The sequence below is a fragment of the Tauraco erythrolophus genome, chromosome 9 (genome assembly GCF_009769465.1).
Source record: "Tauraco erythrolophus isolate bTauEry1 chromosome 9, bTauEry1.pri, whole genome shotgun sequence".
Classification (NCBI taxonomy): domain Eukaryota; kingdom Metazoa; phylum Chordata; class Aves; order Musophagiformes; family Musophagidae; genus Tauraco; species Tauraco erythrolophus.
In genome coordinates, this window is record NC_141473.1 from 23,772,671 (window position 1) to 23,843,120 (window position 70,450).

A 70,450-nucleotide genomic window follows, 5' to 3' on the forward strand; every position below is an offset into this window, starting at 1 on the left:
GTATCATGAAAACAATCTGGGTTAAAAAAAAAAAACAACCAAACAAAAAAACAACAAAAACAAACAAACAGAAAATAAGAGTATGAAGGGGGCTATTTTTATAATTTCAGTTATTTAGAATACAGAGCCGTCCTGCAGTAGGCAGTTTTAACTGGCACAAGACAGGCCAGTAAACTACAAGGGGTACAGGAGCAGAGAAATAGTAGCGTATGGCAGCTTCTTCTATGAGCTTTGCCACCAAAGCCAAGACACTGTGTAGACACACTAATTCCTTACATAGGTAACTTACAGCATGTTTTATGATACAGCTGTGCCAACCTGACAGCTGCTACCAGGGTGGATCCGTTCACCACCACATGCTCCTTCTGCTTCCCTTATGCTAACAGCACACAGTCCGCAAAATGAGCTAGTATAGGGTATTAAGTCAGCAAAAACCAATTCTATCAATGTAAATTAAAACGATAGGTATTGTCATCAGCTAGCTCACTCAGGATTTCAGAAAAGCAGGCCTGGTGAACAACGCCTCTTGACAGTGGCCTGAAGTTAGATTCTCTTACCCAGATAAAGCTGCCCCTCCATCTGCAGTCAGACGCCTGTGTGGCAATCAGTAACACGGACTGAAGGTGTGGCTTCGTTTCACTGTGGGAAACACCAGACTCTCTCAGGCTATTTACTTTCCCAAGCCTCATGCTCCCACTGCTTCCGAGCATTGCGTTGAACCGCGAGCCAGTTGCATGAGCCACTTCAAGCGAGAGCAGACACGCCACACAGCTGAGCAAGGAGACAGCAGGAACACCCAGCGCAGACCCAGCAACCGCCCAGCCCTGTCCTGAAGCAGCCACAGCGAAACTGCATCAGGTTAACATCACGCTGCGCTCCAGGAAACATCAGTTCAAAATAGCTGCTGGAAATTAAAACTCCTGGTTAATCTTTTCTAGCCTCTTTGTTTTAAGTAAGTGCATTCTTCCAGGACAGTGGTTTTTAGCTTACATGTAGTACGCATCCCTTGGACTTTAAGAAGTCTGAAAAAAGATGTTTGCCTCCTTCATTGAAAACCTGTGAGGTCAAAAAAGATAATTCTGTGAAGTGGATACAAAGCAGCGGGGGCTGAGGAGGGTAAGTTGAGAAAAAGAACCTCATGTTCCCAGGTCAGCAGTGTATTTTTCAAGAAGAGGGGAAAAAAGCCAATAAAAAAAAAAATAATCTAACAACAGTCTAAGAAACTTTAGGGCATTGTGTTCAAGTATATTAGGCAAACACACATGCTGTACTCAGCTGACCTTCTCCGCATGGCAAGAAAACTGTTTAAATACTGTCTGGGGAGGTGGGGAGAAAAGCACAGAAAAATCTTTATTTTACTTTGTCAACTCAGCTTGCTTTGGTAGGGTGGACACAGCCTTAAAGCCAAATGGAGCCATATAATGAAAACAGATTAAAATCAATACTGCTTTCTTCCTTACCATTTGAGCTATACTTTATTAAAATCAAGTTACCTAAGAGCTATTCAAGTAGCTTGTAAATTACAAGATGAGTAAAAAACTTTTTTTGCCATTTCTCAATATTTCTAAGGAATAACCAAACATATTGTCGTTCTGGTAGTTACCAACAGAGAATTAGAAATACTTTTCAAGACTATTCAGAGACTGGCTAACGTAAGGCCAGAGTTTTTATGCCCTCCACCTTCCTTCAATCTCCCAACTGCTCATTCTCATCCTTGTGCAACCCTTCCAACAAGGCAACACAAGCATTCATGTGGCTGTGGAGACAACCTGGTCAGGGTAAACGGCGACTGGGTAGAAAGACAGGCCAGGGTAGTTTGAAGTCAGATCTGTTCCTCAATGTTTCCTACATAGCCCTGTCACTGTTGTACCGAGGACGGAGAGAAGAACAACATAGAATTCAGGTCCAGGAGAAAACGCCAAAATGCCAACATTTAATTAATTACAAATCCATATATATAACATGGTACGCAAGAATGGCCAAGGCTATTGGTTGCTTGACCTAGCCCCACAAGTATTTTTTGGGGGAGGGTGGCTCGGGGTGGTAGTACCAGTTAATTTATTTGAGAAGCCATGGCCTGTAGTCAAAACTAAAATCTAAACTAGCTTTAAAAATAAGCTTAGGAGCAGTGAAGTATGTAAGTCCAGTTCTTGGCTATCAAAAGCACTATCACCATAATTCCTTTTCCAAACCTTATGGTTTGACAAATTAATCTGGCCCATTTACAACTTTAAGAGTAGAAACAGTTTGTCTATACAAACAGTTTGTATACACACTCAGCATTTTCCACTTAACTGAAAAAAAGCTGGCTGTCTTCTTTCTTATGTGTTTGTACTGCAGGGCAGAGCACTCCTCACTGAAACCCGTCTTCCTTTTGGCAGATGACTCAAAACAAAAAAAGAAATACTGGGAGAAAAACAAAGCATTAGTAACCTGAGCTCATCATTATGAACATATCCTGCTAGCAGTTTGACTTTTTACATCTAGGAACTCTAACCCAATGCTTCAAACTAGTTTTACCTGTAGCACCGGGAGGCCTGGGAGTCTACAAAACAGCCAGGGTTTAAAGGTTACCAAATACAAGCAAGATTCAAAATACCACTCTTTACCAGTGAGGTACCCCTGCAAATACCACAAATAACTGCATTTCTTGTTGCTACCACACTCCTAAAACCAAACCAAAACAAAGAAAAACAATTCTATTGCATACTTATTCCAAGTGACTGTGAAACATAGCGCACGGCATTTAATCCATCCTGGTTTTTCTGACTTTCACATCAGTATGTGGACCAAAGGCAAAAGAACGTTTTATAAATATCCTATCAAAAAGAGATGGTAAAAGGTCTTCTTGACTACAAGTAAGACACCAGGTTATAGACACCTGTTAATCAAACAGAGCACTAAATTAAATTTCTTGGTCAAAGCATGAGCACATTCTTTGAATGAGTGTGATGCCATGCCATGTCCAAAGCCACAGACAAGCCTCCCATCACCTGTGCAGGTCGGGCAGACGCACACACTGTTTCATGCCCTAAAAGGCATGGCATAAATTTCTTTCCCTGTAGGAAAAGGGATTTCCTCTGGTTTAAATATGACCCTGAGATATTCAGGAATTAATTTACAGTTTGACTAATTTTGGAATCAGAAAATAACTTTTCCTATGTAAAGCACACACTGGACCAGCATAACTGCAGTGATAAATCCATATCCACTTTTCCCAGTGTCATCAAAAGCTTATATTACTTTGTGACCCTAAATTATGGCACTCAACCTGTAAACTTTGATACATCAGGATCTTAACAATGCTGTGGTCCTTGATGAAAGGCTTGCAACAAAGTCTTGAGGAAGAAGATTATGCAAGATTGCTTCATCTGCCTGCATCGCATAAACCCAATACTTTTCAGGCTCTTATGTGACATAAAAAAAGATGACAGGTTGGAGGTGGAAGACTCACTTTGGAAACTGACATCGGTGTGAAACCAAAATGAAAGTAAGCTCACAAGAAAGTTCTCCCTACCTATATTCATTTGTCCCCTTTGATATTCTAGTTCCTCCACTTTATTAGTTTACTTTTGTATCACTTAATTTAGCAACAGAAAAAAACAGATCACAAAGCCACAGCTACAGAGAAGATAATGAGACTCACAAAATTTTCTCTTAAACGACTTTAAATTTCCTGCACTAATTATTTTCTGCTGTGTCTTATTTTTAGCGTTTGTCCTATGACTGAACCTTGGCAGACTGACATGTAGTTGGGATGTATAGCATAGAACTCCCAGAAGCATTTAAATCCATACCACCATACTGAAGGGCTGAAAACAAAAGTCGATGACACAGATGATTCCAGGAATCACCCCAATCATGGGGGTGAGGATCAGTATTTTAAAACAAATTTTAATTTGCAATGTGGGCCTTTTCCTGAAGCAAACAGGAGACCTGATTACTCGGGATATGCAGAAGGCTGAGGTATTCAATGACTTTTGCCTCAGTCTTCACTGGCAAGTGCTCTAGCCACACTGCCAATGTCACAGAAGGCAAAGGCAGAGACTGGGAGAAAGAAAAACTGCCCACTGTAGCAGAAGGTCAGGTTTGAGACCATCTAAGAAACCCAAATGTGCACAAGTCCATGGGACCTGATGAGATGCACCTGCAGGTCCTGAGCAAACTGGCAGACAAAGTTGCTAAGGCACTCTCCGTCATATCTGAGAAGTTGTGGCAGTCCAGCAAAGTTCCCGCTGACTGAAAAAGAGGCAACATAGCCCCCGTTTTCAAAAAGGTAAAAAAAACTGGTAAAAAGTCCTGGGGACATACTCTAAATTGGAGACACATAGATTTGATGGACAGACCACTCAGTGGATAAGGAATTGGCAGGATGGTCACACTCAGAGTTGTGGTCAACAACATGCGCTTCCAGCCCAGAAAGCCAACAGTATGCTGGGCTGCATCAAAAGAAGCAGGTCAAGAGAGGTGATTCTGCCCCTCTACTCTGTTCTCGTGAGACCTCACCTGATCCGAGGGCTAGAGCACTTCTCCTGCAAAGTCAGGCTGAGAGAGTTGGGGTTGTTCAGCCTGGAGAAGATAAGACTCCCACAGAGACCTTTTAACAGCCTTCTAATACCTAAAGGGGGCCTATAAGAAAGCTGGAGAGGGACTTTTTACAACGGCGTGTATTGACAGGACAAGGGGCAATGGCTTTAAACTGAAAGAGGGTAGATTTCAATTAGAGATAAGGAAGAAATCTTCACTCTAGGGGTGGTGAAAGACTGGAACAGGTTGTCCAGAGAAGTTGTGGATACCCCATTCCTGGAAGTGTTCAAGACCAGGCTGGATGAGGCTTTGAGCAACCTGCTCTAGTGGAAGGTGTCCCTGGCCACCGCAGGGGGGTTGGAACTAAGTGATCTTTAAGGTCCCTTCCAACCCAAACCATTCTGTGATTCTATGATTCATAAGTACATCCTCTAAGAAAATCTGCCATTAGAAAGAAGGGAAGTAACTGCATTTTTTAAGTTATCTTTCCTTCCATCTTGAAATGCTTTCTAATAATGTCATTAGAACAGCCACTATTTCTTAAAACCTATAAAAGCTGTTGCAGATACATAAAATCCAGTGATTATTTTCAATACTATATACCACCGCACATTATAAGGGTTATTGTTTATTTCACAGCCAGTGAAATTAAATTGGCTTAAAATGTTAAAATATCAACAAGAAATAGCTGATAACTTCCAGGGGAAATGACAAGCCACTCTCCAAAAATCTATGGAAAGTCACATCCGTCACAGTAATAGGTGCTGTAATGAAAAAATGGACTTAGCAGTTAAAGAGATTTTCAGGTAGAAAAGTAATTGACCAGATTTCACCCTGTAGCCTAATCCTACTATGTCCTGGGTTACTTACTTGCTCACCTTAGCCTGGCGTCCTAAAGCTGCATCACCCCTTTGGACCACAAATCTGCTTCTGACAGAACATCGGTACTCTCTGCATAAGTATGCGAAAAATAGTACTAATTAAACACTACAGTAATGTGACATTCACTCAGAGGTTACTCTCACCCAGGTGTAAGGCACACACAAAGCAGAAGTATACATTAATATGTCTAAATATAAAGACTCCATTGGTCTTAAACCGCACTATATTAACAGTGAAGTATGTTAATCTAAGTCATTTGGGACTATGCAGATTCCAGGACAAAGGCTGTTGCAGCCCATCTACTCATGCGGGATGCCCACTACGAAGAGCAATACAGAATACCAAGTAGTGTATGAACATCAGAAGCTAAATTTAGAGAGTAAAAACATCATCCGTTGCATACTGATTAGAATGAAACACTATCAAGGCAATAGATAAAAGAAACCTGCAGAAAGATGGATTCATAGGTGTGCATTCAAAACTAAAAATAGCACATATCATAACAAATACATATGGCCCTCCATAAAAGTATTTTTCTTTATTTTAAGGAGGAGTTACTCCAGAATCCTGCTCTGTAGATTTAGAGACTAAATCTGCTTTGGAATCTAATTCAGAAATTAAATGTGGTAGAGATGGGCCTTTCCAATTCAAGACTTCAAAGGGAAGTCTTAGTCTATATTTTTAGCATAAGAATACCAAACAGACCTTCCTCTAGTCAAGAGTCAAGCCTGATAAAGCCTTGCTTTCCTTTGTCACATCCTTCTGCTACCCAGAAAATGACAGAGGCCCTCCTGCCAACTTTATCTTCATGTGGTAATTCCCTTAAGCAGGGCACTTTTTTCCATTATTTATTCCTGCCAATTTCAACTTATCTGTTGAAAAGTGAACACAGTAGCCCAGAAATTAGAACTGCTAATATAAAAGTCTACTTATCATAGAGATTAAATTAATGTTCAAAGAAAGGTTTCAATGTCTTCCCTGCCCTTACTAATAATAAAAAACCAACAACCCAAAACCAAAGCCGTAATCAATACTTTGCCCTTCTTCATCAGAACTAGCAAATGCAATTCCTGTGCATAAGAAAATTCAAGTGGTGTAAATTCCATATGGGCTTGCATATTTCCACCTAACTGGGAAAGGGCATAGCCATTACTCTTCTCCATACAGGTGGGCTATAAACTTGCCCTTGGCAAAGGAGGGAGAGCAGCTGTGAGATACTTTACATCCCTCCTGTACTCCAGTGTTTTGAACCGCCCTGATTTACCCAAGTATCACGAGTTAAATTTAACATAGCACCTTCTACCAAGGACAGTAGGTACACATCACAGTTCGTCACCAGGAGAGACAGAATCTGAGGCAGTACCTGGTGTTCATTTACTATCTCAGCAACAGCTGAAACAAGTAAATACAAATGAGGTGTACAACATTGCGTATGTCTATACAAAAAAAGCTAAAAATTATGCTTGCGAGTAATTAAACGCCCTGCACACAGCACGTTTTTCCAGTCCAGTTTTCTGAAGGACAAAACCATTCATTTGTTCATACAGCAGCCAGCACAACACAAGATAAACCGACACCTGCTGCACCGGACCCGCACTGAGCAGCCGCCTTCCCCCTCCTCTCCCGCCACCAGCATCCGGCTGCATTTCACACGCCTTTCCCACCCGCCGCTCCCCGTCCCGCCCGCTCCCGGGACCGCGCTCCGCACCGGCACCTCTCGGCGCGCGCGCGCCCGCCCGCCCGCCTCCCGCGGCTGCGGGGCCCCGGCACACTCACCGCGGGCCGGGCGCGCCCGCCGAGCGCCGCCGCCGCCCCGCACACACGTGCGCAGCCGCCGCCGCCGCCGCCGCCTGTCCCGCAGCGCGGGAGCGGCAGCGGGAGCCAGGCCCCGCCTCCGGCACCGTGACGTCACCGCTCCGGCCGCGCACCTGATCCCCGGGCAGGTCGGGCCTTAAAGGGGCAGCGGCGGGGGGGGCGCAGCCTCCACGGCCGCCGTGCGGAAGGTCGCCAGCCGGGAACGGGCATAACGAAGATGGCCGCGCTCAGGTGACACCCCGAGCCCGTCAGCTTCCCCCAAGGGCGCAGGTTGGGAGCACAGGGCCACGTGTGCGCTGCCCGAGGCCCTTCCGCACCTCTCACTCCACCTGCTGGAAACGCCAAGAGACCCTTCGGCCGCGCTCTGCCCTCGGCAGCGCTGCACACTTGCTGCCCTCCTCCCCAGAAAAAGTTACCTCTGGGGTACTGCTTATGGAAATCATTTGGGTGAGCAAACCACTCTCCTGGTGGATTTTAGAAGCACAATTCAAATCTTGTAACCTTTTCGCCGCTCTTTTTTGTGGGAAGGCCCACGGCCACAGTGGGATGTACACCACGGACACACTTGCCATCCGCAAGTGCAAACAGCAGCAGGTCTTCAGCACCTGAAGGCCACAACTTTCCTCTTGCGCCCCAAAAACGCAGCGTCAGTTTGCCCGTCGGCAAAGGGAGGCTTGCCCTTTCTCAGGTGCACGTACAGAACCAGATACAGAAGAAGAACTTCTATGTTAGACACTGTATTTCTGCCAGAAGAAACCAACCGACTTAACATGGCACAAAACTGATAACCATTTAGTTTGTACCATCACTGCCTGGCAATCGAGACCCACTCGAAATGTAACTGGGACAAATCAAACCATTATCACTATCCTCTTCCCTAGTCAAAATCAATCGTCCTCTAACCCTGCTCAGTGATCCTCTCCACTAAGGAAATGTGCTGGAGGACAAGAGACCTTTAAATCAGTATCTGCATCACTTCCACTCAGCTGGGCGAGTATCATCTAATGTGGAAGAGAGAACAATTAAACGGAAGCGATGAACGCTAAAATTTCCTATTCAAGAAGCACATTTGATCAGAAACACGGTAGTCTCTATACTACCTAAACCCTATATTATTTATATCTAATCCATACAGAAAACATTGTATTGCCATATACCCAGACGTGAAAACACATCAGCTTCACTTAAACCTCAAGGAGGTTGCTAGGAATTCTCAAGCTGCAGCCATGCAGGCGCTTTGTTATTTCTCTCAGCTCTCTAGGCTACTACTCAAACATTAAAAGACAAAGTTTCTTGGTTTTTCATCTTTCATCCTAAGCTGAGAAACAGCATGGAACAATCAAAACAGTTATATCTACACTATAATTAAAAAAAAACACTTATTGTCAAAAGCTAGGTTGTCAGATCATTAGTGCTAGTTTCAATTCAGCATCTCATTTGCTAAAGTTTTAGTGGCAAACAAGCAGTGGGATTTTATTTTAAAATACATTTAGAACAGATTATCTCAATTATTGACAGTATTAAATGTGGAATTTAAATATACTCAAATACACTTTTCCCTCAATAAAAATAATTTTAATCATTTTAAAATGTCACATTAAAAAAAAAAATAAGCCCTCAGCTGATTGTTGCCCATCCTGTTTGGTGCTCTTTTGATCACTGAGCTCCCACCCTTACAGAGACGGCTATGCAACTTCAGTTGGAGACTGGAAGTCGGCTCTTCACAGCTGACAGATCAACTATTGTCTGTAGCATGTTTGTAGTGTTATTGCGTATCCAGACCATTGTGTCGCCTTCCTGTTGCCTTCCTCTAGAACCAACTATTAAATTAATCCTACATATTTACACATATTACCATCCAACATAGCTATCCACTGGCAATGTTGAATATTCAAGACTTAATAATTAAAATTACAGCTCAGTTCTGTTTTGCACAGTGAAAGCACAACAAAATAATTTCTAAATCTTATTTTATGTAAAGACCACCAGATTTTTTTCAAAATCTCAGGAGCCTAAATAAATTTGGTGTCATTTAAGAACACTTAGCTACTAAGTTTCTAACATAGGACAAACTTCATTTACTTCTACCACAAGGAGACAGTTCAAACTCCACTTTGCAGTGAAAGTACACATATCTGTCTCAGCCTATGTTTATGCACATAAAAAAAATCTTGCATTGAAATACTGCTGAACGGTAACAGAGTAGTACCATTTAGCATGGTGGTCTGTGCTCAAGAAAGCAGAAAGGACTAGAGAATTAGAAGTATCTAAAAAATTTACACAGGACTGACTTGTTAGCCTTCATTTTTCACATCAGTCACCTACAATATTTTCCAACAACAACGATCTTACAATAAAGAGGAGCCATAAACCATTTTGGAAGTGTATCAGGACCCAGTACTGTGTTAAGAATGGACCTTCCTCCACTTCCTTCAGAACTGAAACCTACTACTCAAACTTTTGACTTTGAGACACCACTAAATTTCACGTTTGGATTCTAATTCTCATAACAGAGTCTTCATAGCACCACACTAACTTACGCTTATAAATAAAGCTTCTATTATTTATCTTAATGTAATTTTACAAAGAGGCAGACAATACTAGGTACTTCAAAGGACATCCAATAGCCTACTCCAGCATTCCATGGTGAGAGGCATCCATCCTTTACAGAATAAAGCAAGGCAAAAGTAACTTTTCTTGGCCAAGAATAAATTAATCATTAAGCCAAGCACAGAAAATGCAACATGATGCACCATAAACAATAAGACAGGTGGTCTGTGCTTCCTCAGTAGATTCTCAAGTGCAGCTAAGCAAGGTAGAAGTGGGGTTCCATGAAAAACTAAATTTAAGGCATTCACATTCCATTTCTTTAAGAAAAAATACAGCCATGAGTTTTCTGATCTACCTATGGTTTTCAAAAACAATAGGTAAGATGCAACATGAAATTATCCATTGACTAACAACCCTCTGCCGCTCCAGATTTCATTGCTACACCACCACGCAGGAGAAAAGTAGCTCTGTCACCCTAACCTGGAGGGCTGGCACGAGCTCAGCACTCAGCTCAGCAGCATCGCAGCACTCCCAAACCCCAGGCGTTCTCAACTACATCATTTGAATTGCACCAAATGCTGGTTTTGCCTCGTATACCTAGAAGCATCAATACCGCTTAGAGCTGGTTGGTGAGGTTGCAACATCTTGCAACTTCTATACTATGGTATGTCTTTATTATACATTCCTCCTCCATAGTAGCCTCATCCTTCCAATTCCAGTGGCACATGCTATTGGCATTCTCTCAGACACTTAGCATTTCGGCGTATTTTTCAAAGATTATTTTATCACCAAGTATTCATTGGCAATATACTGTGTTACTTTGCATTCCACTACAGTAATGGTCCTCCTATTTATTCCAAATATCTATATCACCTGCTGGATTCATACAGCTAGCTCTAAATTTTCAATTTAAAAGCAGGCATTTCTGGCTCTGATGGTTAAAAAGAACACTACTGAAATATTACCAGAGCCTGAACAAGCACAAACCTGTGAGTTCTCCCACATGTATTTCTCTGGAAATTTGAAAACTAATGATCAACATTTGAATAATCAATATCAGCAATAAGTTCCCTTGCAGGTAATACAAACATGACCATCCAGCTAGGAAAGCAAGATACATGATGAAGGAAAAAATATTAGCATATACAGAATTTAGCCCAAACTCACTGTGGGATGGAGAAGCAAAATAGTAGCAGAAGGGCAACTAGTGATCTAGCAGAAGAGAGAGGAGTTAAAATCATCCTCTCACATCCAAACCAATAACAAACATATCTTTCAAATCACCCTGATCCTTTCTGTGATAGGCAAAAAAACTCCATCTCTTAAAAGCTCCAGAATGTTTCCCTGCAGAATGTTGGACTCCTAAAGTTTCCATATCTGACATCTGCCCTGCATTTAAAGGCTGCTCACCACCTCTGGTCCAGCTGTCATAACAGGTTCCCTCACATAAGCATCTCAAAATGGCAAGGTACTAATAAATAAATAATATTTTTTTTAAAAAAAAAGGGAAGTCAAAAAATGTAAATTGGAAGCAGCTCACAATAAATTATTAGCAAGAAGGAATACTAAAATGATGGAATTTCCTTCACATTTAGTTAAACAAAAAGCCCCATTAAAAAGTGCTTGAAGCTGTGACAAATTCCACTCTCAGGCGCAGAATTCAGGTTTGGCTGGCTACACTGTACACAGTCTGTTGGCTTTGACTCATGCAATCACTTATTTCTCTTTGAGAAAATAGAAACTAAAATTGCTAAGCAAGGTAATTTCCAACTGTGATGATTAAAGACGCGTGTTCTAGGGTATAACAATGCAAACAGAGACTCGAAGTATGCTAACAACACATGTTACAGCCTCAGGTAGCTGAGCCTGCACTCATTTCTCAGTGGAGAAATACAGAAATGGAAATTGGGAAAGATTTTATAAACAAAACAATTACCTACAGTACACTCCTTGTTTTCTTATGATAATAATATGTTGAGTCCCCAAAGTGCTGGACTGACAACTGAAGTAATTACGAAAACGAGAAAGAAATAAAACTTGACTATTGACAGGCTTGTCAAGGGCATAAAGTAGGAAAAGCGAGCTGAAAATCTTGCATGGTATACCTAGTACTTATGTAGTGAGGTACCAACGAAAACAAGATGAAGGGTACTGATTTAGAGGACATTACAAGTGGAAGGACCAGCAACTGGAGGCTGCCTGCGTCATCATTCTGTCTAGTGGATACAGTATCAGGGTAAATTGTCTCCATGTACAAACTGCTCATTTTTTAATAAGTAACATTCCAAAAACTCTATACCTACTGTACATCAGTCTTAAAATAACACTGTTATTCAAAATACAGCTAAATAAAGAAAATGCCTTATGAGAAACAACAGCCAGTTATCTCAGGAACTGGTCCTTTGTTCCTGGTCCAAGACCTAACCTGCATTTTTTGCAACAATTTAAGATCGCTTGCCTTGCCCTACCTCTCATGGATGAGCCTTACACTTGACAACTTCCAACCTTCTTGAAATAGCCTGCTACATACACACACACACACACAATTATGCCTTCCAGTTCAATTTTTCGGGGCTTGCACGCTCCCCTCTCCCCAGTTCAAATTATTTCAGCCTTTTCTATTAGGCCTCATTTTCTAGACTTAAAATTATTTAATAATTACTCTTCTCCCAGCCTCTGTTCAGCTGAGCTGTATTTTCTTGGGGCATTTGCCCCAAACAGATGCAAAACTTGTTCCCTATTCTATATTTGTATATTTCATAATTTCTGTTAAGCGTAAGAACTTCAATCTGTCCCTATTCATCTCCTAGTATTTTCTCAATTTTCCCAAAATAATTTTGTGCTCTTAAACTTATGTCCTATGCATATACATTCCCTCTAAGTTTTGGGGGCATTTTTAGTGAATCAATTTTGTAAGCACATTCTATTTTATCATCAAGGTCATCAACTAAAAGACTGAAGTGAAGCAGAATGAGTACAGACCCAGCAGACCGTGGTGGATCCACATTCAATACAACCATTTCATTTTGACAGACAATCATTAATAACCACCCACTAGGCACAGTCATCCAATCAGTCTTGTTCCTACTTTACAATAGTTTCTTTCAGGCCACATTTCTTCACTTGTTTGTAAGATTATCACATGAAACAGTGCCAAAGAACTCACTAACATGAAAATACTAACATTCACACTTCCCTTGTCAATTCACAGGCCTTATTGTCGTGTTACAGAAGAAAATTAAACTGGCATGATAATTTACTCTTCCTAAATTTGCAGTGGTTGTGACTCATGTTCTTCTTGTCTCCCAGAGGCTTATACTTTGTGCAAGAATTTGTTCAAAATATGCAAGATGAGAGAAGAGTCTATAACCTCCCGGCTCCTTTCCTTTCACCTCTCCTTTTCATTTTCAAGTTGTCCAGCACCGCAAATATCAGCTGGTGGTACTGAGATAGCTTTGGTCACTTTTTTTTTTTCTTTAACATGTCAAAGGATGAATTTAATCAGGTCCAGCCTAATAAATACCCTACCCAAGTACTACTGAGTAGCATGAAAAACGCTTGATTCAGATTTGCCATCCATCTTATACGTCCTCTGTGCTTTTTCTCTCTTCCTTGTGTTAACTGCTGCTCACTTACACTCCTCTTCTGCTAATGTTTTGAGGACGTTTTCATAGTACTTACTTCAAGTACATCTTACAAAACTGCGCTGCCTATCAAAAACCCCACGTTGCAGAGCCGTGGACATATTGGTGGCCAGAAGCAGACTGCGGTGAGGGCGGCTCAGCGGGCAGCCGAGTGCCAGTGCTGCCTGCAGCCTGCGCAGCCCTCCCGGAAAGGTCAGGGCAGGGCCCCGGGAGAAGGAAGGGGTACTTCTAAGCGAGGTGGCCATTTCGAGTTCAACGGCAATACAGAGATTTGCAATCAGACAGTGACACAAACAGAACTGGAGCTCTGCAATCCAGACTCGAAAGCACACCAGCAAGGGAAGGCCAATTAACAGATCGTTTGCAGCGTATTATCATCGCTTCTGTGTCAATTATGGGATCTGTCTCTGTACACCCAGCTAGGCAGATAGAGCTGGGCTGGATGGGGGGCTGCGTACTTTGTTCACATACTCATTTGCATATACTGATAAGGGATCGCAGATAAAAAAATGGGATCAAGCCTGACACAGGTGACCCTGCAGACACTCTGGTCCTCGCAGCGTATTTGCTCTGATAACATAGCGCATAAAACCAGTGACCCTTCTGGACATTCCTACACTGTTGCACCATGTCTCTTAGAAATGTTAGTTACTTGCTGTCATCACCCAAAATTAAACTACATAATAATAGACTGTTATGATAGTACATGCATATGTGTCAGTTTAAGGTGTAAATATTTGATTTCATTATTTACAAATAGCAACAAAGAACAGGAAGAATAAAAGGTTGAAGACACCAGCGGTTCTAGTGCAGCTCGGCTGACTTTTGCCAGATAACTAATATCTAAGTTTTTTTTAAAGTGTGTTCCAGGGTATTCACCATGCACCCGAACTGTTTATTTCCTTTTCACAAGAATTATACAATGATTACACAAAACTGAAAACTGTTCGTTATCTTCTGTGTACACTAAGTACACTTATAGCCATCTAGCCCTTTCCATTATTGAAAAATTTAATCTTGCCATAAATACCAGAGACCAAAATTAGTAGGATACTGTAATACAGTTGTAAATTAATAAAAATGGATAGTTAGGATGCAAAAGTATCTTTAAAATTAATTAGTTCCCCTTAAGATTATACAAAATTCATCTGACACATTGTATCATTTTATGAAAATACTTTATAAATAGCAAAGCAAAATCTAACAAGTTTAACATTAGAATAAAAAGTATTAAAATATTACTTGTGTAGTTTAACATAGTAAATTAATACTTAGCTTTTGGGGAGTATCTAACTTTATCTAGTTAATAGTACAAATACTACTGTTTTTGAAGAAAATAAGTACCATTCCAGACATACCGTGCTTTTTCCACCACAGGAGGTTAAAACACTGATTTATCATGACTTAACAAGATACTGACCATCAGCTGAACTGCATTAACTGACTAATGCACTTCTAGCCCAATTAGCCTGAGAAGACAAAACACGTTAGTATAAACCACTAGTGAATTAACTATATATACGCAAGGGAAATCTCAGACAATATAATAACAAAAGAAAATTTATGTTGCAATTACTCAGTCACTAATTTACAGCTTACTACATTTTTCTTGGTGAGACGAAATAATTTAAAAGGACAAATATTCAATCAGGCTTCAACTGGTGGGATTTGGGGTGGTTTTTTGTGTGTTTGCTTTTTGCTATAGGCACACTTTTAAAAAGATTAATGTTTTGGAAACTAGTAAGAATGTTACAAATGTTACTGTTCTTTCTATTGATCCTTTTAGCAATACTGAACGCTAATACTAATCACTATTAGATATCATTTTACTGGCCAATTTGAAGGGGGCTGACATTCACTGTGTCTTTCAAAATATAGTGAACAACTGTGATTTTCTTTTACATGAAGTAGAATAATTAATATAGTTCCCATAACATAATCATTTCAACTCAGAGCTCAAGAACTTAATTGTGTTTAGGAAAATTAATGTGGTAAGAGGCATATCTTGCAGACATGATTTGCACTGCTGCTTCATATGTCGCAGCTATTTCCATCAATACGAAAAATGACATTGATGCAGGCTCCTAATATTACCTTTAAACTTGGAAAGCAGCAAGAGCTCTCTCATATCTAGTTTACTTATCTACTACATGATTAGCGTCTATGCTCTATTCACAACCACGCTGGAATTCAATCCAAATACATATTTAGTTTAACAATTCTCTAACAGATTTTGAAGGGTTAGTACAATCCATATTTACAGTCCTGGTTTATGCTTTTAGTTGCAAGTTGCATCAGGTCAGGACCAATAACAAGAAATAGTTACTGCCGATTCATCTATGTTCAGAGAAAGACTGAACTATGCAGGTAAACTGCTGAATTAAATCTAATTTCTCTCTCATGTATAGATATGCACACGAGTTACATTAGCAAAATCATCTGCTAACTCATAAGAATTCATTGTAATGTAGTTTCATTATGCTACTTTGCATATCCTCCAAGAACTTCTACCCCCTCAGAAGTTAACAGATTTTAGAACTATTTCTGTAAGAAGACAGACAGCACAAGATCTGGTTCCTCTTCTCACTGAACTGGGGATGTGACAGCACTGGAACAGCCAGAACACCCAAATTCTGTTCCCAGTTCTACACTAACATCCTCCGACAAGCCAAGCCTCTGTGCCCATCCATTCTGGCTAGTTATGATACCATGCCAAAGAAAATTTGTTGAAATCTCTGGACTGAAAGACTCAAAATGGAATTCTGGTTAAAAAAAAAAAAGGTGAAAAACACACCAAGAACTGAGCTGACCAAGATTAATTTGAAATTTCAAACAGTAAAAGGAATACTGCCCACTTACATAGCAAAGACAAGAAATAAATCCTCAGCCTCTTACTTGTCAGAGGAAGCCTTTTTTCTGGATATCCACCACAACAAGCAAGGGAATGGTGCCATATGAAGCAGCTGACCTTGATTCCAACACATTTAAGCCTGGGTAACAGCTACACGCAATTTGACAGAGAAGGCTGCAATGGAGGCTGATGTAATAATTACCCAGTGGAAACTAATGCTGTAGTGGTCCAGTTCTCATTCCTCTAAAATTTTAGGTGCTGTCATCTTTTCCATAGTATCATCCACCAATGGCTGCTATCTGAATGGATAAGCTAAACCTAAAGACATTATTGAATTCCTTTCTAAAGTATTTACCAATAAACTGAGCCTGCCAGCCTGCTCTCCTTTTTGTTTACTTCCCCTTTGACGGGTCAACAGTTTTACGAGTTAAGAACTGGCTACTTTGAAACTGCAAAGTTTAAATTGAACACATTTTAAAAATTAGATCATGTCTGTAGATGTGTTTTAAAATATGATTGTATTTTACTAAGTACACACACCTTTTGCCAATGTTACTACTTCTGCAGATGCAGATGTTTGTTATCCCTGCTTAATTGAGCACAGCAGGAATTAATCTAGAGCCAGGGCAGAAGAAGTTAGACAATATACTCTCTCACTAAAAACACCTTCCACAAGCAACCTAGAAAGCTATGCAACTACACAGAACACAATGGGATCATTAAACACAAATATATTCCCAGCAAGGGCTAACCTCCCCCACCAACTGCAAAGCTACAGTCAAACACTTTGGAAAAAGTGCTTTAAATTTGTGTGTATCAAGGACTGTAGACCACATGGTCCTGTACACAGACTTCACTGAAATCTTCCTGGAGTACATAAAACTAACAAGTATCACACACATAAATCCATTGTGCTTTTGAAGCTTGACTCATCTATAATTCCTGCCCCCACAGCCCTGAGATATTAAGGTAGAACTGCAAAAGATACAGCAAAAGAAGACAGCAAGAGGACATAGGAAGGAAACAAGGGGACTGCAATAGAGGTCTTATCACAAGTGATTATGCATTCTTTCACAAAACTATAATCTGGAAAGCACAGAAATTATGACATAGTAGGTTTAAAAAAATAGAGATAGAAATTTACTATGTATCACATAAATTGTGGAATTCCCTATCACAGCACATTGCCTATGTCAAAATACAATTTGTTTCAAAAATACTAGACTTATTAATAGTGGACAGGTTGATCAGCGGCAATTACAGATTACTATCTAGATCCAGTTCAGGATACCTCTAAACTAGTGACACTTGGAAAGATAAAAAACAAACAAGGGAACACAAATTTTAGACTTTTGTTTTTTCATAATCTATCTTCATGCGTTTTCTTTAGACCACAGTTGACACTGCTTGACCAATAGGAATGATGTAACTCTAGCCAAAAGTCCTTCCTAAAAATCCAAAACAAAAATTAAAAAAACAACAAACCCCATACCAAACAAAAAGATCACACAAAAAAAACAACATGGAACAAATGAAAAGCCATAAAAATGAAGACAACTAATTACCAATTGATTGTTGGGGACAAAGAATAAGAAAAAATCAACTTGAAGAACAGATTTTAAATGAAACAACCAGAGAGGGGCACCAAGCAAAGTTCTCTCCTTTTTTAACCATTCTCCCTGTTGTCAACTACCAGTCTAACAACACAGAAAGACAATAAAGGAGGTATGATATTAAGTCCAAATACATGAACCCTGGTAGCAACAGGTATAAGCCTAAAACTAAAAGAATGACCACTTAAAACCCTGCCATAAAATGAAGGCAAGGGGGAGGAGAGAACCCCACAAAGCTGAAAAACTATGTGATTCTGGGGAGCAACCAATGAAAATAATGGCGTGGCAAAAGTTGAAAAGATTCAGAAATGTAAAAAATGCATGAGCTGGAGGAGAATGCCAAACAGAGCACCCCTTTATCAATTATGACCAGAGTAAGAAACCGGGCTAAGCAAACCGTCAGTCTAACTCAGCATGGTAGCTCTCATGTTTTTCACTCAGATGGCAAGTCAGACCAAATGTAATAAGCAAACTCATTATTAAGGCTCGAAAATGTTTGAAACCAAAACACCAAACTCGAATTCTGCTATACTTTCCTCTGTATTTCTCTTCTCCTTACTAAAAGGATCTGAAAGAGCTAAGTAAGCGAGCGATGTGATTGGACTTTATAAAAGAGGCAGATCTTGCATAAAGTGTAAACACGCAAGGCCCATCAATTTATTTCCCAATTACTTACATAATAGATATAGCTGCTTTTTATTAGCACATCTTGCAAATTTACGCCATTTCGAAAATGCATTCTAATACTTTGCCTAGCAATTCTACCTGATTATCTTTTCTAGTAGGCAGAGTTATATTTCTGATCAAAACATAACTAAATATGCAGTCAAGTGACATTTAAAACCTATGTCATTCATAACACAAAGCTTTCAATGCTGGCATCCTAGCTGCATCCAGAAATCTGAAGGTACCAGCAAACATATTGTCCTGTTACTTCATTCAATAGGAATAAAAGACTCGCAAGGCTGAAATTTAAATAAGTATAAGAATATAAGAAAACAGGACTGATTCCAGCTGTAAAAATGTCTGTATTTCCAATCCTGAGTCGCTGCCTAAGGCGGCAACAGTGACCAAAGTCACAGAAATTCTCTCCTGGGAGAAACTTCTGGCTGCAAGAGAAAGGTTACTCTAGTTGTGGAAGCAGAACAGGCATAATCAGAAAGACAACAAATGCTGCTCTACATTATCCTAGTCTAAATTCCAAATAATTTCTGCAGTACCAGTATGCATTGATAACATCCTAGTGCAACAGAGGAAAATTTTCCCTAATGACTAAAGAATCCCCAAAGCAATTTTGCCTCGAAAGTACACAAAGATGCTGGTATTTCCTCCAGCAAGATAGGTTTCTTTATAAAAATGTCAAACGGATTTTTGGCAGTGATATAGTTTTCTTATTCCAACTTCCAATTTCCAAAACCATGATTTCAAAGATCTCAATCTGCCAACAGGGCAAGAAGATAAACAAGTTGTGACATTAAGTCCAAGTAAGCTTAGAGGAAGGCACTGGATTTGGCATTGCATTTCCCAAGGAACATGCAGATGACAGGCAAACACAAACATGCTTCCCCCTCTGCCCTCAAATTCAGAAATCAAGACATTTATGTGAGTGCTATTGAGGCATAAGAATATAATTTCCCCTCTCTAAAGTCATTTGGATAATTATAGCCTGCAAATAGTGCTGAACACTTGAAAGAACAATTAAGTAATTAGGCTTTGCAGGTGTGTCATTCAGTATGTAAAGACCAGACAGGATAACAAAAAATTGACACATACACCTGTTTGATCATTAGCTTTTCCAGGAAGTTCCCACTAATATAGAAAGTTACAAATGTCCATGTTTCAAAAGCCAGAATTCAACTGATTGGCTTTGTCCAAACTGGTATGGGTAGTGCTCCATTAGTATTATTATGTCTTTACAAAATCAATCATGAGTGAAAGCTGATTGGAAAACCACAAAGAACGGTATTCCAGAAGTGCATGGACAGAAGATAAATCCTGCACAGAATAGTGGAAAGTCCTACATATCAGCTACTATTGCAAACATACTTTTTGTTCAAGGACTACATTGTGTTACTATTTCTTTTCCTTCAGAGCAGGTAAACTGCTTGTGAGATGAAAAATTAAGGACAGCACTATTAAACACGGAACTAGTAATCGAAAGCCTTCATGATGTCCTGAGCTAGGGCACCTATGGATGATAAGGTAAAAATCCTCACTTTCATTAGGAGGGCCTGAGGGTTTACCACCTTCCTGAAGATTAAGAGTTTTTCCACAACCTTTTGAAGCAGCTCAGAGTTGGCCTTCACCAGTCCTAAACTGACTCGAAATCATCATTACTGCTTCTCGTTAACATGATATTATTATCAGTCAACAAAATTCCTTCGGTAAGCAGCTAAGGCAACTTCTCCCCACTCTGACAAAGAAAAAAATGAACAAATTAAAAACCCCACACTAACCAAACAGGTTAATACTCAAAAAATGGTAGAATGGAATACCCTTTGTTTAATTTAACACTATTTTCTTCTATATTCAGTAGTTGTTAGTTTTTTTGTTTTGTATTTTTAAGAACAAAGAATGTTGGCAGAATTAAAACTGCATGACTACACATCTAAATAATGGGAATGGGCAGAGGAAGGAAAACTCAAACATTAATTTATGTGCTAAAATTCTATTTTTTGCCTACAGTCATCATGGGGGAGGATAGATAGAAGATGATTGTGGGGGGAAAGTGAAGGGCAAGCTATTTCTTGAACTGCTTTTCAGTTGTTACCATGTGCAGTCCAAAACAAGCAGCTGGATCTCACTTCGACATTCACACTAGAAAGCATCGCCAGCACCTACCTCATATCAAAGTAATTTGGCAAACTGGAGCTGCTATGCAGAACACCACTACACAGCACCAGCGGCTCTGCTGCGGTCATCAGGCCCTGAACCTGGAGCTTTCCTTAAAAATACATAAATGAAAATCAACTGTTTCATCTTCCTCAAACACTGAGGGATAACACTGAAACATAAAACTAGTACTTAAAACAAAACTGAGCTCAGTTAGGGCCAGTTTCATCCCAAAAACATTACTATCAGATAGAGAAATAACATTTCTCCCTCCCTACCTTAACTTTAACCTCTTCAGAAAACTATTCTAATTATGCTATAGAGGCATAAATTATGATAGTTTCTATAATTTTTCCCTTCTCATGACATAACTCTGACTCTGAATTCAAAAGAATTTTTTTATACAGTCTCAAGAAAATTCTCCTGAAGTTTTTTTTTTTTTAATCTAAGCGCATCCTTTCTTTCTTCTAAAAGACTGAAAAGTAACTAACAATGCTATTCTTCTAAAACATTTCTGTAGTTCAGTCTGCTTAACAGCTGATTGCAACTAAACAAAATTTATTTTTGGCCTCTTTCTGTCTTTGTTTATATCAGTAACAAAAAAAAAGGAAAAAAGAAAAAAAAAAACAAAACACCAAGCTTAGTTGAAGCAACAAGCTCAGCAACAGGCATATTACACAGTGCCTTGTATTCCTGCTTTAAAGCCATGCTAAACTCATCTGGTAGGTCTGAAGTTTTCTATCAGTTTTATTAGGAGAGTGTGCTCGCTCCCTTGCTCTAATTCTTGTTGTGTGCATTATATCTAAGTTATGCTGTATCCTACCAACAGCTAGAATTTGTTCTGAATATTTTGTAATATGTGTTAGAATCCTCTATTTCTTGTACAAAAATTAATGCTTTCTTAGTCAAGTTCCTCTATGATTTATTAAAATTTAGAACACAGCATTTCATAGTTTGGTTAAGTCCTCTTAGGAAAATGGCTTCATCTATACTAAATCTTCACAGAAATATTCTTCAAAGAAGGAGTTAATCCGTCCACAGCCTCAGCCACTTCTCAGAACAGTTGGACAGAAATTCCGCTGCACTCCTTTTCTTCCTGAGCTGGTGCCCCTAATTCTTCAGTCTCACGTGATGCCATTCTTGCTGAAGGAATTTACTCAGCTCTCCAAATGATCAGCTCATGCAGTTAAGAACAAGGAATGCTGAAGATGTGTGATCAACAAGTAAATCAGAATCACAGAATAACTGAGGCTAGAAAGGACCTCAGAGGAGGTCTCTAGTCTAACCTCAAGCTCTAAGCATGACCAAGAGGTCAGATCAGGTTGCTCAGCACTTTATCCAGATGGGTCTTAAAATCCTCTATAGGATGGAGACTGTATAGCCTCTCATTCAAATGCATGAGTGTCCTAGGAGAAAAAAAAAGTCTTCCTTACAGCCAGTTTGAACCTTTCTTGTTTTAATTTATGTCCATAAATTCATAACATACTTCACATGCTTCCTGATGAAAGTTCCTACTGCTTATTTATCAGTGATTTTCACAAACCAAATGAGGACACTAGTATGAACGGACAAATGAATACAATTATTATGTCCTATATAAAACAGACCTGCTGGCACTCCCAGATCAGCTCAATAGGCCAGCATCACACAGAAGTAGTGAAAACTTAGTATGTAGAAAACAAGGAATTGCCAATGAAAAGTCTCAGCATTCACCTCAATAACAGCATTTCCATTGTTCTATTGAAGTAATTATTGAAATTTGAGCATTATTAATACTCAAGGCCATTTGCAATTACAGACAAGACAAATATCATAATTCAGTCACATCTTTGGATAACAATATGGGCCCCGGCATTTAGCATTCATGTCATTACTCAAATAAATTCCAGACGAGCTGGAATAAGAGAAGGGAAGCCTAGGAATGACCTGGAATATTGTTGCGCTTTATTTTGATGGTATCAATAAAAATAGTGGGAGGGTAGAGACATGAAGAAAGAAGCACTACAGCTAGCAAACCCATTTTTAGATATGTCAGACAGCTAAATTTGAAGTAAAATACTAAGACAAATTAGTATTTAATGTTTTCTGCTGTGAAAATTCAAATAAAAAAAACATCCAAAGATGTTTAAAGAGCTTAGGATTAACTAGAAATCTTATTTTAGGCTTTGGATTCCTGTTCAAACAATTTTACATACTTTTTCATTCACTATGCATACATGACATAAAATATCTCAAAGGTTAAAATTTATTGATAAATGACATATCAATCCTAACTCCTGTACAAACAGTACATACGATTCTTATCATAGGAAAAAAGCAACATAATTTTGTAATAGATACTTGAAGTAATATTTTTCACAGCAGAATTAAGTTGGGCATGACACTGCAACAGTCACACATTTTCCATGTTTTCTCTCCCAACACCTCATGTATTCCTTTGCAAAATAATCCTGAAAAATACGATCTTGCTAATACTGCTGCTCCTGCCTAGAAACGTTCACGGAGCTACACAGTCAGAAAAAGCATAGAATGGCACAGGCTGGAAGGGACCTCAGAGATCATCTAATTTTCAACTTGAAAATGTCACTCTTCATCCTTAAGCCTGAGAAGCTCTCTGTTCTGGTAGAGATGACAAGACTCTACCTTCATCTGTCTGTGAACACTGCCAGTTCCTACCAGAGCAAGAATCAAACACAGTGGAATTGCCCAGGTACCTTCCCAGGCTGCAGCTGCAGTACCAGACAAACAGGCAGAGGAGAACTCATCACAAGCAAAAAGCCAACAGAGAAAAGCAGAAGGGAGAAGTGCTAAATAGCTTAATTTATGTGATAATTATACTGCTGAATATGACTGCTATAATTGTTAACAACAGTAAATGGACTGATTGAAGAAATACCTTACTAAATTAATTAAATTACCTTTCTATCTCTCCCAGAAAGGAAGTGCCCCTTAAGAAAATACATTTGCACAACAGAAGATATTTCTCAAAAGATGGTTATTTCCATATCAAACCAACAGTCTTAAACCTAGCTATCTAAAAGGAGAAGATAATATAAGTACGTTTTTGCTAACAGGAAAGTTGTACTCTCTCCTTGCCCATCCTCTCCTGAAACATTGTACTTTAAGAGAAATGTCTCAAATGATGCTTTAAAAAGCTTCCCTGAAAAATTTGTGGAAGTTGCCTAGCTTCAAGAATTTAAACAAATTAGGAGCATCTTAAAAACAGCACTTTCAATGAAAACTGTTGCTCATCCTGCAGCACTGCCAAGCTTACACTGCAGCATTCTTTCCTGGTTCTCTTAGAAAAATAAATAAATCTATATTTAAAATCTATCAAGCATCCATAACCAAAGGATCCCAAAGTTTTTGTTGGCAACACATCTTTTAATATACTTCAAAAGTATTTACGTAAACTTCCCAGATATCATCTATTACAATAAAAGTACTACATAGATTTGTTGTGCCTAACAATGTTCATAATAGACATCAGAGAATGCTGCAGTTTACTAATCACAAGTTTTATGAAGCTTTGCTGTCTGTTTATTACCATGCCTCAGGTACAGTATAATGGAAAAGTTTTAGGGAACAGGCACAGCATATAATCAACACTACTTTTTTTTTTTTTTTTTCCCAATTTTCCCTCCCTTTCCCCCAACATGACCTATTTTCTTGAATAACATGGAGATCTAGTGAGGATATTAACCTGCTTCCATGTCACACTACAGCTCATGTACCAATGTGCTGAGATGCATTAGCTGTTGTTTATTGATCCATTTATAAGTTCATTCTACTGGGAATACCAGCTGGAGGATCAGAAGGTCTTTTGCTATTCTCTGCTCTGTAACACACTTTAATGATTAACTATTTCCCAGAATACATTTATTTTAACATTTTGTGGAAACAGTTACAGAAGATTCCTCCTCTTCAAACACTCTCCCACGTCTGAATCACTCACTTATTTTTAGTCCATTCATTATTTTCAAAAGTCAAAATGTAATAAATCACGTACCATTTTTTAAAAAATAAAAACATACGAATTGCATGCACCAAACATAATCTACTACAAATATTGATTTACATTTTATGAAGTATTGGAAATGAACAAGCTTGCTGGTCTTTACTCAAGAGTGTAAAATGCCAAAACAAGTTTTATGCAGATGGGGGTGGGGGGGAGCTATTTTCCCCTCGATTCCCTACAGGCCTCTCATATGCAAACTGTTCCCCCCGCACACAGTATACAGTGCGTACTTCTGTATAAATTTTGGTAAGCCAAACTGTAGGATAAAAAAGAATTCTAGACAAGACATTAATATGTGATCATTATTTATTACAGTTCATCCTACCTGCTTCTGCCTTTAGAATTATTAACCTTTGAATCAGCAATTACGTACTGCTCATTTGCAAGTATATACTCATAAAAACCTACCTTTGTGCCAAGAAACGTTTATACCGCTTTGTAAGCTTGACTACATTTTTAAAATAGATGTCTACAATAAACCTACATTCACTGTTCCAATTTAAACAGGATAGGAAAGCAGCCGAGTTTTAACCGTCTGAATTTTCAGAGCTGTAAAAGACAACAGGGGAAAGTAATTCCAAAAGCCAGGCTTCTAGCCTTCAAACGCAAGGACTGCAAGCTTGACCAAATTCACACATCAAATCAATTACGGCAGAATGTAACAAACGAGGTCCTATTGCAAAATAATTAAGCAAAAGATCACCAGGGTTCATGTCCTGTCACACTTTTACTGGCAACCACAATTCACTGAAGTCTTATCTGCAACATAAAATGGCATTCTTTCAGGCTTGGAGAGATGTTCAAAAGAAGGAAACACCCACAATTTACAAGTTTCAAAAATCTGATTTCTCCAATTCTCAAAAAAACCCCAAGGATTTAGACATTTTACTTTTAATGGCAGAACCCCTGGGAAATGAGTGCAGCACAATCAAAGGGGTGGGAAAAAAATGACAAAACAGATATGGATCACATCCTGTATACCAGAAATGCTGTGCAAAAAAGGAAGATACTGCTCTAAGTGGGATGCTCTAACTGAAATGGGGATAAAACAAATGGGACCAAGGATATATCAGACAGCATGATCATAAGCCCCATTTCATTAGTAACTAGGCAGCAAATTATTTGTATTGCTTTCAGAAGCATCTGACCAAAATCAGTTTTCTTCCAACACCTTTTGAGTTAGTCAGCCAACTTCCAACATTCTGAAATAAAAAAAAAAAAAAACACAAATGAAATCTCAAAAATAATTATGTTCCTATGGACTACAATAAAATTGATGGTCAGGTAGAGGAAAAAGACCTCTGTCACAGAAAGTGCAAATTGGAAGTAAGAAAATTCACCTCTCATATTTGATTTGGTAGCAGGTCAATCAGTACCAACTATCCACAGCACTGTCCCTTGTTAACAGAGAATGGGATTAAGGATTGGAGAAGGGATAAGTAGATAAAAAGACAATCCAAATACATACAAATGTAAATTTTATTATTTCTGTAGCTCACAGAAACGATGACCTGCAGACAGTAACTTGTTTACATAGCTTTACAAACTGAGAATAACTTGGATAAGTATTTACATTTCTTGACCTCCTCTTGTTAAGTAGGTTGCCTAGAAACATCTTGCCCCAGAATGAATGGGAAAATGGATTATGTGCTTCCATCTGCATATTTCAGATATTTTGTTGAATCTATTTTATGAAATCCATGGAAATAATCTTCCATTATGCTTTTTGCAGCATTGAGTACAATGAAGATACTCAATGAAGAACAAACTAAGTAGACACGTAATAATGATAATACACTCTGAAAAGGCTTCCATAGATAAACACAAACCTGGATACAACATGTAGAAGATGACTCAGCTCCTAATGATGTTTCATTTAAGTTCATTTTCTTAACAGCAGCCTGAGGTTATTAATAACTCCCAGTATGCTACTTAAGAGCTGTGGGTTCATTTTCCTGTTAATGGTAGCAATAGGTTCTTCATTAATGGTTTTAAGATAATGCTGGGTTTTGCCATATGGTTGGATTTGTATGAGGGTTTCTCATGAAAAGTCGAGAGTGTAAGAAATTGTTGCTATATTTAACTTCAGTGTCCTCACACACACAGCAGACAACTGGAATGGACACTGTTGTAGTATTTACAAGTGCAAACGATGCTCAATATTTACGGCATGTTCAGTTTAAGAAGACTACAGGGACTTTAAACAAAAGAACATATGGCTAGATCAGAGGATTGGTAATGCAACACTGAGCTTTTCACCTCTAGGTCATTGGTTCAAATCTGAACTGGTTGGTAAGGAAGGCAAGCTATTATCAGCTGACAGCTCTGGCCTTTGCAAATGGATTTGTCAGGCTCAGTTCAGTTCCTATCAAACTCAGAATTCACCACCACAATTTGCTTTTCTGCAAACAACTTTACCCTAGCAAAGTAACAAAAAATTGAACAGAGACAGAAGTAATCTCTTCCTCCTTGGGCACCATCTCCAGAGCATGACCTAGGGAGAGTGACAGAGGAACAGTGAAATTTACACCACCAGTAGCACAGCACCTCACTCCGTGGATAAAGATTACTTCTGCCTCTCAGATACTCAAATAAAGTTACCTCTGTACTCATAAAAAGCTTTCAGGTTTTTTTATTACTAAAGAAAGAAAACAAGAAAGAAGAGACACCGATATGCAAGTTTTAAAACTGAAATTTCACAGTGCTGCTTAAGGATTTCTGTAGATATCTTGCTCAAAGATGCATTTCATAAGGCTGAAAGTATTGAAGAAAATGGTCTTAATAGTTTGGCAACAATCACAGCAAACCCTCTGCAGGTACCACAATTCTCCATTTTACCAAGTGATAACTGCTACAGAAGTAGAAACACTAAGTTTTAATACAGCACCTTTAAGATCAACTTACTTCACATATTTAGGGCACTAGACAACAAAATCTACTCGAAGTTTTACACTCTTTGAACACGAAATGTTAATTCTAACATTTAAAACTACAACAGAATATGTACAGCTCACAAATCTTGGAAAGTGTGGGAAAAAAATATCCTAAGTAAAAGCCTCCTGCCTTCCTTGCAGATTCCTTGGTTTTTACTCAGGTGTTGATAACATACTGAAGTTTTCCTTCCTTTTCCAACAACTCCAGAACGCTTACTGTAATTTTAGGAAAGTCATGACAGGTTAACTTCCCAATGGAATGATTGCACATAAGTTCAGCAAGCTGAATGATTGAGCTGGCATGTTGTCTATTGCTACAAAAGCAGAGTGGCATAGCCAAACGACACCCTAATTTGGCCAAACACTAGTCCTGTGTCCCATAGAGAGTGGCTAGTGAGATCCACCCAAACCTTTTAACTTTCTCAGGTCACAGAACAGGAAACCCGTGCATTGAGTGACATAACGGAGAGAAAAGAAGGAATAAACTGCATGCTAATCTTGAATGTCAAGAGATACGACAAGAGAGCTATATATTGTGTCATTTGTCTTAGAAAGCGTCCAGGTTGCACCTAGGAGATGGTTCCTCCTAGCAGTCTGACACACAGGGTGCAAGCCTAGGAAAGGGGGCTACCTACAGATGAAGGCAAAATCTTAAAGACTAAAGACTGCCTATTACTTGACTTGCAATTAACAAGAACAATAGAGAGATCCATGCAAGACAATCAAAACTCCTTGATAGTCAGTAACAAGATTTCTTGCTGTTCCTCTCTGTCATCAAACACTGCATATCTGTGCAAGGGAATGACCTGCAGTGACAGAAATACACAATAACTTTGGAATGGCGACTGCAGCCACTCTTGATAGAAACGAAAGAAATACAAGGCGAAGTTTAGACAAAGGCAAGAATTTGAGTATTTCAGAGAACAGATTAAAACAATCTGTTTGAATAAATGTGGGTGGCACACATGTTAGGAAACTGAGGGATGTGTAATGGATTTAAATTTCAGAAGGTCGCACGAGAAAAATGAAAATACTAATAAGTTCTACAGGTATCAGTAGGCATGTTTAAGAATTATACTTTTATCAGTTCTGAACAGTAAGGTAAGCAGATTTAAAAAAAAAAGAATACCTGTGACTTTTCATTATTCTTTCATCCTCCTACCTCAGTTTCCTTTTTGTATCACTTACTGCATTTTGTACAGTTGTATCAAAAGTTATTTGGGACAGCCACAACTGTTCTTTATATAGATACATTCACTGAGCACTCAAACACAATGGAGGCTAAATTCCATTAGTGTGGATAGAACCTACTATAACGACAATAACGCAATCCCTAAGAGCTCTGTCACTACCCTTTCATCTCTAGGTAACAAGGTTTTTGAAGCTCCACAAACTGGGAAATAAACACACTCTCTCTTCAGTCCACTCTCCATGAAAATTCACATAAGAAGGCTTAATGCCTAATAACATCACCAGGACTGGATGAAGAAGGATTTAAATTCCCATTACCCTTTTTAATGAACCCGTGACTACAGTCTCAAAATAGACTGTTAACCCAGAACAGAGAGAAGAACTGACATAATTTTTACCTGCAATGACCGAAAGAAACGAACTGAAATGCTTTTGCAGCTGTCACTAGCAGAAAGAAAGCAAAATTTCTAAATTCTCTGAGATAACTGTAAGTTTGTCTGTACAGGACAAATCAAGCACACCCTTACCCCTCATCCCACTTCAAGAACACTGTGGCAAAAGGCTTCCTGGCTGGTATCACCCAGGTGAAGAGGAAAGGGGGGGTGGTGTGTGAAGAAAAGGCTCCTATTTAATTCAGTCTGAATGATATGCGGCATGCTTGATTAGATGTACTCTTGATTAGGTGCTGGAATAGAATGTAAAAAGAATCCTGCCTAGTGAAAATATCGTTATTTCTATCACTTCCTAAATGAGAACAAATTTCAACAGACTCATTCAAATCTTTTTTAGCCCATAATACATTTTTTTGGTAATTATTTTTAAAAGCTGCCAAGTTCAAGTTATGAATTACCCCACCAGTTTAGTTACCGGCACAGCAGTATTTTCTTTCCCTCTGGAAACAAACACAAGACTACGTTGTTATTGTTGCAATTGCTACTGTTGCTATTGTTTTCCAAAACTGCTATTTAATGTCAAGTATATTGCAGCACAAAACCTTGCAGTCGTACATTTTCTTTTCCAAGTCCAAAGAGTAGCACAAGCTTAGAGAGGTTTGCTTTCAATACATACTTCTTTCTTTCAAACTGCCTGAGAAATTACACAACTATTTTTCCTCCCGTTTCACATGCGTATTTTTTCCATGATTATAACACTCGGAATTTATTCTGAAATCTGGAAAGCTCTTTGAATTCTTTTCACACGCACGATCAGCCATTACAACACTGACAACTACTTCACTCAGCTGAAAGACCAGAAAGCCATTGCGTCTGCAACTTTTTGAAAGCAGAAGGTGTATATTGTTATCGTTTCTATTCAGGGCTGTAATCCTCACGAATCCTCACTCATAATCCTCCTACCGAACGCAGGGTTTCAAGCAAAATCAGATCCTGGCAAAGCAAACAGCTTCTGCTTTTTTTTTTTTTTTTAAAAAAAAAAAAGCACATGCTTTTGCCCACCTTGGACCAACATAGTAAATACAATACTGTAAACGGGCAGCTCCTATTCAAGTTTAACTTTTAATGGCAGTTGATCATGTCTGAGTTATTAAACAACATAATGCAACGTCAGTGATAATAATTTCCAAGATCCCTGCTGATAAAAGACCTTTTTAGCCCCCAGTATCCTTTTTCTCATACCTGCTACTCCTTTCCTGTTCCGGAGCTGCCCAGCTGCAGGCAGGCGGAGAGGACCCTTCCCTTGCAGCTCCTCCCGAGGTCGGGCCCCGGGGCGGCGGCTGAGCCTCGGCCAGGGACGCGGCTGACCGCAGCCTGCCCACGCGTGGGCCGGTGCCGCGTGGGCGCGGGGGGCTGCACGGCTTACGGAGCTGGGAGAGACTGGTGAGCCTCCAGGCACATGGAATGAGCCACCAGTTAACGGTTGTTGGTTTGTTGTTTTTTTGGGGTTTTGTTTGTTTTTTTTTTTTTCCCCCTGAGGGGACGGGACAGGAGGAAAGAAACACCAAGTATTCCCGAGAGTGGTGGATCCGGGATTCCCCGCAAGGACCTGGCCGCTGCCGGCAGCACGGTACAAACCGCCCCGGCCCCGTGCCGCTGAGGGGAGCGAACCCGCCCGTCCCGCCGCCGGCGCCACGGCTCCGCTGCCGGGACGGCTCACGGGCAGCCGCAGCGGGACTCCGCGGGGGAAGTGGGGGTGTGGAGGCGAGTGCGGGCCCCAGCCCCTCCCCGGGGTAGCGATGCGGTACGGTGAGTCCCTACCTGCCGGCGTCGAGTCCCGCCGCGGCGCGAAACATCCCCTCCCCTCCCCTCCCCTCGGCTGCCCTCATCCCCCGCTGCTATAGCTACGGGGAGCCGCGGCAGCCGCCTCTCGCGAGAAGCGCCATCTTCCCGCGAGAGCCGCGGGCCGCGCTGGCGGCGGCGGGCGCCTCCTCTCGCGAGAGGGCCGAGGCAGTCCGGTACGGGCTGGCGGTGAAGCGCGGTGCCGTCCCGTGTCTCCATCGCCATTTCTCGTTCCCTCAGCGCAGGGCAGCCTTCCCTCGGGTCTGGGCGCTTCGGAGGGCAGGCTGCCTAACCCGGTGTCCTGTCCCAGCAAGGGGCGGGAGGCCTCCGGTGTGTTTAAGTAACGCCCTTGTTGGGAGGCAGCCGGTGGAGCTGTTCCCAGGCCCGGCCCGGAGCCAGGGCGTAGCTAGGAATAATTTCAGGTGTGGGGGCGCTGGGTGACTCCCGGTAAACCAGCTTACTCTGCGGAGGCGCTCAGGGGCCGGTGGTTCCGGGGTCCGGAGCGGGCCCGGCCTTCAGGGCGTTTGCTGCTCGCAGCGCAGAGGCTCGTTTGTCCTGGAGCGGTTCATCGCAGGTTCAGCACCTTAAGCCGATGCAGCAGAGCCTGCTGGATAGAGCTGCCAGGATGGAAGTATCTTTTTCGTGCCAGAAGCAACATGGGTGTGCTTGCAGAGCGTGTGTAATTCCTAACAATTGCGAAGTATGGGCTGTGATAGCTGTGGGGTACGACTGGGGCCAAAGGTGACAGCCCAGCACGTTCATGTCTAGCAAAAGTTTACGCATAGTTCATGTTAGAGCTAGGTTTCCTCACAGGTTGGAGCCGTAACATCATGTGTTCAAAATCTGCCATCCAACTGCGTCAGGCATGAATTAGGTCATCTCAGGATCTACAAAAATTTGAATAGGATCTTTTACAAATTTGTGTGTTGATTTCCTGAATACTAGACGATGTGTAAAACTAATATTAAGCTCGCATTCCCTGAACTGCATCAGCTGCACATTGCAGTGTGTGATTTTCCTGTCACCAGCGCAGAGTGCTGGTAATAATATCGAATCTGGCATACTGGTATTTTTGGTGATATCCAAGAAACACATTTCAAGCCCACTGAAATAAATGGGTCTTTTCCTATGAATTCAGGATCATACAAGTAGAGAGAGTTTGAAGATGACAGTGGTGGGCTGCCATTTCCATGAGTATTTGGTATCTCAGCGCTAGCACCCTGGATAAACAATGTCCCTGGAGGACTGGGACTACCTTTTGTTCTGCCCAGAGCAACACTTAAAGCATACTGTTTGTATATACGGGCGTCTGCATACTGTTTGTGCTGCTGCTGTCAATATGGCATTTCTAACACCACTAAAATAATATAAATAAAAGTTTGTGCATTTGGAAGAATGCTTGTTTACTTGTTGTGACTTCCCTTTCCATTTCAGTCTTTTGCTTTGGGAATAAAGCCAATCATACTGGGAGAGAGAGCAAACGAGGAAGGCCTCAAGCCTCTCTTAGGGACCAAAGATAATTAAGAGAAACATTTAGAGATAGTAGATATAACGAAGCCGTGGATCCATGCTAGCTTCAAGCCTCTTAAAGTATGGCTGTTTTTATAATAGAACATGGAAGTAATTACTCATCTGAGCCAGGCACTGTGGAGTTGGGCTAATGCGCTCTTCAGTGTAATTGAATTTGTATAGCATCTGTGAGCAGGGGAGGTCCTGTGCGATAAGGCCCATAGGTTGTCCTTAGGCTGGCCAGCAGAAAGTTTCTCATTTGTTTATTCCTCCTTCCAGGGGCCACTTTGTTTTCCCTGCAGTGAATCATGTATAATGAGATTGTTGCTTACGGCAGGAACTTCCTCCAGTGAGAAGGGGAAGTCTGCAGAGTCCTTATTTACCCTTTTGTGTACAGGGATGTTTTGGAGCACAAGTAAAGCATTGCTTAGTGGGTAGCCTTTTTCACTCCTGTTTGTGCCCTCCTTGTATGGTTATTTCTCCCCAGCTACAAATGTAGGGACCTGGAGTAAAACAGCGGTGCTGCCCTTGGCTCATGTCTGAGCCTGGGAAGAGTTGAGACCTTTGTCAGCCTTTTGTAGTATGAAGAGCTTATAACCATAAATTAATCTTACCTTGTTTATGCATTTATTTGTTCACTGTGGATTTTTGAAAGGCCTATGTTCATTATAACTCTGTATAGAGCAATACCTATAACTTCTTCCCATTTTTTTAAAGGGTAGTGGTCCCTGTCTGCAAGTTTATCTGTGGCAGTTCTCCCTGAAAGTACATCAGATGGAATTTTGTTTAAATGAAAAACAGACTTTTAAAATTAAAACTCTTTGCATAAAACATTTTGTGTTTAAGGTTGGGAAACGTGCTTTAAAAGTTTTGATGTAAATAATGTTTCTAAAAAGTATAATTGACAATTAAAGGAAAAATTTATCTTTGAGATTTTTTTTATTAAGATGACTGGAGTTCAGGTTACATTTAAGAGCATTGCTTCGATGTGGTTATGTAGTTCTCTTCCCTTTATTGCATGTGTTAGTTAACACAAGATACATATCTGAGCAAGTACTGGCACTCATTAAAACATCATATGAGCTGTACTGCAAGCAGAATATGATCATCGGAAGATGATACTTACTGTGCATTAAATACATAGAGAGCAAAAGGTACAGCATAAAGGCACTGCTAATTAATTGCATTAGCTGAAGAGACTTTTACTAGTACATGAATATAATTAAGTGTCTCAAATCCTGCATACTCAGCAGTTCACAAAAGTTGTAGGGTTCCACAAAATGTGTGCAGTCTTGCTTTTGCATGTGTCTGCAAATTCTGCTTGATTATCTGTGGTCCTGGTAAGGCACATCTCCAGGACAGAATAGGCAACTTGTCTAAACTAGTTTGTAACTTGCTGTTTGAGGATTTGGGCATAGATCAGATTGCATATAAATGTATTAACATGCTGTGAGCCAGCAGACCGGCTTGCAAACTTCTCAAATACTCATTCAAGAGAAATTAGTGTACGTGCTGCTGATGGGCAGCAGTGGACCCCATAAGTTGCCAGAGAAGAGCTAACAGCAGCTTGTTGTGCCAAGGGGCAGTCCCTTGGAAGTGGGGCATTTGCCAGATGATCACACCTGTGGCAGTCTTCTGTGGAAGAGAACATATACTTGCAGACAAGCTAGGTATGAAAAAACACTCAGTGCAGTGAATGTTCAAGCCTTGCGCCACAAGTCAGCACTTCCCGTGGAGGGACAGCCACATGCAGACCTCTCTGCTCCATAACAGAGTAATTGTGTTCAGGCTCTTGGCTGTCTGGTGTATAAGAGAAGTGTATATATACATATATATATATACACAGAAGTGTATATATATATCTTGTATAAGAGAAGTGAATACATTTCATATGTTCATTGTGTGATTTAAAAAAAAGTCAAATGAGATAAAGCCCATATTCTCCTAACAGTCTGAAACTGTTCCAAATTTTGTTTGAGAGTCACTAAGCCTAATGGCAAAGCCATCTCCTCCAAATGCTCTGTCAATAACAACATCAAATGTAATTCCCAGATGTTAGTTGTATGAATTATATCAGAATCATCACTAATGGCAAGCTGCTCACATGAGAGAGACAATTATGAGATGCAAACCCTTTGATTAGGGAATACATGGCAGTCAAATGGAAGACTTTCTGCGCAACTTAGAGAAGCATACCAACTATGCCACTACCTGCCAAATGTTTATGCCATCAGCTATAACTTCAAGCAAGATTTTAAAACATATGTCTCTATATTTACGGACAGTGTTACTGAGATTTGTTAAGCACTTTTCTTTTACATTAAAACATGGACACTATTTTTTACACATTTTCAGTATGGCTTGGATTCTTTATCATACAAGTCGCCTTACATGAGAGAAACATTTCAAATCTTGGAAGCTGTAAAATAATATTCCTAAGAATAACACTGTAAATTAAAAATGTAAGAACTATTTGTTCTGAATGAAAGATCTGAACGTCACAAAATTCTATCCAATCTGTTTTTCATGGGCCAGCCCCTCTCTATTAAATGGATTTTTGGCTGCTATTCCGTGGAGTATAAGCTTAATATTCAGTACATCCTCTAAGAGGGAACTGTAGCCTGACTTTACAAGAGGATGGGCTCAATAATTTGTTAGTTCTTTTTTATCTCTAACTACGATGATCCTGCTTAAAAGCAGATGACTGAGTTTCCGTTCTGTAGTTCCTAGTATGTGGAGGAAATCCACTGTAATTAAATCTTATAAAATCCTCTTATTCACAATATAAATAATTCTCTGACAGAAGGGATTCTCCTGAGTCTACATCATAGCCCAAGGAAAACAAAGAGCAGGAGCAGTTACTTACTTCCTCTTAAATATTTTATAATTTTGGACAAACTTCTGCCCTGATTACAGTAGCTGCAAGTCTCACCGAAATTAATTATTTTTGAGGCAGAATTTGGATTACTGATTTTCCCCACTTTTAACGTTACTTTGAATAATGACTAAACTAGCATGTATTTTAAGCTATGTAAACAGCAAGCCAATAGTGTGAATTGTTCTGCAAAATGTAGTGTTGTATTTCCCATTTTGTACTAGAAACAAAAGCACATAAATCCTGCTTGACAGGATTTGAGATTGAAAGTGTACTGGCAAAAGCAGAGCTGTGCGCCTCATTAAGCAGATTTACCAAAACTGAAGGATCCTCTTAGCTTACGAGTTATAGCAATATTATTAACAATTCGCAATTATACAATACTAACGCCAAGCACATTGCAACTTTTTATCCCCATTTAGGGTTTGGGATAATGGAGCACACAGACGAAAACTCTTGTCCAACAGTACATTATGAACCAGAGAGAGCTTTGCGTGTTGCATACCCAGTGCTTTGACCTACTCGCTGCTTGACGCTGCCGTCCTTGTACGCGGGAGCTTTGACACTACACCACCAGAGAGCACTGTGCTATCTCTGCACGGCATTTCTTACCTTTCCCTCCATGCTTAAGGACCTATTTTATTTAGTCTTTTTTTCAGAAATGCTCCAGTAGAACTCAAATTATTGTTGTGATTATGTTGGAATTCCCAAACATTTTAGTATCATTGCCTTGTGTGCACCAACAGCCCTTAGTTGCCCTGACCAGCCTTACCTGGGACCTTCACAGCCCAGAAACCCCGTTTAAGCTCAGTCCTGACCCTAGGGCCCTTGTCTGAGCTATGTTGTAGGGATGGGGTCTGCTCTTGTCTCCTGTGTAGACCTGAGACCTGTGCTGTAGCTAGCCTGTCTCCTAGATGGACTTTGAGCCCACAGTGTAGCTTGTGTCCAGTCCTGTCTCCTTTTGCTCCTGACCAGGCTCCCTGGATGGTCCCTGGGCCTGATTCATCCCCTCACCACATCTGATGGACGCTGTCACCAGCACTCAGCTCTGCCTGCCATGCTTAGATGTGGTGAGCTCCTGTGCTGGTTGGTGAGGGCACTGCCTGTCCTGGGCTTGCATGGGGCTCACCCCTCCTCAGAGCAGCCAGCCCTCTCTGCACCTTGACATGTCTAACTGGCCCATGGAACAGCTGCTACTGAAAATAGACCAGTACATACAGGTACCAAACTGTCTTGTTCCTGCTGCTCCTACATATTTACCTTGAAAGCAGCATGTATTTCACATTAAAAAATAATGTAATTCTGTATTGCAAGCGTCTAAAATCCCTGTCAGAAAAGCAGAGGCAGTAAATGGTGTATTAGATGGGAAAATATTTTGCTTAGTGTGACCTAGTTTTCTCTGAAATTTCTTCTGTCTTTCTGAACTTCTGGCATTCTCTTTGTAGCCTGGATTCTTGTAATATAGTTAGAATACTTTTCGAACTGGAAAAGAAATTCCTCCCCTTAATTACCATGCAATTCAAAAAGCTAGGTTGATTAAAAATGTTGGAAAACCCACAGCAACCTTCTCTCCAGACAGAGATCAAATACAGAATAAACTCGTAGTTTAGTAGAATGTGAGAATTTGCCATTTAAATGTCCTTCACCGGTGAAATTTGTGTGTATTTATGTAGGCATTAAAAAAGGAAATTAATGTGGGAAATGTCTTTTCAACTAATTCCTGCATCCATTTTATCCAAAGAAACAAAACAAGTTTTTCTGAGGATTTGTTTTCAGCTCAAACTTCAAATACTTGTAGGAACGTGTCAAAAAAGACAACCTTTTTCATTTTTTTTGAAATGTTCTTCAGAAGATCAAACTACCACCTTAAGGTTTTTAAGTTTAGTCAAAGAACTGAGTTATTGATACTTCTTAATCATTTAATAGGGCATATAATAAATGTTCTTCAGCCATTTCAGCAGACAGTTTGGGAAACCATTCATTACTTCTGAAGCTTGTTATTATTAGCACAATTTTTAAGAGATCTCGGGGTAACCCTGGCAGTAGCCTTTTAGAGGAATGTGATAAAGCCAACCTCATAACTATCCAAGCAGAATAAAAATCAAGTATAGGGTTGCAGGGATTTCTAGACAAGGAGGAAAAGCTCCTAAATTAAAAGTACTTCAATGAAAGCTGTCTTTCTAAATAAGCTGTTTAGCCCTGTTTGTAAGAGGAAATGCTCATCTAAAGAAGGCACCAGTACAGAGAATTCCAAACCGATCTCAATGCAGGCCGAGCTAGGGTATGGTAGTGAAACAGCCATCTTGTATGTTATGTGTCAGAGTGAAAGTGTTTGTGAAACAGAAGGTATTTCATGTAGAAAAATAAAGTTCTTTATTGGTTTTCCACAGTGCCTGTCTTTCTTCCTATATGTATGGCATTGATAAAACTGTTAGAAGACATGGAATAGCCTTTGATGCTGTGTATTCAAATAAGTAAGGCACTGTGGCGGGTGTCAAATTTTATCTGTCATAATTAAAGCTTTTTCTTTCTTGCTCTGTAACTATGGGCAAGTCGTCTCACTTGGGTGCGCTTCTGTTCCTTCCCGACCTATTGCCTTCTTAAAAAACCCTGCTTAATCCATCACCTATTTTATACTCTGGAGAACCGGGGAATCTTAGGTGACAGTGAAATACTTGAATCTGTCTATTACACTGGCAGGCTGACTTGCTATGATATCTCTGATGCTGTTATGATTACCTGTATCATTTCCTCTCTACGTCATCATTCTTCACCATCAGTTTTGCATTATTTATCCAAGCTACCTTGATGGATACCTATCTTATGACTGTCCTCATCAGTCCCCAATCTTTCCTCCCATGCTAACGGTCTAGTTGTGAGGTTGAAACTTCTGTTATTGCTAATCCCTGAATTGATTCAGCAGCATTTTTTAAAGGGAAAACACAACGGCTTTTTTTTCCTCTTGTGTTTTATTACATATTAATATGTGACAAAACAGATTTACTATGGAGCAGACAGGCAGCATTTAGCATTGCTAAACAGAAAAGCACTTCCTAGTTTTGCCCTTTTATGCCCTGGTGAATAAAAAGCTCCTTTCCCTCAAACTGTTCCTGATATGGATTAACACCACAGCAAAGGTAAGTTTGGAACCTGCGAGGAACTTGTCTGGGCTAAGACCAAAAGAAAGGAAGGGCTGACAGAACTAGAGTTGCACTTTTCAGCTCCTTACTATCAACTTGCAAATAGAAAGGGCTGAGAAAAAAGGAAGGCCTTGGCGTTGGGGATTTACAGCTCTTCTGTTTCACCACTCCTTGGCACATTGACCTCAATATGGTACTCAGAGGAGTCTCCTGAAGGCATCCAAGGTATTGGGGTTCTGTTGAAGGAGGGTCTGTTGCTGAAATTTTGATTATATATCATGAGAGATTCTGGAAGCAAAGGGCAAACATCAAACTGAGGCACTTTGAAGGTCATCCGTTTGGCTGCTTTCTCATAACCCCCATAAGGCATGGCAGTCCTGGCATAGGGGAATACATGAAGTTAGCAAACAGAGCATAGGTAAACAACAGGATTTAGAAAATAAATAATCAGAGTTATCGAGATTGTAAACTTTACCATCGTTACAGTTGACTGGCCAAAAAATCCTTCCCAAGAACATGTAAGTATCCATTGCCTATGTACTAAAATGATTTAAAAACAACCCCTCTGCCTCTACTCCTGTGCAATTCCTTCACCCCTGTTGCATCAATCTCCATCAAACTGTACACCTGTCACACCTGTTGGTACCCTGTACGTGTAGGAGGCAGAGGCTGCGTTATTGCAGAAATGATTGGGATTTGGGCTTGTCCTGGGTACTGATGTCCTGGGGCTATGGAAGTGGGTGGCAAAATTATATAGAGAGGTTAACAGAAAATTGTTGCTGCCCTAGAAATATTTGTAAAACTTTCAGTTCTTATCAGAACCAGCAGGAAGATCCTGATTCTTTTCTGAAGTACTGTGAACTATGTGGCTTCTGCTCGTAAGTATTTTTCCTGAACTCTTGAACTCTAAATGGCTGCAGTAATAAACAGTGGCAAGCTAAATCTCCCTGGTCAAATGGGGTGAGAAAGAAAGGGAAATAGGATTAAAGTCCTCTTATCTTGCTGCGTAGGTTTTCTGTCTGTAAGCTGAATTAAAAACTCTAGCTCTTAATGTGTCTCGTTTCCATAGGCCTCCAAATGTTTCATCCACAGGAGACTGTGCTAAGCCACACGACATGCAACTAAAACTTAGTTACATTGCACAAGACAGGAGGGCTATAGCCAGAGTTACTGTGTTTTCTCATGCTAAGTGAACTGAGTGGAATATTGGAAAAGACTTACCGGTTAAAAGACTTGTAATGGGGGAAGTCAGCTTTGGGACTGTATGACAGTAAGTCAATGGTGAACTGACTTTTGTCCTCGGGGCTGATGCCCATTGCTCGTTCCCAGGGGGAGATGTAAGTTTTAAATATAGTGATTTTTTTTCCTCCTGACTTTCCATCTGTAAACAGAAGCAGGTAAAACACTCTAGTTAGATGACACTTACTCTAAATATATTGCCTTTCTGTATTCTGCTTTGAAGTCGAGACAGCAGCTTTCTTTGCAGATTCTGTAGCTCCTAGATCGAGTCTGAGATTTTATGGTTAGATTTCTTTTAAAAAAGACTGTCATATGTCACTTCTGTCCTTATCCACAAAAGCAGGTGTACCAGTCTATGAGCCACTCATCCAGGAATTTGCATTAGAGCATATATTTGAAAGCTAAATTTTCATTGTTCTCTCTGGTCGCTCAAATAGAAACCTCTTACCCCAAGAACCAATGTCCTTACCTCATCATGTCTTTACCTCTGGGGAAGCTTTATACGAGGCAAAATGCTATCTAATTTCATAATTTACTTCTCTCTTCCCTGTCTGATCATAGCAGACATAACCCCTTCACATAAACCTCTTCCTCATCATCATATGCAACTAGGCTCAAACTTTGAAGTCGGCTCTAACTGACCAAAAACCTTTAACCATCGTATTTCAGGGTCTTGGCAACTGACAACCATCTTTATTAATGTCTTCCTCAGTAGTCTATTCTTGAATGTTCTAAAATTAGCATCTCCCTTGTCTCAGTATTTTTGTAAGTTGGCATTTTCTTTGTGAGTACATGAACAGATATTCCCCTTCCTGAGCCAGGATGTTAAGAGACAAGTCTGGCTTAAACGCCTCAGGATGGAAAAAGAGGCTTGAAAATATGATGGGGTATCTCTGGAAGTTAAAATCCTGTCAATGACAGAGCTGCTCTTTGCTGTTAAGTCAGGTACTTGATTGCCAGAAATTTTAGGTTAGCTGTTGGCTGTTCGATTAAGCAAATTACCTTAGACAAGGGTTTTCATTCTGTGCGCCTCCTTTTTCTTTTTTTTTCCTTTTCTTTGTTCCAGTTGTGTACAATACCACCTTGCTAATAAGAGCATTGGTTGTGTATTGATATGTAGCACACTTTTAAGATTGTCAACCTTCAGAAACCTTAAAACTCCTGAGTAATGACTTCTGCTTAGCTTGATTAGGGCAGATGGGAATAATAGGTTAATGAAGTTAGACATTCTGTTGCTTTCATGGTGCTATAGTTTGTGTCGAAAACATAAAATCCTTGTGAAGTAAGTGGCAAAGAATGAGTGCTATTACTCTTATATGAAACTTTCTTCTTTATCACACCTTCTTTCTTTGTCTTGCTTATTTTCTTCAAACCTTGCCAAATCCTGGGCTTTCCTGGTTTCTGAGAATTACAGACATGTACAAGAATCTCATTTTCATTAAAAAAATAAAAACATACCACCCTCTTTCTGTCTGAAGGACTTAAACTAAGTAGTTTAGAAGTAAGTTGATTGCTAGGGTTGAAAAATAAAAGCAGTTGGGATCCTCTTCTGCAGTAAAAGCTATGGGATGATGTTAATCCTCCTTCTTCCTGCACACAGAAATAGGATAACAGTGGAGAAAAATCTCCTATAAGAAGACAGAGAGTCTACACAGATTTCTTTTTCACAGGGTTGCCCAGAAATGTAAAAGCTGACTTTGATATAAAATGCACATTTTTGCAGAATGTAAACGAAAAACCTTGGATTTTACAAGTCACTCATTTGGTCACTTAAGACAGTCGTTCCTAGTTCCCAATCAAATTCCCTTTTTGTTGTAAAATCCCATAGGGACTGTTAAAATAAGGATTTCACCTGCTGATTTTCATACAAGGGATTTAGTTCTGGAGGTTTCTGGCCAAACTAAACAGAGGATAACATTAAGCAAGGTCTAAATTCAATGAATGAATACTCATAAAGATACTGCCTCAGTAGACTGGTGATTATTACCAGGTAACATTTAGAAATATTGTTGTTCCTTCTTGAAGATTATCCAAAAAGTGCTGTTGATTTAGGTGAAAACTTTGCTTTGAAATCAGAGCTGATATACTCGAGACTGATATGTCAGGTCAGACTACTGAGCTAAAGAGATAATACTGCTATTTCCAGTAGTGGTCAGTGTGAAACCCTTGCAAGGGAAGGGTATCCCATACTGGTGTACTGCTGTATCAACCTTAGGAGCTCAGTAGTTAAGTTTCCTATCATTTATTTGGTCCAGCCAAGGCAGGTATTTCTGTTTCTTGCCTGTGACTGAGCAACACAGAGGCATGCAAACAAAACTATCAAGCTAAAGGCAGTTCAACATTTCCAGACTTTGCAATGGAACTTATTTTGGAGGAATTCAGGTTTTAGTCAAACTAATTTACTTGGCCCTAAGAGTAAGGTTGGCAAGAGCTCTGATAGCCTTGTCTATTTCTTGTTCTTGCAGAGAGATACTTGCCTTTCTCAGTACCATCGCCTCCTTCTCCACCACTTCCAGCGGATTCCCCTGCATGTCCCCCTTCGCTGCCCCCAGGGCCTCCTTTGCTTCCAGGCCTAGGAGGAACAGCAGGATACTGCTGCTTACTGGAACCATGCTGCCCAGCTGTCACTCCTCCTACCATCCGCCCGTGGGCATAGCCATGAGCATCTTCCCCGTAATGCCCTCCTGGTGGGATGAACTTCTGAAAGTGATCCTAGGGCAGGAGAAAAGAAAGTACGAATCCCTGTTACAGGACATGGTCCATTCACATTTGCAGGGTTGGGTCCCAGAACATGAACTCCCAAATCCCCGTGATCTGACCAGTTTCATGTCTCAGTTGCAAAACCAGTGGCAGAACTTTATGTGAGTTGTTCTCTGTATTCAGTATAGGAGAAGTTGTAGAACAGCAGCAAGGGCAATGGAAGCACACCTTTTAATGGATATCTCATAGTCATTTTATATGATCAGGGTGAGAAGAGAGCAATCTGTGTATTGTTCCCAACAGTGATCAGTATGAAATACAGGAGGAAGGGAAAGGAAATGCAGCTTTTGCCAGAGGAGGTAGAGGTATAGACAGAGATACATTGGCAAACCTGTGGGAAAGCAAGCTGGACAAGAAATAGGAAGTGTTTTCATGTCAAGGTTTAGATAGCCCAGCAAAGTCAGCTCAATTATAGTGTGGGAGCTAAGTGTTACAGGGCATCAGAACAACAGGATACCCATGGCAATGTTAAAGCCTGGAAGATGACTGCCCGTATGTCTGTTTTCCATATATATGAAGGTCTGCATGGGGAAGGATTTTTACACCTTGAAAAAGACTGCAGAGATAACAGCCTAGGAAAACATGAAAGACTTGCTGGAGACCAGAAGAGGAAAATGACAGAAAGGAAGAGTTTTGTTTGTAGCAATATGTGCATTAACAAGCCAAATCTAACCAGCAACAAAGCAAGAAAGCAAGCTGTATCCATCGGTAAAATCAAGTTGGTCTTATTTTCCAGGCCGTCCACTCTCCCCAGTCCAGGCTAGAAGGCACAGTCTCTGCAGTACATAGTGAAAGAGCAAACAGTCTGTGTGGGATTTAAGACCCTGTGGTACCAGCACAACATTCTGTCTCTGCACACAGCAATTTTCGTAAATACTCATGTGGAACAGAAACCAATCTAATATGTTCAGAAAAATGTTCTATGTATTAGCCAAAAAAGAGATCAAAGCTTGACTCCTATCATATATAAAAAAGTCTCTCTTGTGTATTACAGCCCACACAGCTGTATAATACAAGTAACCTGGGTTATATATCACATATGATCTTTCCTGTTGGACTAGGGGGTTGGCTATAGGTATGCAAAGATGTAACAAATACAGCTGAAGATGAATCAATCTGTGGTTCCTCATGCTTCAGTTCTGCTTGTATAAATTCATCTCAGGCAGTCAATGGGAAACGAGAGTGTCAGTCTGAGGGCTGGCTCTCAAATGGTTAAAGCTTTCTCAGGGCTCTTACACTTAGTACAGTTTAGCAAAAAGAAGCTTTCCCGGCTGTAAACAGGCTTCCAAGGCCAGCTGTTCGGTCAGCTAAAAATAGATGAGAAGCGAAAACCCCACAAGGCTCAAGGCAGAATTATCTAACCTTCTGCTCCCTGTGTCTCCAGCAACAGTGTCCAGGGTTTCACAGCAGGTCACCAGGCTGCAACCCTGGCAGGCAGCCAGCTGCAGGCTGAAGTGGCAGAACTGGTGCCCCCAGGGCCTTTAGGGACTGTCTGTCCTTCTCCTAGCTGTAGGGAATTCCCTTTTTAGGAACAGAGGAGATAATGTTCCCTTGAATGTCAGGAAGCGCTGAGAAGGGAGAGGATTGTGAACATTAAGCTGTACACAGGAGCGAGCCAGGCAATCTGTTCAATTATACATGGGAGCTATGTAGCTGTAAAAAGGCAAACTGAAAAAAGGGTTTTTTGAGGGCTAAGGGTCAGAATGAAGTTATTGTCAAAACATTAATATATATGCAACGTTAATGCTTGTACTGATTTGCTCAGTAATTTCAAACCAGGATTTGCATCTGTTTTCCTTCAAGTTTCATCCATGCTATGTGCCCTTCCTTAGAATTAAATGCTTATTTCTCTTTTCCTCTGGGTACTTACATGCACTCTGCTGCAAAAAGAAAGGTCACAAAACATCAGCATAACATGAGCTACAGTTTGGGCTGGTTTGACTTCGTGCACGGCGGTACTTGACATGACCAAGGTAGGGGCGTAATTGTCATCTGGTGTTATTTTAAATTGCAGTATTATCACTAAGCAGGAGCGAAGTCTCTCTGAAAGACAAGGTCTGCCTCAGGAAAGCCACACCTAAATCTTATTTAGCTGCAAATTAAATTACTTTGATTGATGTCAGGCTAGTTCATGATTCTTCATGAGAAAACATCCTATGTTGAGCAGACACTTCCATTTAGATAGGAATGACCCATTTTCCTTGCAATACTCCAGTCTACTCACCCGCTATAATAAAAATATAATTTTCCTTGGTTTTGGCCACCACAATAGATTTTCTTAGCTAAAATTAATAGGAGAATCTTCTTTTTCTATAACAGGAGGCAAAGGCAAATTCATCTTTTTGAAATCCTGAACCTTGGTGGATTCAAATGAGCTCATTCCAAGAGAACAGAGCTTAAGAACAGCAGCCTCAAGCAGGAGTCTTGATGCAGTGAAAGCTGTGTAGGTGCAGCTTTGTCTCCAGTACTCCCCTGTCACCTGTTCCTCTGGTCAGGGTGGCTATAGATATGCAACCTATATGTATTCGGAGTGGAACATGGCTTACACTTGAGGGGAATGTATGTCTTGGGCCATTGCTCACAGGATGTGGAGCTTTTATGTATATGCCTATTCATATCACAAAACCGACCTCTCAGTTAGGGTTGATTAGCCCTGTTGGTGGAAGTCCCAGGAGAGAAGCCCAGGAGTGCCAATTGAGAAGGCTGATAAGCTTCTCTCTGGGGACAGATCACACAGTCCCTCTGTGGTATGGTCTGCCCTGTCTGTGCGTCACTGGAACTAGTGGATGTTATCAGTCCCTGGATATCCCTAAATCCACTCTAAAAAGAGAACAATTGTGGCAAGTTCATGTGATACGTAGTCTCCTGGGTTGGGTAAACAAATTGGGCTTGTGTCTTTGAAGCCCTTAGTGCTAGCAAGAGCTTGACCCTGCAGGTTGAGTGCCTTGGATGAATTCTGAATTCTCTACAGCTACTGCATGTGTCTCATGAAAAATAGATAATGAAAGATGATCCAACTAATGGAGCTGAGATCTCTAAGTATCTCAAGGCCCTGACGTCACTGCAGGCAGTCCCCAGGAGGAGACACTGTGTGCTCCCCGTCAGCTCCTTGCTGTGCTCTAAAGAAGATGATTGAGGCCACCAAATGTGCTTCTATTTCCACCTCACTGATAAAGAGTTTCCCAAAGGTTTGATGCCTATGTGGTTACTAACACTTCTGAAGTTACTTGTGACTGCGTCTTCTCGGTGGCAGCCACTCAAATGGTCCTTAATAGTGGGATGGGAGATGTAAAATTCAGACACTTGAAGAGTCTCATATACTGCCTGCTGTTTTTATCGAAGTGTGTGCCTGGGTCCTTAATTTGGAGTTGCATAGCCTTAAACTTATGATTCACTTTAAATAAAAGCATGAAAATAAAAAGTAACCTCAGCTGTTAAAGTATCTTAAGCTAATTGGTTTTTTTAAACATGTTCCCCCAACAGTCACAGTTCAGTGGATTGAGCTTCTGCTTTCTGTTTCCAGGTCTACTTCTGACTTGCTGTTCAATCTTAAGCAAATTATTTTTTGCCTCTATGCCTGAATTTACCCATCAAATAATGGGATTTTTATCTAATGCTACCCAAAATTACTTATCTCTTCTTTGATATTTTATATCATCCTTGCTGTATTTTCTTTGTGGATGAAAGGAACTGAATTTCAAAATTTTGGTCCAAAGTTTTCTCACAATGCTCCAACAAATTGCTGTGGAAAATAAAAGGCTCTTCCTTTCTGTCATTCTGCTGTTTCCACACTTGTTACTTCTTGAGTAAGAAGGCATCAGACTTCATGCTCACTCTTACACAGCTTTGGGTGTAGTTGAGACCTCTAGATCTTCTACACCAGTCCAACTCCAGCTCAGCAAGGCTTATTTTGGTAGAAAAGTTACATCTCAGCTGGCTTGCTCCACTTAGGTCATAACCTGAGGCTCTGTCCTATCTCAGCTTGTGGTTATCGTGTAACATTTGTTCAAGAGGTTTAATATTCTCTGCAGAAAGACTTCCTAGAAAGAATGCTTTTCCTAACATTTTCCCTTTAACCCTACCTCCAGGATCTTTATTGGCATTCTTTTAAGTACATTAAGGGCCTAACAGAGCCATCAGTGCATGCTTGTGCATTAAACCAAGTAGCTGCATGGTAACATCTCTATTCCTCCATGCTTGTGCTTTCCTTCACACACTGTATCATGCCTGGCTATTTAATATGTGGAACTAGATGATCTTTGAGGTCCCTTCCAACCCTAACCATTCTATGATTCTATGATTCTATGATCTCTGAGGCAGGTTGGTTGTGTACTTCTGTCTGCTGCAAAGCATCACTTCTGGCATTGTGACATAACACTTCCATTTTCTTCCTGCCACCTCTGCTTACTCCTCTGAGTTCTCGTTCAACAGCAAAAGGAATACAGATTAACTCCTGCCATTACTCAGAAGAACAGTAATCCAATTCTTTAACCCTTTTTAATTTCTTACATTTTGTTTCACAGTTGGTGTCTTAGCTTATTTGAAGAGACCTCTTGACCTGAAGTCCAGCAGACATTACTTGCCAACACACATTCAGTTTGTTTTCATACAAGCATTGCCAAGATGTGGAAACTGCATTTGTTTTAACTTGTGGGCAAGTTTGAGAAAGTATCAAGGTGGGTTTTTTTGTTGTGAGTCTGGATTTTTTTGTTGTACTACTGCTGATAATTGTTGACTCAGATATTGGTAATTCTACCTTCCTAATGTTTTTAATTTAAGATCTGGTAGGTAAAACAGAAAGACGGAGGGAAAAAAAGAGGCAAATCAAGTCTTTCTATAAACCGTCTCCTGCATGTAACCCAGATCAGGCCACAGGTTTTGACTAGCAAAAAGGCTATTTTTAAGCATCCTCACTTGAAGAAAAACAGCATGACAGCAACACCAAAAACGCATAACTACGGTTTTTGTTTTCAGTTTCCACTTGATCATAGCAGGAAGGTCTTACACAGAGGTTCCCAAAGTGGAAATGGGACCTTGAGAGGAGTTAGGTCAATAATGAGTGGGATTGTAAGACTAAGAAACATAGTTTCACGTAATCATGAGGTGTTTGAGGCCAAACAAATTTAGCATTATGAAGTGGAGAAAAGGTCTGTGAATTGCTGATCTATTAATTGGTGAACAGTGAAGTGGGATTTAGGAGACCTAGAGATAAGACTGAGACCCTCTCTATGATTCTGGGTGTTTTGTTAATCTGCCCCATGGTTTAGTTTCACCATTAAAAAATAGATGTAGTCATTTCCTTCATGCTATAGTTGGTCAGGTGGTACCATGATAGAGGACATAGCAAGAAAGGGTTTCATCGTGGTCTTTAGTCGTTAGTAAACTGCATCTTGCAGCTCCACAGTGAGGTTGATAATATTCTCTGAGACATGGAGAGAACTACAGGTCCTGCAACAGGGTGGCACAGCCTGGAGTGAGGAGAAGAAATCCTTCTTCTCGTTTACTAGACAGGGCTCAGCAGATCCCAGGTTCTCCAGTGCAGCATCAAACAAGGAGGATGTCACGTGAACTCTCCCTGTTCAGCAGGATATCAGTGTGCTAAAAGTGTCAAACTCAGCCCTCCCTAAAAACATCCCTTTGCACTGTATATTTGCAAGAGAAGAGGATCACAGTACTGAAACAGCTATACAGTAGGTAGTGCATTTCATTGTGCTCACGTTGGGAATGGTCAGTCCTTTTGACTGTAGGTTTCGATACATTTGCCTTTAACTGGATGCGTGGAGCCGCAGCAGTGATAGAGTGGCAGGTTCTCACTTTTGCATGGAGCTGTCTAACGTTCATGCACACACAATATATATGTTCTCTGCTAAAAGTAACCAGAATGATCTGATTGTCCAGTGTGGTGGTTTGGCTGGAGAAGGAGGAGGAGAGAAGCAGGAGAGTGGATTGATGACATGTGACTGCTGAGATCTTCTGCCTTGTGTGGAAGGTTTATGGCTACAGCACAGGCTATTCTGGGTCCCCTTATATGGTTTGGATTTATTTTTAATAACCTTCTCTTTGTGTGTTTTTATATTACATTACCTTGCTCTTAAACTTTTTCTGGCGAAAGAAACAATCTGTACTCCATCTCAGACCTTTCTTGCCCTGCTTTGCTAAGTGTGTCCTGAGAATATTCTAGGACAGTTAAGAAATCTACGATATAAAAACAGAAAACACACCACCAGCTTTAAATCCCTTCACTGTCCCACAGCCTGAAAGGCACAAGGACTTCTTTGGGATAGGGAGCAAAGGACATGAAAATTAACTGGGAGGGGAAAGTAACTGGAAATAGCAGTAGGAATTCTTTACTCTGCCATTATCTTCCTCTCACAGTTCCCTTTTGTTTAAGCCTTCTTTTCTTCATCCGCCTTTGAGCAGATCCAGAAGCAAGAAGGAAGAGAACAGAAAGCTAATCAAATACTGCGATCAAAAGGGCTTTTTGATAAAAGTTGTTTGGTGCTAAGGTCAGGCACTGTCCTGATGATTTTGAAGATAACAGTGAGGCCACAGATCTGTTGCCTTTACCTGCCCAAGAGCAACCATCTCTCTCTCAGAGAATGGCTCTGTTGCTGCGATCGCTCAGTTTTTCTTCTCACTGCTCTGACTGCCAGCAAAGGTGCTAGCTCATGCTGGCTGTGGTGATGAGAATAGTTATCTACGGAAGCAGTGGATGCAGCCTGGCACAGTCCTTGCACAGAGCGCACAGGGCAGCCAGCAAACGGTAACAATTATGCTTGTGATCCTGCTAAGCTGTCCCTGAGCAAGGGCTGTACAGCAGACTGAAGTCTTCCTGCACTGACCAATGGAGACTGTTCGTTATCTGTACCATGAATGTGGAGAAAAGGTAGCCCTGAAAGTGAACCATGGAGGATTTTAAAGCAGAGTACCAGCTGCTGTTTGGAGACCATGCCATCGTTGTCATATAGCAAAGCCAGGAAGAAAATCCTAGGCTTGTTAGTCTTGTCCAACCCTCAAATAAGTTTCTCCACAGCACAGTATCTTACAGTCTTGCTCAAAGAGCTAGAGAGCAGGGATGTTCTTACAGAACAGAGAGAGAGATTCACTATAGAAAGGGTACGGAGTGACTATCAGGTGCAGATGAATAAACAAAGTAGGAAAAACAGATAACAAAAAAGAAGCAGTTGTCATCAATCAGCCTTTGTAATGTCAGTCTTGAGGGACCCTGTACATGTCCAGTTTTGAGTCAGCCTGTCACAGCTCAATCGTTTTGGACTCAACCCTTTTGTCACTGACTGGACACTCTTAAGTGACACCCTCAAATTTTTGAATTTGGACTTCAACCTTTTTATTCCCTCTCCTTATAATTTTCTCACTCCTCACTGAAGCAGATTCTGACATATGAACTTGGCCCTCATATGTTTTTGGAGCTCTGAAATTGCCGAGTATTTATAAAACCAACTTGAATTTCTCTAGGACTTTCATCTGAAGAGTCCAAAGTTCAACATATCATTCATTCTTATGTCCTTTCTAGGAGATAGCTCACTGAAGAGGTGAACTACATAAAGCACAAAGAGAAGAAGAAACTGCCCCAAGTCTAACAACACTGGATATGCTTGCTGTATCTCTGGTCTGTCATCCCCGATCTGTAATTTGACCTACTGTAGTAATTTTAATGATTTTTTTTTTGAGGCATCTTTCCTGCTTCCCAAATCGTCATTTTTAGAAGTGAACTACAAAGATTTACTTATTGCTGCTTTTGAAAACATTAGAGGGCTAAAAAATAACCTCTTTTTGTTTGGCAGAACATTTTCTTCAGCTTGACTTTTATTATTTTGCTTGAGTTTCCTTGGACTGGAAAATAGATGCCATAGAGGGATAAAATGACACCAAATAAATTTTAAAGAACATTCAGAAGTGGAGATGCTACATCAAAAAGAATATGAACCTGAAACATTTTCTATTTGTTTACTGAACTGCTGACAATCATGTGAAAGGAGAGTTTCATTTGCATGAGTTTAAGTATCTTCAGAAAACTTTACACCAGGCAACTAACTGTAGAGAGAAGTTCAAAGATTAAATAACCATATTAACTTGTAGGAAAGGGAAAAAAAGAAGAATGTCTGTATTTATACACCCTATCTGATAGGAAAATACTTCAGAAGAAAAGAAATGTAGCTTCTGGCAAATAAACTGAAGATATTAGTGTCAGGTTAGAAGTTTCTGTCTGCATTTTCATTTATGGAACTTCTTGCAGAAATGAGCAGAGGACTCTGCCCAGCAGGAAGCATAGCAGTGTATCCTAGGCTAAAAATAGAACCGCACCTACTGCAGCTGGAGTCAGACTTGGATGATCATTTCCATCTTGCAAAGAAGAAATGGAACGGGTACAAAAACAATTAGTCCTGCCCTGCGCAGCTGTGAGCACCTGCCAAACGTGCAGTCCTCCCTCGACAGTACTGAAGTTTCATATGATTCTGTGTTGCGGACTACTGATGCCTCAATCTTTGGGGATCACAACCCAGAAGGTCGTTGTGATCTTCCTCGTATATCAGAAGGCTCTAACACCCTCCAAAGGTCCTTGTCACAACCAAAGGTTTCTAACAGAGAGCTTCAAGACGCTGCTCTCCAGGGGCTCCTATCACTCCAGTCTCCAGGAGGGAACTGCCCCACTCCCTCCTGGGAGTGCCCCACCTTTAAACCTCCATGAGTCACGTGGTTTCCGGTTGACCAACGTGACTCACAGCACCTGTCCTAACAAGGCACAGGTGCTTTCTATTGTAGTAGCCAGGAACTCCCCCGACAATTCTGCATATGTGATACCAACTGTTTGCCAAAGGAAACTAATGCTGCTGCTGAAAGGAAATAAAACTTGTGTGTATATATAATTTTGGCTTTTTCCTACAATTCTTTGCTAGTAGATCCCACTCACCCCCAGCCCATGCACACAAAGACAGAGGAGACCTTGGGCATACTCCTTTTCTGTTTCCCCTGGGTGTCTGGAACAGCTTTTTAGCTTTAATCTCTGACATACCACAGAATTGTCGGTGAAGACATCAGGGTTATTCTCATAAATGAACTTCTCCACCCTCAGCTGACGTAATTTGAACATCTTGGATCCTTTGTTAGTGAGGAGAGAAAGCTCTTCTAGCATCACATCTCTGGGGATGCTGATCTTCTTCCCCAAGTTCAGCTTGGACACCTCTTGTGGCATGACTACAAAACATATGAAATGGGACACTTTAGGAAGTGCTCTGTTGCAAGTCTCTTGTCCATTGCTTCCCAACATCAGTAGCAACTTCAAAGCAGCCAAATTCTCTTCTAAATTAAGTTTTTAGGAAATAACCTATGCACCAAATTTTTGCATTGATGATGCTTTGGATATAGATGGGTGGGATTTACTCTGGGCTGCAATCAAGGCAAATGTGCACAGGGAAGAGCTGCATACGAGTGAAGCTAGATGAATGTGTCCCACATCTGAAGCACCTCAGTCAGAGCAGCAGGATTCCTTAGTACTGCCAACGAAATGCACCACTGCCTCGTCTGGTTACTGCCCTACACTTGCCTTCCCTCCTCTGGAATTAGATGAGTGACTGTCAGCTCTTCAGATTGGGCTCACATATGATAAATAAAGACAACTCTGGCATGCTTTGGTTTAAACATTACCCTGAAACCATGGCAAGATTCAATGTTATTATATCCTTTTGTTTGTTTGTTTTAAGGAGAATTTTTGAAGGGAAAAGTAGTTGAAGTTCTTTCAAGTCTTAATACACCGGTTCCTCAATAAGTCCTTTTCTGTTTAATTTGGTACCACCAATTCTCCATCAAAGCAATGGATTAAAATATTTTCAGTGTAAAAATCTTGCAGAAATGCAGTTAAAGCTTTTCATTCAGAAACAAGAGTCTTTTCCTAGGCTTTCATTTTTCCATATTAAGCAAGGTTAAGACCACTTTTACACCTCTACATCTCATTTACAGTAAGAATGAATCTCCATCCTTAAACTGGTATAAAATTGATACAAACCTATTCATTTTATTAGACATTCTCTGAAGGAATTGTGGTTTTTTTTAGCAAGCCAGTTTTATATAGCACTATTTCATAGCGCAGAAGGAAATATCCTTTAACTGAAAATTGGATTTTTACTTACTTGTTCACTTGAATAAAGGTTTAGAAACAGAAAAATATATACCTGTACCCTAGCAAAGAAGTTTCTACAGCCCTTTTTTGGGGGTAGAAATTATTACTTTACAAATTACTGAATTATTACTTTTCAAAACCTCTAAAAACCTTCCCCATGCTGTCAAAAGTAAAGAGAAGATAAGGATATCACAGTTAATTAAAAGTTGTCCTACCCAATACAGGAGTGTTCTGTAGAAAGAGAAGTGTCCCAAGTTATATTCTTCCTGCTATATTACTCCCTCTAAGAGACTGACTTTTTCAACTAATGAGTGCTGGAATCAAAGGAACTCTCCGACATAGAGGAAAAACAAATTAGAGACAAAGGTTATAAGAGAGAGAACAACATAGAATATAACTAGGCACTGCAATATTCATACCTATAACAGATCATATTCCCTCTCCATTCCCAGTGGTGTGCATCGAAATTAATGCTGCAGGAGAGTATGGGTTTATAAAGTGTAATCTAGGCCAGTGTTTGACCTGAGTGTGCGTGCAATGCTTTTGAATAGTAAATTAGAAAATGTGATGTGGTTGAAGGCTGAGCTTTAGTAAGATTTGTGGCTCTGCCTCCTGGTATGTTCACTGCATGTCTTGCTCTGGGAGTTCAGTCAGATGGTGTGAAATTTTAAAGGCTGAAATTCGGGTTGAAATCCAAACAATTCTCACGTGTGCAGTTTTGCATATCTTACCTTCGTGTGTCAGCTTCCCAATGAGCTTAGTGGACTTTTTCCTTTTAACAGGAGCAGGAGTCCCTGCAAGGGGCATTCCCACGAAGGGTTCTCTGCTTTCTTCTAAACACACAAGGAAATGGAGAATGAAACACTGGAAAAGTATTTCTTGCCTGTCTTTCAGTTGCCATCTACACTTAAGAGATACACAGCCTTCATTTCACACACAGGTTCTTTTCCAAATGATATCATCCCATACAGAACATCATCAGCAGGCCATTGTGGTGTTCTCTGGAGATTTATCATTATGACACAAAACATGGCAGCAGATCACAGCAGAAGCATTGCCAAGGTGCCATATAGCATTGTCATCCAAACTAGGCATTTTTGTTGCAGCATAGCAGTCTCCCAGCACCCACGTGTGCCACAGTGGTACTCCATTACCACCTTGTGCTGCAGTAACAGAACATCAGTTTGAAAATTTGCTCTATCATACCATATTATAATACCATGCAGTTATCATTAGATGGAAATATATATTTTTGTATAAAGATTTTGGGTCTGGCCATGAGTTATTTGGGAGCGTTTTGAATAACGTGCAAGTTTGGTTTGGATATTTACATAGTCCTATTAGAATAGGTATTCAGAAAACCCCTAGACTGCAAGTTCTGAAAAAAAAAAAAAAAAGAAGAAACAAATCAAACCCCTAAGTAATTCTGTCTTTTGTGACTGCTACTGTTTTGTTACAGGACAGGAGGAAGAAGCCACAGGCAAACTTGTTAAAGGAAAGGTTGTTTGCCCAGGTTGTTTGAAGTCACTTGCACCTGTATCTTGTGTATTGATCTTGTCGCATATTATTTGTGGGGGGTGGTAGGAGGGTAAGAGGGAGGTTTCTTCTGATACAGTGGTCCCCATCTCTGTCCCCAGATAGGATGAGAGGTCTGTACTGCAAAGTCAGGAAAAATTAGGAGAAATCTCAGCAATTCCACGTCAGACAGCTTCTCAGAGTCCTTCTTGGGGTTATCATACATAATGTAAGTAGGGCAAATAAATGTCTTGTCTTCATTTCAGCACTGTCCATACCCAAACAACAGCATATAGAAGGATAGATCCTCACCTAATACAGTGCAATACAAAGGAAAATGAGCAAAGACCCATTGGCTTCAGCAATAGCAGACAATAACTAACCATCTCTGTCCTTGTGCTTCTCTGCACTTCAGTTGCTTAAAATTTCAGAACTGAAAACATTGAACTATGAGTTATTTTCTAAAACTAGCAAGCAAACAGCTGGCTCTAGGAGTTTGTACACTGCCCTTGTTGTGATGGAGACATTTTTATCTCCTATATATTTTGCAGTTTCATTCCATCATTGCTCCTTTTGCAGCATGATTTTCATGTGATGAGGTGATGATAACTGCTAAAAGAAGCCCAGCCATGGCAAACCATTCCAATCACATTGGCAGATACTCTCTTGCATTAGTTTTTCTTTCAGATTTGCAAGTTTTTATTTTTACTGAGATGTTGCCTATGTAGTTCACATCATAAAAGAGCCTGTCCTGGTGTATTCCCAAAGCAAGCGTGAGCAGGTGCAGCCGTAAAGCACGCGCTGCACATTCTCCTCGAGCAGACAGACATCTGCTTGGCTATATAAAAGAAGCAGGCACTGCTTGACAGGAAAGGGGCAATGCTGCCAGAAGGCGGGGGGAGTGGGAGGTTATGGCCCATCTGATGGGTCATAAGACTGGCAAAATAGAGGGAAATCACCTGTATGCCCCAAACGTAGACTCCCTGGGGTAAGGCAGAAAGGGCTGGCCCCAGTGGGAAACCGTGCTCCTCTAGCACGCCCCTTCCCAAGGAGCAGCGAGGGCAAGTCCATCCCATTCTGCTGTCCTTATCTACTAATCCAGCAGGATTGGGGAGTGGAAAACCTGGTGCATGCAATTGGTCTAGCATGAGGAAAGGGGCAGCAGACTTTCACTATGGATAGGCTCCAGAGCTGCAGTGGGACTACTGTTCTTTCAGCCATCCCACTGTGGGGAGGCTACTGGAGCCTCAGTCCCCATCCTCCCCACTATCCTGTATGTAAAGCCAGGACCACAATTATCCTTTTCTCCCCTGAGCTCTATCCATTGGTTCAATTCCTCTGTCTTTTTCTGCATCTATCTTTGCAGCAGTCATTAAAGATCTAACCAGTCTTCACCCTCTCCAGCATCTGTTCTAAACTATTTTGCTGCCCAGTGAACTCACCTCAGGTTTGCAGTGCCAGGCTCAGACCAGCTCACGTGCCTGCCCCAGAGCTCGGCAGTGGGCTGCTTCCTCCCAGCCGGTCTCTGGGTGCTGCTGGGGAGGCTTGTCCAGCAGCCCCACTCACCCAGGGTGCCTGGGCGCAGGCAGGCTCTGCCCAGCACAAAGTGCTGATGCGAAGTGCTGTGAATTTGACTCCTGAAGGCTGCTCGCACAGGCATCCCGCAGTTATTAATAGCCAGCAGCCCGGAGGGCAGAGTCTCAGATAGCACCACCGACAGCCTCAAGGAGAAGGGAAAGGAAAAGGTTGCTCCTCAGGCCTCCTGCAGTCACTGCCTCAGTTCCCAGGAAGACCAGACACTCCATAGGTGCCTCACTTCTTCCTCCTCTCTGTTAAAATCAACATGCTGTTCCCCTTCTTCCTCCTGTTACATTTGAATGCAATTCATAAAACCTTCTCAATATCCTGTTCATCAGTGCCTCAAATGCTCTCTTGGGTCTTTCTCTGTTTTACACCCTCCTTCTGCCCCCTCCTCACTCCATCGTTCAACGCAGTGTCCTTTAGGCTCTCATACGTAATTCCTAAAATGTCAGGCATTCAAATAATACATCAGGAAGCACAGAAGAAAAATAATTTATGCATGAAGCAAGAAGTAGTAGGAAAACTACAAAGTCTAGAACGCTATTTACTGATTGGTGACAGAAATAGGGTTGATTATCTGCATTTTGTGCAGCTTTGTACATGCAAAGGATTCCCCTTCTTTAGCCACTGTTCATTACGAGGCAACTCTCCCTGTTTTTTCCCCTATACCCAGTTGGGTTCTGGTTCTAGGATGAAGAGAATGTAGATCATTTTCCTGCATTACTCAAAGATGCGCATGCTTTTCAGCTTCTATGTAAAGCAGAAATCCTACAGAAAACATTGTCTTTCTATTTCAGATTGGATCAAATAAATAAACCTACAATCTAGTGGGGGAAAAAAAAACAACCCAAAACACAGCTGTGATTCTAGTCGAAAATAATCTGCACAGATAATTGCAAGCAAAGTTGATATAAAGGAGCATCAGGAGACAGTCACTTTGCCTGTTTCCTAGATTTTGTAGAGTTGTTTTTGCTTGCACCAAATGTGTATAAAACTTCCCAGTGGGAAGCACAAAGCCTTAAGGCTCAATACTGTTTGGAAGATTCTGAATAAGAGTGCTGTAACATACCTATGGGCAATAGTCACCCTTTATGCTCTGCTTGGAGTCAGGGCATGTATGGCAATCTCCTGGCCTAAAGTTTCCCATTTTCCTCTCACTTGCATCCACATAACCACTATGTATACCTCACATCACGCTGTAGCACAGCTCTTATTCTCCCTCATTCGTATCTATTGTAACATCGTGCTTTAATCTTTCCACTATCCAAGAGAGTGCTGTGTCCTTCACTGAGCACAGCAGATACACCAGAATGATCCATGGAGGCTGGATGGCCCAGATCCTGCCCCCACACTCCCATGCCAGTGATCTGGGAGTGATTCCCGGAGCTGTGCCAGTGTAAAACAGGTGTAGGGGATAGCACAATTGAACCGTAAACACCCACTGCCTGCTCTGGGCATCATCACAGAGCTTCACGTCTGGCGAAGGCATTTACATCTGCACAAAGCTGGAGGGTGTCAAATACTACTGTCACAACTGACCATCTGTCCACACTTCACATCCACTCTGCACAAGTGCAGGTGGCCACAGAGGAGCGGGTCTCATGTGTTGGCCAAGCCCTGCTCACTGCAGGTTGTACAAAGAGAAGTATTTTCTCACCACATTTACTTCTCTTGGATTGATTTAGCACCATGCTGGGCATTTGCCCAGAGTGCCTAGTGCTTGCTATGAAGTCCAGCTGTGTTCTTTGAGATACTGCTCTCCTGTTCAAGTTCCCTGCATTATAAACCCTATTTATCAAGGGAGCTACTCCCTGTCACAAAGTGACACCGTGAAGGGTATGGGGGCATTGTGAGAACAGACGCAATATGCTGCTATATTGCTTAGACTCGGCAGCCCTTTGCCTCTCCTTTCCCAAAGGCATGAGGTACAGTTACCTCTTAATTTTAAAAAGTTTCTAGCTCCATTTTGATAATCATCCAAGAAATTAATGCGATTTATATTATGGGGTGAGAAACCGCTATATGGCACCTTCTTGCAGTCACCAGAGTGATGTTAAACTCTGTCTCCTTTCTACTTGTTTCCAGCAACTGTTTTCAGACCAATTTATAGCTGCTATATTATTTCTCTAGTCATCTCCTGTGCCTTCCTGAGCACAAATTACACCTTAGGGGAACAGTTTGTGCCAGATGGATATCATATGGAAACCTGCTGGATTTTGAGGCATGGTGTAGCTCCAAAAGACCATGTAGCAGGGAAGTATGTGGTTGCTCTTCTCTGACACAAGCATGATGTGTTGCTCCTCTGCTTCCTCCCACCCCAGGGGTCCACAGCTGCTCCTCCAGGCAGCTGCAAGGAGAGAGGATCTGAGCAGACTGGAAGGGAGGAGCGTGCCTCATGGCTAGCTGGTAATTGGAGGTGAGCAGGAAACAGATGTGACCCCTCTTATAAACCTCAAGAGAGACTACGGAAGGAGCAAGGAGATGAAGAGAAGACATGTCTAGCATGGTGTGTGAGGATCTCAATCAGGATATGGACAGGCATGCCCAGCAATTAGGACCAGCAACAAGACACTGACAGCAATTCAGGGTGAGCCCACTCCAGGAGACAAGACTCCTCTTCTGTGGATCCCCAGCCCAAAGGGCAAGAGGCAAGCAGAGTTAGGGGCAAGGCCAAGGACCTTGAAGTCCAGCTTCAAGGACTGATGGGAACTGTGGTGTGATGGGAACAAAGCATTTGTACACTAAGTCAAGGTCTTGTGCGAGAAGTACGCAGGCTGGTGAGGAACTGGAAACGAGACAGATTTAGCAGGCGTATGAAGGAAAGGAAGCTAGAAGTAGAGAGTACAGGGCAGGGTCTTTATCCAGGGCTCAGAAATACTATCTGGCAGCTGAAATGATCAAATGAGGAGATACCTTTATTGCCTAGATGCTGGTGGTATTTAGGTTCCTAGACCAATTATCAGATTCCTCAGAAACTCCAGTAACACAATCCAAGGTTTAGACCAGCCTCTTGTCCAGGTTTTCCAGTGCTGTTGTCAGGCCCAAATTCTGAAGAGATCTTGGCCACCTCCACTTTGAAAGATGATCCATAGCCCTCATTCAGTGCTATGTGAAGTCCTGTTCTGTTGTTGCAACCCTGACCCTCTAGAGATTATTTTCATCTGCAAGTGCATATATATATACACCAGGTGAGACACAGGACCTCAGAGTGCAGCTGGAGTGTACTGCACACAGCCTGAGCCTTGAACCCAGAAGGAATCTAAGAGAGGGTTTATCCTATTAGTGTGGCACCAGGACTTATAGGGTGATTTGGATAAAGCAGTCTTGCGTCTGACACTTATGCACCAAGGCACATCTTTAACCAAGATTCTCACCTCCTACTCTACCTTCAAATAAAATTATATGTCTCCATTTCCAGTTACCAGGCTGAGAACTGAATCCTGCTCCATTCTCCTCTCTATGCACAGTTTCTCCTGAGAGATAGAAATGTCTGGTTCACTAGTCTAGAAATGTGAATGGCAGGTCTAGCAGAGACTTCACTTGTGACCTGCCATAGCACCAGGTTCAGCAGCTCGGTGACTTTTTCTGTTGGGAATATTGTCCTAATATGGTATCTCTGCCATAAGTAATACAATGAACACAGCGTAGATAAAAGTTACGTAGGGCTCTTACTGTTATATTACCCACTCATGCTACTCAGTGCTCAAGGTTTTAAATCATTACAAGCCTTGCTTGATGTGCTGGTTTAGTTTTGATTTGGGCGAGGGGGGCAGGATTTACCTGCAGTGTCATGAGGTTTGGTGGCTTAATTCAATCTTTACTTGAGTACGTGGAGTTTCCACTTAGGTCAGCGGGGTAGTACACGCGCTGCCTGTAGGGCATTTCAGCACTTCAGGGAGGAGTTTTTAATCATACAAGGACAAGTCAGTATCTCAGTGTGACCACCTCCCTCTTTCCAAATATACCCTTTGCTTAAGTGACCTTAGGAGAAGCCTGCACAAAGCTTTGCTTTCTCTGACTCGTATCTTCAAAATTAATTTATTTTTGCACTGAATTCTTGTGCACCTGATTTCAAATGGTCTAACTTCAAATTGTTGATATCCGCAAAATCATTTTGAGAGCAGCAGATGAGATCTGCCTTGTTACACAGTGCTAGATGGACATAAGCAGTAGCTAAGACAGGCGTCGTCAGCAGAGCTGTCTCCTGAGCACATTTTGATCATGTACAAGTGTGGCAAACAATGTCAGTCTGGCAAATAGCCTTCACCATTTTAATTTTCCAAAAATAGAGAATTAAACCTTGACCCTGCTCCCCTTTTTCCCTGGAGCCAAGGATTGACCTGTGCTGAAAGTACTCATAAGCAGTGGATTTCAACATGATTCAATCTGTTCTGAAAAAAGTTGCAAAACTCTTGATTTGGCTTTTTTGGGGTGTTTTTTATTTCTAGTATTTGTTATTTTAAGATATTTCATATATGCTTAATCTCTTCCACTTTTACAGACACCAGGAAGACTTGTCAGTAGTTCGTAGCACCACAACAGGAAGAACAGTTAATGCCAGGCTGCCTCCTGCCACTAAGTGGGCTTAATGCATGATGAGATGTAAGACTGGGACAGAAATATGTAGGATTTGATCACAGAGCTGCAGTGTGTGTTGAAATAGGTGGCGTGCCCATGGCATTTTTCTTGCTGGGCAGCCTGTTTGCCTGCATGCCCGTGTGCTACCACTCAGGAATACCCTCCAAGTTGCAGCAAACCTCTTTGCTGCCAAAATTCCCTGGTATGAGGCTGGCCTTCTCCTCTGGTATGTGGGACTGAGCAACACCATATGTGAACGCCAAAAGAGGACAGATTAGGAAGAAAGGATTTCCTAAGATTTTAAACCTGCTGGGCTTAACACATCAGGCAAATGCCAAAACCCCAGGTAACTTGAAGAAGAACAGGGGCAACATCTAGTGGCCGTTGAAGCTATAGGTCTGTCCTGCCTGGGAATACTCTTATTCTTACTTCGTGCCAATACTTGCCCTGCTGTGCTCTTTGCTGGGCACTTCTCCTTCCATCCTTCCATCGGGTATGATTGTTTGGGAGTAGATATCATCACTAGTCCCCGTGTTATTTTCTGGTTTTAAACTACCATCTGAGTGGCACATTGAAGTCCAAGCTCATCCCTAGCCTGTTGCATAGCTGTTCAGTAATCCGTTGGCTTTGCTTTGGACCAGTAACCTCAGGGCTGGCTCCTGTTCCACCTTTGAAAGGCTGTTTGCCTGGCTCGTTCTGACGTGATCTGCTGTGAGAAGAAATGACTCTCACTCGAGAAGGTTATAGAGGTTAACAGGGAATTTAATCAGAGCCCTGGACACAGCAACTGTCCTGCAATGTGTCAAACCATCTGGAGTAGCTCATAATCCTACTATGTCAGCTTTATTAAGCAAAACAAGATGCAGTCCTAATCTGCAGCCTGTGCATCTGTAGACTTATTTCTTTGGGAGCTGTGCTTCTGGTTGGTCAGAAGCTCAGGTGTGGCACCAGCAAACATCACTGCCCCTTTGTGTGTTTCCTGTTCGCAAATCAATCAGAAATGTGCTGGATAGTCCCAAGACCCACCTCTAGACCACTGCATAAGGGACCCCTTCTTGTAATTAATCTGAAAAACATCCACAAAATGATACCTGCACAAGCGTCCAGAGTCTGCAGTCCAATTCTACAGCTGACCCTCGTTTCCTGCAGTGCTCAGGAATCACTGTCTGCGAGTGACGTATGTCTGGGAAAGGCAACCTGCTAACAGTTGTCCCTAAACTGAGCACAATGGACCCCATAGGACCCAGAAACTGAGTAGACTTTAACATGAATTGGGTTAGGGTTAACGTTAGGATTAGGCTTGGATCCTGAGGATACAATGGGATATATTTGATTTTCTGACTGATTCGGTTTTCTGATCTCTTGGTTAATATTAAGTTGAATCATTCAATGTGAGTTTATATTTGGATTTACCAGAGCTGACAAACTTGCCTTGATACCAGATTTACAAGTAGAGGATTGGGTTTAGGTCAGAGCAGGCTGAGAGGCAGGGCTGGGGCAGGCCTGGCCCATGAGAAATTTCTTCCTCCTGTCAGTGAGCGAGTGTTTTATAGCCTGTAGCACCGAAGTTTTGGATCTCAGTTAAGTTTTTGCTCTCATGGGGCTTTTTTAATGTATAGGGGTTTTAAGTCCACCTTTGGTGTTTTTATTGCTGAGACATCCCATCTTTTTTTGGACTCCTTATATTCTCTTGGCCTTAGCAGTTTGTTGGTAGTGCTAACTGCACATGTGCTGTACACATAGCAGTTACTTCTCAGTGCCAAGCAAAGAAATTGACAAAATGCCACATGTAAAGTGCATATCACAAGTTTATTCTTCTGCACAAACAAATAGAAAGTGACTGTAAATTGGAAAAAAAAAAAACACCACAGAAAAGGAAAAAAAGTATTTCCATAAACAAAGATGCCAACTCTGTTCTCTCTCTGGGGTCACATCTTCCACCAGGCAGAACACTTTTGCTGGGCTCCCATTTTCAGAGCACTGACAAGTCTCTTATAGGAAGAGAGACTGGAAGAGAATGCAGGATATTATAGCAGAAAGGGAGCATATTCTTTCTGAGGGACAACCCTCACTTGCATTGTGCTCATGTCTGACAATCAGTGACTCCTCATCATACCAGTCTCTTGCAAGATTCTTCATCTCAGCTGCTGCAGGATCTTGAAGTTCTCTGGGAAGTGTTCCCATCTATTCAGAGGGAAAGGACTGATACTTCTGAAGCAAAGATAACCCCCTAGAATTGCCATAGTGGCAATGTGTAACCTGCAGCATGCTAGAGAGGAGGGATGACAGGCAGTTTTAAATCAGAGCCCATGCAGACATCTTCAAATGCTTAACAAGGGGACACTGGGGTTTGGCCTACCACTGCAGCTTATAATTTAGCAGGTGGGAGCTAAAACGTGTCAAACAACTGTTTATGTCTGTGCTTGTTCAACAGCTGAGGAATAAGAAATTTGGAGAGGCTCAAGACAAGCTTATATAGTCGAAAACTATTCCTCGTAACCTCACCTGTGACCTTGCTAACAGGCCAGCCACAGTATTTTCATGAGCAGACACTAGCAGAGCCGCTTGAAGCCAGTAGTGCAGGTTTCTTCCTTATAGCTTAGCAGATATATCTCAGTATTACTTCTTGTCTCACACTACTTTCAGCCACAGGCCTTATTTGGGATACTTCACAAGCACTGTAGACCTCATCTGCAACACCCTCTGCTTCTGCAGATCCAAGTCCTGTGTCAGCTTAGGATCCAGAAAAGATTGGGAGGGGCTGAGATCCATCAAAACACTTTGGCTTTGCTTCTAAACATGGCTTTGAACCAAGGATGTTAGAAGTGAAATGCAAGATCCCCAGCCTACTGGTTCTTTTCCTTGCTTGATCTTTAATATTCATTCTCCAATCGGACCTAAGTTTTTTTCATCTCTTGCCCATTACTTTATCAGAAATGATGGACCAAATGCAGTTACTCCACTCACGTGGGTCCTGACATCTACCCCTCAACAGTGTTTGGCCATCACTCCTTAGCTTGCATCAGTGTCTCCCAGAAATCTGGAGTGGGACCACTGAAATACTAACCACATGCAAACTTCCTTACATGCTAAGGCCAGACCTCTCTTTTTTCCCATGGCAAAATGAATTTCCCAAGACACTCAGGCCCTCAGAGCACTTTAGGGGCTTGAGGGAAAGGGACACTGGAGTAAGATTCAGACTTTCTGAGGTTATTTCTCCACTGCAGAATTATCTTGAGCACGCTTTCTCTGGTCCACACAACCCCTGTCTACACCTGAGTTCAGTGATACTTTCAACCTGGGCTAGCTCGTCTGTCTAAGGCTAGTGGCTAAAACCACTATCCAATGACAGACAGTACTCCATAAGGAGACTAGAGACAAAGCTTTTAGAGCACTGCTAGTCTTTTAGTTCCTTCCCAGAGCTTTCCTAGTGAAATAGAAGACTCCTCCTTCCATGTTTGGGAAGAATCACAGAGATTCAGCTTGCTACAGCACACAGGATTTTTCTTCCGGAAACGCTGGCAATGCAACGCAGCATAGGATGAGTAAGAAAGTAATCGTTCAAGTTAGGTTTTGAAGCATGGGTGCTCACCTTCACTAGAGCTAAGTGGACTCTGGTGATCTGAATTAACTCTGTAGTGATGACTTGTCCTAAGACCTCCCTTCTGGAGCTTTCCAGGAACATGTACAATCGCCTCATCAGTTGAGACTGCTCCTATGTCATACAACTAGGTGCAGCATCTCTTCTGGCTCAGCCAGTCCTTTGCTCATTAACTCTAGGCATTCCCAAAGGTTTTATCTCCGTCCTTTCCCATGGCTGATAGTCTGCCAAGTGAGGTGTAAGTGCTGTCCTCCTCCCTCCACAGCATGCTCATCCTATATTTCAAGGCTCTCAGGAATGTGCACTGCAAACATAGGCCTGTAGAACAGGTCCAGCCAGAGCATGAAGGATTCAAAGACAGGATTGTGTATTACTTTTCCTTTTTTCTTATTCTCTCCCTCCCAAGCTTGTCTGGGACTAGAGCTGCTAGCTAGCTTCTCCAGTCCTCTTTTTCTTCATGGGAGAGCACACATGCAAAATCTACAGGTGCTCACAGAGAAGCACCTTAGAGCCTCCAAGCAAAGGTAGAGCCCCAAGCTTTCTTGAAAAGAGCTACATATCGTAAGCTCCAGCTGTGCTTGGACTTAGTGTGAAAACACACTAGCTGCACTGCTTAGAAACTTGGCATCAGCCCTATTTGCACTTCTTTTTTCTCCACAGAAACTACAGTTTTGTACATCCAAAATTTGTGCTCAGTCCAGTCAGAAGATGGCTTCTGCTTGAAGGAGAGGAGCAAGTCTAATGAGTTGGAGATATGTCTCAAGCAGGGCTATGAGACCCTCATCCTGCCTCCAGTACTCCTTCCTGAGGGTCTAGCAAAAGGCTGGGAAACCGCTGCCCAGGAAGAGGTGGCAAGCCCCTTCCCTGCAGCTGGGGCATCTGCTGTGTTTGGGAGCCAGTGCTTCAGGAGCAATGCTTTCTTGGTGTACGTGTGGGGTCACACTGTAAATGTGGCTGCTGCAAAAAGGGGAGCACAGATGGAAAGTAAATGGCAAGGGTGTGTGCAAACCAGAGCACAGATGACATGCACGCATACATGCACAGTCCCTACTAATATGCTGAATTCTTCCTCGGGAAAGGGAATGCTTTCTTCTGGTATGACTTCAGTGTAGGGATTAAGTCTGAGGCTAGCCCGGGACATTCAATGAATAACCAGCCTTGTTTCCCCAGCATTGCCAGCAAACTGAGCTCTGTATGTGTGCGTGAGTGCGGATCCTCTGGGACTCTCAGAGCACTTCAGTTCATACCGAATAGACTCCAAGGACACTTAAATCATTTAGCATGAAATTCTACTTGTGACTTTCTGTTTCCCTGTCCTCCACTTCTATACTGAGAGCATCTGTAAAGGGGCTCTGTTTTTCAGTTCATCACAGAGTTTTCAGCAAGTTTTATGTCATGACCCATTTTCAATCTAGCCACAATTCTGTCCTAAACTAAACAAAATGATGCACAAAGGCATATTCAATCCTGCCTCCTTTTAAAGCCAACTGTACCCTCTCCCACGCAATCCTCCTTTGTACTTACAGCATCTGTATCCTGTTCCAGTGAGACTAATGCTGCAGGGCCTTCCTTGCACCAACCAGCCACTGCCTGATCTTAGCTTTGACTTTGTGTATCCTCAAAAGCTGATACTTCCTTCTGCAGTTCCTCCAGCTTGTAATAGCATCGCCAAGTCCATTCAACGCCCCTCTTTGGCAAACTGCTCCCAGACCTGATAGCCAGTTTAGCACCAGCTAGGATGACTGTCCCTTTTGCCACTTGGTGACTAGAGGAACGGGCACACATGGCTGCCCTGCTGCACAGGGGGCACTGCCCATGCATGTATGTGCAAACACCCCCATGCACTCTGCTCTCTTGCCTCCTTTCCCATGCGTCTCCGGAGACGAGTCTGGGAGAAGCATCCCAGGAGAAGCCCCATTTCTACTTTCACTCCCTGCTGAGTGTTGCTGTGTGCATGTGTGTGTGCACACTCAGGTGCGTGTGCACAGACCAACAGGCTCAGAGAAAACCAGTCTAATGGGGAAGCTGGGGCTTCCTGTAATCCTACCAATGACCCTTTCTTCCTAGAAACCTCTTGCCCCAATCTTCTTCCATTCAGGGGTGACTCCAAAGCCCTTGGGAAAGGAAAAGCAGTACTGCCTACACGTCCTCACATGAGACAACCCCTGCCATTCAACCCCTCCAGAGGTGGGTTTTGCTGCTGCATGCAAGTTCTCAGTCTCTGTGTACCCATGCATGTGCCCTCTCCACATTCTTCCTTCTGCTGCAGCCATGAAGCTGCCCGTCTGAGACCAAGGGGAGGCTGGGGGAGAGGGTGGTGCAGAAGGGGAGTAATTTTTTTTCTCTCTTTTCTTCGTTTTGTGTCACTCATCCCAATGTACTGAGCTGACATGAAAGACAAAACAAGCACTATCTCCGTGGGGCCATGAGTGGGATGGGAGGGGTGCCTGCCTCAGTGGTGGCCAAAGCTCGGCCGCCACACATTGGCCTGCATCCCTGTTCTCGCTGCCGAGAACTTAGGCCTAGCCACCTGAAACCGAGGGGCCGAGGCTGGGTTTGGGGAAGGACCCTGGCCCACCTGACCAGGCTCTGGGGAGCTCTGGTACGGCTTAGGGGACTGGCTGAGCTCCACCTGGAAGGGGGCCGGTGTAGTGGGGGCAGAAGAGGCCATTTCTGTTCTCCACACTGGCTCGTCCAACGTGGTGGCTGAGCGGGGCACAAGCACGGTGGGTGCCAGGCTGCTCGAGGCTGGCATAGGAGCTGGAGTGGAGAAGCGACGGATCTCCTGGGTCTTGACTGTTTTCACAGGGACCTGCTTGGCTGCCGTGAAGGACGAGCTAGCCTGTGGGGCTGGCTGACCAGGAGACTCCTGAATGCTGGGGTTTGGAGGATCCCCAAAACAGAACATGGCTGACTTCAATTGATAGGGCTGGTGGCGCATTAAATCAATGACCTTGATCCCTGATTTCTGGCCAGGTGCCTTTTTCACTTTGCTCTCTGCTTTGCTGGCCTGAGATTTGCTGGCTGCCAGGGGATAGAAAGGGGAATGCATTGGGTTGTAAGCTATTGGAGGGGGAGCCCGGATGTTGGGTGAATATTTCCAGGACGAGGGTAGAGAAGGGGAAGGAGAGGGGGTCCTGGGCTTGGACTCTGGCTTCCGTGTTGTTTCCACCACAAATTTGTCCATGCGGCTCTGACGTTTGGCAAAGAGTTCTGCCCCCTTGCCTTTAAGCTGAGGCATGTCCTGGATCCCATTTACCAGTCCAGTGTCTTGCTGCTGAGGCTTAGGAGCCACTGGAGGTGGGGTCTTGAACTTGCGGCCAGAGGACTGCATGAAGTTGCAGGCTTCAGCACCCAAGCTGAGGAAGTCCTCCTCAGGCCCAGACTCAAAGCCTGTCCCAGGGTGGTCACCTTTCGGCTTCTCATCCAGGTTCTGCACCAGAGACAGGAGCTCAGGGTTGGGTGAATTCTTCTTCTTCTCCTCAATCTTACTGAACATGGGTTTCTTGTTGCCCCGCCGGCGAGCCTCCTGTAGGATGCCTGTGCGGGGAGCAGGCACGGCAATCCTCTGCTCCCTGGAGGTTAAGGGCTCAGAAGGAGGTCGTGGCGTTGCTGGTGAGATGGCAGGAGAAGGCTGCTTTGGCACGGGGGAACTGCTTATCGAGTGCTGTGATGGTGCTGGACTAATATACAAAGAAGAAGAAGCTGTTCCAGGGACACGTGGCTGGGATGCTGTGGAGGCCACCTCCCCTCCTGGCTTTGAGGGAGTTGACAGAAAGATAGAGGTGGTGGATGTCCGGGCAGTGTTGACAGAAGGCTTCGTCTCTGGAGCACATCCTCCCTCTTTTGGCTGTGACTGCAGTGGTGGTGTTGGCCTTCCTGGTGCAGGAATATAGAGAGATGTGGAGGAGCTGACTTGACCACGATGTGTTGGCATTGGTGCATTGGCAGGTGTTTCTGGAGCCAGAGGTGAGAAAGGGGGAACCACCGTGCTTTGCCCACCCAGACTTTCACTAGTTTTTTTGGGTGCAGATGGCCTGAAGATGACAGAGGATGTTACTGGGCGTTGGTCAGAAAAGCCAGGAGTAAAGGGCCGTGCAGACCTGTTGAACATACTCGTTGAACTTGCAGAGAAAGGATCAGGGGTGCTTGGGGGAGGCAGGAAGAAAGTGGGGCTAGGAGGAGCCAGAATCTGAGTGGAGAGGGTGGCTGGCTGCTTGCTGGGCACTTGCATGCCTTCCAGGTGGATGCTGAGGGGCACAGTGTCTGCCTTCTGTGGCACAGGCATATCTCCGTTCACTGTGCCCTGCTGCGGCTGGGCAGCGGGGGCAAGCTGGGGGCTCTTCTGTGCCGGGACTTTCTCAATTGTGTACTTTCCAGCCCGTTCCCTCTGCTGCTCAAATAATCGTGCTCCTTTACCTGAGACCTCACTCAAACCTTTTTGCTTCTCTTCCTTCTGTTCAGAGTCAGACTTGGACTTTTCAATGTCCAGGTAAGTGTTGTCCCAGTCTGAGTGATTAGTTAGGCTTCGGGCATCAGAAAAACCTTCCTCATCAAATTCAGACTCACTAGTTGGAAAAACTCCGTCTTCTTCCTCGTAAGAGCGGTCTTCGTCGACACTCCCAAAGCTTACCAGTGTATACTTCTTAGCCCTCTGCCTGCGCTTCTTGAACATCAGCACCCCCTTGGAGTGGGGGTTGGGTGCATCTGTCAGCAGGGAAGCAATGGTTCTGCACTTGGTTTTGGCTTCTTTCACGTTCTTCTCTTGGATGCTCTCGTGGCGGTGGAGCTCTGCAGGAGGCAAAAAGAGGCAAGCTCAGAGCTCAGCAAAAGGCTGAGTGGGCAAAGATGGACAGTGATATGGCTGCAGGTATTCTAGTGCCCATAGGAGGAAACACACTGTCACCCCTTGCCCTTCTTTTTCTTTTCTACCAGGTGCGGTTTTCTCTTTCCCTGCAAACACAATAGAAGTCCATGCAGATGTGGGAAGGGATCTGCCCCCACAGATCTGACGACCAGTCTCTGTTTCCTGGTCATACCCGGGATTTCCTATTTCTGCAGCATGTGGCCAAGAGTCACAAGCTGTATCTCACAGAGTTTTTACAGTGCATACCCTTGTTGCTGAGAATTTTTACCATTTATTTATCACCCTGAAGGTGGAGCTCTGCTTTTTGTAGACCTTCCTCCAACCATATGGAGGAGTTTGGGAAGCAGCCGCTGCCACTGTTAGCACTCATGCACGTGTGCAACGGGAGAGGTGCTCTGCAGGCACAGCTGGGCTGCTCCTGCTCTGAGCCCTGCAGTGCCAGCTGCAGAGTCAGTGTGTCTTGCAGCAGCATGGTGTGTAGGGCTGTATGCTGCTCTCTGCAGCAGCCCTGCAACAGCAGGAGGCATGTTTTCACTCTTGCTGTCGTCCCTTGCCTGTGCCTTGTGCCCAGCAAAGAAGAGCATTTGCTCCTGAGCAAGAATCCCAGACCCTCACAACTGATCTGCCAGGCCACAAGAAATCTACTTAGACAGGCTTGCTTGGAAAAGCCAACACCTGTTCAGACACTGGCATGAAAGTGTGGGATAATCATTTTCCACGTGCTCTGCCAGCCCAGCGGTCAGTAAAGCCCCAGGGAGGAACACTGTGTTCTCTACCTTGCATGCAGGGAAAGCAGGGGGCGAATAAGATTCAATAGTAAAACCAAACTCAGCTGCCCTAAGGAAAGCGTGGACATGCCTTGAATCAGTGTTCAAGTAACGGAAATCAGCACTAACCTTGCACAGAAAAAAAAACACCTAAACCATAGACTAATTTCTGATTTCTTTCATTTCAGACTTTTCCTTACTCCCATTGTCTTTTTCCCAGCATGATAGTACAGGTGAAACATCCATCTACTGCCTGCATCTAATAATTTGTCAAAAAACTGTGTAGCACCTTGTCCAGCCCTGACATTCTCAAGAAAGAGGTACAAAATTATGTCCTGCTGAAGAGGAGAGGGATAGAAGGGAGAAGGAGAGAAGGGAGAGGAGAGGAGAGGAGAGGAGAGGAGAGGAGAGGAGAGGAGAGGAGAGGAGAGGAGAGGAGAGGAGAGGAGAGGAGAGGAGAGGAGAGGAGAGGAGAGGAGAGGAGAGGAGAGGAGGAGGAGAGGAGAGGAGAGGGAGAGGAGAGGAGAGGGAGAGAGAGAGGGAGAAGAGAGGAGAGGAGAGGAGAGGAGGAGGAGAAGGAGAGGAGAGAGGAGGAGAGGAGGAGGAGAGGAGAGCTGCAGGCAGTGCTGGGGGATGGTGTTAGCTCAAGAGAGGACGGAAGCAGCTCAGTCCTCTCAGGTTCTCACCTCTGGCCATTTTACCACAGAGCATTCATTCAATGGGGACCTGCTAATGTGGCAGTTACCTGCAGTGGGGGACTGGGAGCTTAGCTAAGAAGGATACTAGTTTT

At 42.1% G+C, this 70,450-nt stretch overlaps 2 protein-coding genes across 2 annotated transcripts in view; both read right to left on the bottom strand.

The window, feature by feature from the left end:
• Positions 1-38,759: 38,759 nt before the first annotated feature.
• Positions 38,760-53,558, bottom strand: MYOZ1 (myozenin 1). The gene is made up of 5 exons (XM_086616736.1): positions 53,483-53,558; positions 51,648-51,829; positions 42,331-42,565; positions 39,836-39,995; positions 38,760-38,991 (listed from the first exon to the last, which is right to left on the bottom strand). Exons 1-5 carry the CDS (start codon positions 53,556-53,558, stop codon positions 38,760-38,762), a joined length of 885 nt encoding a protein of 294 aa, XP_086472862.1.
• Positions 53,559-66,478: 12,920 nt separating this feature from the next.
• Positions 66,479-70,450, bottom strand: part of SYNPO2L (synaptopodin 2 like) — a 35,415-nt gene continuing 31,443 nt past the window's right edge. The window contains exon 4 of the mRNA XM_086616690.1: positions 66,479-68,817. Within this exon, the coding sequence (XP_086472816.1) occupies positions 66,479-68,817 (2,339 nt within the window). The remainder of the gene's footprint in view (positions 68,818-70,450) is intronic.

What these genes read in the sequence shown, in the direction of transcription:
- MYOZ1 (XM_086616736.1), bottom strand. Translation starts at nt 53,558, where the DNA reads ATGCCCCTTGCAGGGACTCCTGCTCCTGTTAAAAGGAAAAAGTCCACT. An exon ending in TGGGAAGCTGACACACGAAG is followed by an intron (nt 51,830 to 53,482) that starts GTAAGATATGCA and finishes TATGTTTTGTAG; the next exon opens with TCATGCCACAAGAGGTGTCC. An exon ending in TCTTCACCGACAATTCTGTG is followed by an intron (nt 42,566 to 51,647) that starts GTATGTCAGAGA and finishes CTCCTGCCCTAG; the next exon opens with GATCACTTTCAGAAGTTCAT.